The 72,089-nt window shown below is 43.1% G+C and overlaps 3 protein-coding genes across 3 annotated transcripts in view; 1 reads left to right on the top strand and 2 right to left on the bottom strand.

The window, feature by feature from the left end:
* Window positions 1–5,776: 5,776 nt before the first annotated feature.
* Window positions 5,777–12,911, bottom strand: birc5a (baculoviral IAP repeat containing 5a). Its single transcript, XM_078571154.1, has 4 exons — window positions 12,568–12,911; window positions 10,863–10,972; window positions 8,568–8,685; window positions 5,777–6,008 (listed from the first exon to the last, which is right to left on the bottom strand). Exons 1-4 carry the CDS (start codon window positions 12,673–12,675, stop codon window positions 5,916–5,918), a joined length of 429 nt encoding a protein of 142 aa, XP_078427280.1. The 5' UTR covers window positions 12,676–12,911; the 3' UTR covers window positions 5,777–5,915.
* A 4,801-nt stretch (window positions 12,912–17,712) lies between these two features.
* On the bottom strand, window positions 17,713–50,194 carry afmid (arylformamidase). Its single transcript, XM_078571153.1, has 12 exons — window positions 49,740–50,194; window positions 44,637–44,729; window positions 42,979–43,069; window positions 38,867–38,971; window positions 34,446–34,494; window positions 34,077–34,162; window positions 32,542–32,614; window positions 29,208–29,305; window positions 28,318–28,396; window positions 27,508–27,643; window positions 19,755–19,859; window positions 17,713–18,079 (listed from the first exon to the last, which is right to left on the bottom strand). Exons 2-12 carry the CDS (start codon window positions 44,664–44,666, stop codon window positions 18,050–18,052), a joined length of 882 nt encoding a protein of 293 aa, XP_078427279.1. The 5' UTR covers window positions 44,667–44,729; window positions 49,740–50,194; the 3' UTR covers window positions 17,713–18,049.
* Window positions 50,195–58,176: 7,982 nt separating this feature from the next.
* The window catches only part of tk1 (thymidine kinase 1, soluble), a 27,036-nt gene continuing 13,123 nt past the window's right edge, over window positions 58,177–72,089 (top strand). Inside the window, exons 1-3 of the mRNA XM_078571155.1 lie at window positions 58,177–58,466; window positions 58,769–58,800; window positions 70,451–70,564. Coding sequence (XP_078427281.1) covers window positions 58,407–58,466; window positions 58,769–58,800; window positions 70,451–70,564 — 206 coding nt within the window. The 5' untranslated portion in view covers window positions 58,177–58,406. The remainder of the gene's footprint in view (window positions 58,467–58,768; window positions 58,801–70,450; window positions 70,565–72,089) is intronic.

Raw genomic sequence — 72,089 nt, forward strand, 5'->3', positions numbered from 1 at the left:
TCCACCAGTCATGGATTTGAATTTTGTCAGGATTGGCATCTGGTAAGAATTACCCTGCAGGATCAAATGTACCACAAGATCATTAGGTTCTTCAAACCATACCCTGCAGAGCCAACATGGATTTGATGGACCAAATGTCCTTATTCTGTGCAGTGATGACTCTTCTTCTCCAGTTCTCTACCCAAAGGTAAGTCCGACCCGACCCACAGTGCCATGACCTCCACCACGGGTCGGTCAAGGAAGCAAGTCCCAAATCCACCCAGAACTGGGATCAAACCCTGTGCTGTTGGCACCAATCTGATCCATACTGGCTGCCAAAGAGTCCAAATTGTTGCATAAACGTGCACTTTTACATGCACGTTGTACCCTGGAGCTATGGATAATGATGGTAGAGGCTGACCAGGAATCTCTCCCACTCTTACCATCTGGCACTGAGGTATTTTGGAAGGATTTGGCCACATTATGAACACACCTTCCTTGGGTCATCAAATCCTGGAGATGGACTTTAACCCAGAGGGTCTGGCTCGGAGACAGGGACGCCACCCACTGCAACACAAGACATCCTTCTAATGACTATATAGGAACCAATATCTTCATAAAGTCAATCGTAACCTCTGCTTGGATGAGTGTTGAGGACAGAACAACAGCTGTGTCAGCCATTTTCTGTATTTTCCTTTCAATTCAGCAATTAAAAAGGTGCCTATGTTTATCTAAATCCTAACCATCAAGATGGGTGCCACCAGATATCGATTTTTTTGCAAAAATATCGAGTGGTCAAAATAAAAACATCAAAACTATCACCACCCAAGCCAAAAGCGAGTATGTCTTGACTCATTTTCCTCATATCATAAGGCTTACGCAAAAGTAGCTCCTGTAAGTTCGTTGGTTATACAACACAGAGGCTAGAAATAGTACTAGCATTCTTGGTGGCTTGCCATTGAGTCATCAAATAAGCAGCGTTAGGTGCAATTATAACTATCTTTCCATGGTAAACATCAGCAATCTCTTTCGTCTTACTATAATAAGGGAAGAAAATTCTGGGTAAAAATAACTTTTTCAGATTTGTATTCAACCTCAACCTTAAGAGAGCCATCATTCCACACAAGTGAAAGGCCAGTTCTGTAGGTCAGGATGAGCCTCGATATCTTTAAACCACAGCCAATAAGACCACTGGCATCCAAGTTGAGTCCATCATCACCTGCTTAAGGTGGAAAATTCCTATTATTACTTCTGCCCAGTAATGAAGATACCCCATTTATAATCAATCAAAAGTTGCCATTTTTGCTAAGCCTGGAACTTCTCAAAAAATGGCAAATTTTAATTCCATTAACTTACATATTTGCTTGTACAATTGGGATATAACTGCTGTTTGTCCGTTTGTTATTTTCTATCCTGCACATACATCTAGTGCCATGCTTGTATTTAATATACTGGTGATCATTTTTGTCTGAGATATAGTTGATCACATTCCCTTACAACCGTCTTCAGGCTCAAAAAGAAATCAAGTCTCTAGAAAAGTGGCTGCCTCATGGCACAAACATTGCTTTACAACTCAAAAGATTTTAGGTATTGGAAAAGGCTGGGTGGCAATACCAAGAGGGAATTAAAAGGTTATTCGAGGGATGTTGTTTAGAAGCCAAACCATCTTGCACCAATTTACACAAAATAATTAATGCTTTAGCTTGATCTTGATTGTCATAATGTATTGTATTCAATTTCATGAAACCAAGCCCTGTAACTTCTGCTAAAAAGAAATATAAAGCATGACAAACATCAAATTTCTTTGGAGGGCATCTGTCACCAATGCAGTTATGTCGAGCCAACTCTTACTTTCAAAAGATATTTCACCCTTCCTCAAGGCATTATCACAAAAACACTTATGAGTACAAGCTGAAGCACAAACTAATTCAAGTTAGCGTTTTCCATACAAATCTAGATGGCTATTCACAGAATATATCAGTTTAGCCAAAACATGTCCTCATCTGCCATCTAATTATCCATCTTCTACTAAGTCACTGACTGATTTTTTTTTCACCTGTCTAGCCCAAGTTACTGAACCCAATTGTAGCAATTTAAGAGCTACAATAAGCATAGTGGTAATGTTACTGGTCCAGTGACCCAGAGGCCTGGACTTAATGTTCTGGTGACAAGAGTTCAAATCCCATCACAGCAGCTGGAGAATTTAAATACAATGAATAAATCTGGAATAAAAAACTAACATATGCAATGGTTAACCATGACCCATCTGGTTCATTAATGTCCTTCAGGGAAGAAAATCTGTCATCCTCACCTGGTCTAACTCCAGACCCAGAGCAGTGTGATTGACTCTTAACTGCCCCATTATATGGACTAGCAAGCCCCTCAATTGTATTCAAAATGGCGGCTCACCACCACCTTCTCAGGCAATTAGGGATTGAGAATAATCACTGGCTTTGCCCAAATCCTAGGAATGAATGGATTCATGTAGTCAATCTTACACGGTACAGGAATCCTGCAATAAGAAATGCTAGATGAAATTGTAGAAATGAAAGTAGAGGAAACTTTAACTTACCTGACACTGTTTCACAAAGGTATTCGTAATTCCCAGCTTGAATACCATAAAACCTGACTTGGGGATATATCGCAGTTCCTTCACTGTCGCTGGGTCAAAATCTTGGAATTCCCTCCCTAACAGCACTGTGATGTACCTACACCACATGGACTGCAGCTGTTCTAGAAGGCAGCTCACCACCGCCTTCTCAAGGGCAATTAGGGATTGGCAATAAATGCTGGCCCAGCCAGCGACACCCATTTTCCATGTATGAATTTTTAAAAAACACATTAGGCCATACAGTCCACCGAGCCATTCCATCATCCAATATGATCATGGCTGAACTTCTATATCAAATCCACTTTCCCAGCTTCATATCCCTCAATTCCCATGGCGCCCAAAAATCCATCTATTTCAGATTTGAATATACTTTTCAACTTTGTATCCACATCCTTCTGGAGGAGAGAATCCCAAAGATTCATAACCCGGAATGTAAAAGTTTCTCCTCTCCTCATATCAGTCCTAAATGGCCAGTCCTTTATCCTGAGACTATGACCCATAGTTCTAGAGGCTACTCCCAGGGCAAACAGCCTCTCAGTATCTACCATCTTTCACTTTGAATTTTTGAACAATTTTTGCTCATCAAACAATATCTTGCCAAAGTGAAAGGGTGGTGGTTCTTTTCAACTTTGCTGACTGTATGCTATTTATAACCATGCAATTTGCAGTCAAAAGTCCATTATAATTTTAATGGAAGTTGTGATTAAGTTGTACACTCTGACCATTTACATCAGCTCATTAGGCTTCAAAAATAGCAGCGAGGAATGGTCATGTCTTACAAAACAGGATGTTCAATTTGAGCTGATTTAACAGACTGAGTAGATTAGACTGCTAATGGTTAACTATCTCCCTGTCACTATACCTGTGCCTTGTACCAACTTATCTCAATACAAGCAAACAAACCAGGTTCAGCCCTTGACCTGTAAAATACAGGAGCAAGTAGTGCGATCCAGCCCAGCAATGTATTGTGTACTCAGGTGCCTTCCAGAGATTCTGTTAGCCATCATGAACTGCCCATGTAAGCTTATGCCTCTCCTTCCTCAACTTAATTGGCCATTGATGATGGGGTGAATTACTCCATCAGTCAATTCTATTATTTTCAGATTGTATTTGAATAACTCCTCGATTCAGAATGACCTCAAAACTCAGTTTTGACTACACTAGTCAATCAGTTTGCTCCACAGATACCCTAGATGAACACACATATTATGCAATGCTTTAATGATTTTTGCATAGCTGAAATTTACCCAATCATCTGTAAAATAGTATTATAATTTGTTATAGTATGACTATTTCTTTAAGATTTGTGGCTTTTGGGCATAGTAGTTATCACAATATCAGCACCCTTTGTTGTGCAGTTATTAGTGCTGAAGGTGGAAGCTAAGCATCTGGATAGTCCATCATTAAGTGGACTTTGAGGTGAAGACGATGTAATTAAAAAGGGAACTAGATAAGTGTTTGAAAAGAATGACAGCAGGAAAATAGTAGTAGGAGGCCCCAGTTAATGTGATCTTGTTGCCTCACTTGTTTTTAATAAAGTAAGAAAGCAACTTATTTCTTTGCTGTAGTATCTCACTCTAGTCATTTTCGCAGCAAGCTCACCTGATCTGTCATAACAGTGGCCATTTATTCTATAGAATTTCTGCCAATTATGCAGCTTTTCTGGATCTCACCCACGGAGATTCTAATACTGGTGTCTGCTTTGCTCTTGTTGAATAAATACGACAGCCATGTAGGCCTGCTTAATGGTTGTAGATTATCTCCATATTGCAGGTGGAGAAGAATGAATGCCCCTCAAATTTACTTCAGAATACACTTGATTGCAGCTAACTGCCTTACAATCAATCAGTTCAGTTTACATCCTTGTCAAAGCAACAGGCTAAAACCTTCCATAGTCTTATTTCTTGGTAAAATCTATGAATTATAATTATGAAATTACTCCACTTGTCATAGTGCAATTACCAGAGTGCTACTGGTAATGCAAGTGAAATAACATTTAAAGAATACCCGACAAAGAGAATACTGTATTAAGGAACAATAGGCCATTCAACCTCTCAAGCCTGTTCCACTTTTCAGTTAATGTTACTGATCAGTACCATCACTCCATTTACCACCTTTGCTCTATATCCATTGACTCACCCAATAAAAATATATTAATCTTAAGTCTTAAGGAAGTGAGTCTTCAATTGTTTTATTTAATTTCAGAAATATAGGAATCAGTGCCTTCTTTACAATCTCAGCACATATAACAGTGTTATTTCAAGTTTAAATCCCTATTCATAAAACAGATGGATAGGAGTGATTGTATTGAGAATAATCATGCCATTATTTAGTATGGTGCCATGAGTTACCAAATCACTGTTTTGGAAAAGAAATCATGAACAGAGCACAAGACTAACCAATATCACCAAGTTTTTGAAGGTGTTGATTCTTCAACTACCTGCAACAAAATAATAAATTGCTGCTACTTGCAAGTCAATGAATTTGTGAATCAGAAATACAGCCAAGGTTGTCCAGGGGTGAAAGTAGAGACAAGGGCTGTGCTTTAACTGTTGCAATCTGACAACAATACTGAATCACCATCAATTACACCTGCAAATGCTTCAGAGGCACTGACTGCTCCCGAATCCATTTTCTTGCCAACCACAGTACAGGCTTGTGATATTTGTGCCTCTTTCCTCATCCACCCAAGCTGCCTGTCAAGGATGCTGAAAATCACTGGCTCAGTTAACAATTTAGTAGTAGACCCACCCAAACTATATATGCAGTATGTTTACAAAGATTAGACCATTTATCTAGGTCCAAAACAGTCAAGCCACCCATTTTATGAACACAAATCCACTATATCCTACAAAAGGATACTCAAAAACTTTTGATCAATATCCCATAGATATTCTGCATTGTACAAGAGTGCAAGTGATAATATAATGTAAACTGGAGATAGATGTGATAAAGTGAGGTAGGCATCACCCAATAATGAATCCTTATCCTTCTGCAACATTTCTGCAATAAGCCTCCTAAAGGTTCTACTTGCTAAAGGTATTACTTGCTTTTAATCGATGGCACAATGCTTGACCAGGATAGGAAAAGAAAATCAAGCTCCCAGCTACAAAATAATTTTGATCAGTAATAAGAAATCACTGTCAGATCTTTTTGCATGGAAAGAATGGGACAAAGCACATCCAAGTAGTTTACAATTTTAGAAGTATGCTGTATAACACATAGCCATAATCCTCAACTTGAGGATGCTGTTCAACTCACGAGCTTTTCATACAGGTGTTTTTTTTAAAAAGAAAAGCACTTTGTAATAGAATATACTACATCACTAGCAATCTTTAGTAACGAAGTCTTCTATTGTGCTTCTTGCAACTTTTGCCTCTTGCTCAAACGACTGAATTCTTTCAGAGACTTGTTTCTTCTGAAAAAAGTAAACAAAATTCCATTCTTTACTTTCTTTCATTTCAAATTCTTCTTCCCCTATTACCATCCCCCCAACCCCTTTAAAGATAACAACTTTATATTTAGAATACAGTTGACCCACAAAACACAAAAGCAGGGGAGAACAGAAATGACTAAAGCTGACTTGATTCAAAACAGAATTAAGAGATACAACCCCATCTCAGTGCTTTATAAAGTTAAGAACCAGACTTCAACTCCAACAGCTAGTTCAATATACAATATAGAAATTATAACCCAATCAAGTTCTGAGTAAAGCACAAGAACAAAAGAATAAGGAGGAGTAGGCCATTCGGCTCCTCGAGTCTGATCTGTCATTCGATAAGATCATGGCTCATCTGATTATAGCCTCAACTCCATTTTCCTGTCTGCCCCCTCATAACCCTCTACTCCCTTGTCGATCAAATATCTATCGAATTCAGCCTTGAATATATTCAATGACCCAGCTCTCTGTGGAAGAGAATTCCACAGAGTAACAACACTTAAAAAATGTCTCCTTACCTCAGTCTTAAATGGGAAACCCCTAATTTTTAAACTTTGTCACCAGGTTCTAGACTCCCGCACAAGAGAAAACATCTCACATCAACCATGTCAAGTCCCCTCAGGATCTTATAGGTTTCAATTAGGTCCCCTCATTCTTTTAACTTCAAGAGGTAAAAGCCCAACCTTTCTTTATAAGATATCCCCTTCATCCCAGGAATCAGTAGAGTGAAGCTTCTCTGAACTGCTTCGAATGCAATTATATCCTTTTTTCAGTAATGAGACCAAAACTGTACATAGTATTCCAGATGTGGTCTCACCAATGCCCTTAACTGTTTTAGCAAGACTTCCCTACTTTTATACTCGATCCCCCTTGCAATAAATGCCAACATTCCATTTGCCTTCCTAAATCACTTGCTGCATGCCAATGTTTTGTAATTCAGATACCAGGGCACCCACACCACTCTGTACTGTAATTTTGCAGCCTCTCTCCAGTCAAATAATGATGCTTTTCTATTCTTCCTGCCAAAGTGGACAAGTTCACATTATGCTCCATCTGCCAAATTTTTGCCCACTTACTTAACCCATCTAAATTTCTCTGTAGACTATGTCCTCTTGATTACTTACCTTCCCACCTATCTTTGTCTCATCAGCAAATTTAGCTACCATCCTTCAGCCTTTTCATCTAAGTCATTGATACAGATTTAAATAGTTGAGGCCTCAGCAATGATCCCTGTGGCACTACATTAGTAACAGCTTGCCAACCTGAAATTTCAGTGCAAAAAAATAACTAAATTAATAGTAGCTCACATTAAAGAAAATCAGGGAGGGAAATTAGATCATTTTATTCAAAGGGCTCTCCCGATTAAAAGTGGATTTTTTTTTAAATCCCTACTCTTTGCTTCCTGTTAGCTGACCAATTTCTATCCATGCTAATATGTAACCCCCTACACAATGAGCTCTTATTTTGTGAGGTTAGCTTTGCTGTGGCACCATGTTGAGTACCCTTTGGAAATCCAAGTACACCACATTTACTGGTCCCCCTTTATTCATGTTGCTTGCTACTTCCTCAAAGAATTCTAATAAATTAATCAAACACGGCTTCCCTTTCATAAAACCATGTTGACTCTGCCTGATTGTATTGATTTTCTGAATGTCCTGCGATTACCTCCTTAATAATGGATTCTATCATTTTCCCTGTGACAGACATTGGGCTAACTGGCCCATAGTTTCCTGCTTTCTGTCTCCCTCCCTTCTTGAATAGAGGTATTATATCAGCGATTTTCCATTCTGTTGGGACCTTCCCAGAATCTAGAGAATTCTGGAAGATCACAACCAATATATCAACTATCTCTGCAGCCACTTCTTTTTTTTTTAAAGACCCTAGGATGAAAGCCAGAGGATTTGTCAACGGTTAAGTCTAATTATTTTCCTAGTAACTTTTCCCTAGTGATTGTGATCATTCTCCCTCCCTTCTACCACTTGATTTTCAAGTATTCTTGGTTTGGTTTTTGTCTCATCTAGAGTATCAAAACCCATGAAGTAATTTGTAGCGATAGCAATGTTATCAATAATCTAATAGCCACCAATTGCAGTTCCCAACTTTTATCAAATATGGGAAAGAAAATTATGCATATGCCAGTCTACTAACTAATACCAAGTGTCTTGGGTCTATTGCTGTTACTTAAAAGGAAAATTAAATTTACTGGATATCTCACATTTCAGTGCAAAAAAATAACTAAATTAACAGTAGCCCACATTAAGGGAGGGAAATTAGATAATTTTATTCAAGGGCTCTCCCAATTAAAAATGAAATTAAGTACAAGAACTATTCTGATAGAAGTGTGGGACTGCTCCAACATACTTCCCAGCAGCTGATTCAAAAAAAAAATCAGCATTCAGCTGTAGATATCCGCAGCTGAGAAAAGTCCTGAAGAAAAAGCCTCAAATGAAACAAAGCTGCCTGTTGTAAATACTGCCCCTTTTTCTGTGCAGTCTACTGTGTCATTTATAAAGAACTACATAGACGCAGTGAACCAACCATGATATTCTTTACTCTTTCCTTGTCCAGTTTGAGAAACTCTTCTGTTGTTAAATCTTCAAACTTTTTCTTCAACAGGATGAAAGCACACTTCGAGGAATGGCTTTGATGTTCAACTCTAGGAGAGAATATAAAAATTAAGTATATGGAGCTAAATATACTTGCCCATAAGTTCAAAGTCAAAAACATCTTACTAGTAGAAGTAGAAACGGTGGTGCTAGCAAAAGATTTTAGTGCAGCCCCTTAGTCTGTGACATTTTAAATAATTGGACTCATTAAACTGGTTGTGCAGGTGGCTTTAATGAAAGGTCACTAACTGAAACGTTAACTTTGCTTTTTGTTCCACAGACCAGCTGAATATTTCCAGCATTTTCTATTTTTGCGTCAGTGATTAACAGTATTGGTTCCATCACTATGAAAGATATGAGCATGTTTCTCTTGCCAAAGATGCAGTAAGGTTTTGTGCCAGCATATATACTTGGAATGACAGTAAATCAGAATGCTGTAGATTCCATGTGTAATACCATTTTACAGTGATACAAAAGCGTTTTTAAGCCCATATTGGTGTAATGCAACATCAGACTAAATGGATATTAGAACATGTCGATGAATTCAACTATCTAGGAAGCACAGTAACAACAATGTCAAAAGCAGTAGGAAATCTGAAAAATGACTCAACAGGCCAAGTATTTTTAGAAGATTAAGCAGCTTTCTAAAAAACGTCAGCTTGAGTCTAGACGTTATGTCTAGTCAGTAATGAATTATAGATATGAAGCTTGAAGCATTGGGAAAGAGGAAGGAAAGAAAATTAACTGCTTTGAAATGTAGTAAGAAGGATCCTTATGAGTAAGCTGGGTGGAGAAAAGAACTAATGAAGAAGTACTGAATGAGGCCAGAAGAACAAGAAAACTCTTAAATAGTATCAAAAGACAACAAATGGAGTTCTCCATGCAGAAGGGTTGGAGTGTCTAATCACCGCCAAAAGGATTAATGGAAGAGCAGCAAAAGGCCAACAGCAAAGAAAGCAGCTGGACAACATTATAGACCATTTTACCCAAGCTCGAAGGGCCGAATGGCCTACTCCTCTTCCTGCTCCTAAATCCTATGTTAACCAGAACTCCAACAAGGTCATCCACTGTTACTATGATCAGAAAGTTTGGAAGACTGTGATTGCCTATGCCACTCGGCATGGCACTTAGTATTATGCCAATCGTCGTCTGTCATGATAAACATTAAGCATATCTTGTATTACAATGTTCAAAGCAGCACAAAAAAAAACTGCATCACTTAAATGAGTTTTATAGCCATTTTGTTACAGCTATTTTTTGAGTACAAGCCAAGTCAGGGTAGTACAGGTGTGCACTGAAGTACAAGTTAATTGAGTAACATCAATACCATAAAGAAATTCTCCAGAGCTCCTCACTGACCTTAGATTTGATTTAAAAATAGTTCCTTCATCAGATCTTGTAAACATGGTATGGGGCAGTGGTTCCTAAACTGTGGGTTGCAATCCCAATTTGGGTCACAGAAACAATGAATGGGGTTGCGAAAAATAAAATCATGTTACGCTCCCATTCCCCCGTATTGTCCCGGCAATGGGAAGTAACCAATTACAAAACAAACACCTTGCATTGATCACTTTGATTGGCTGCAATGGCTCTGATCAGGTGTGCTGTGACATAACAATGCATCTATGTAAATATGTCAAAGGTTTCCTGGAGTAGCTTCTCAGAGTAGCGACAATGGAGTCAGACAAAGATTTAGCGACCAGTGGCAACCTGGTCTCCGAAGGCCAGGGATTTTCATACTTATACATGATGTATTATATGTTGATCTATAATTCACAAACTTTAATAATTATATACTGAATTCTACTATGCTGCTTTATTGCTGTTTTGTTTTTGTTGCCACTGGGGTTTTGTTCATTTTCAAGTGTTAAAATGGGGTCATATTTGAAAATTGTTTGGAAAGCGTTGAAGTAAAGGTTCCTTGGTGACATTAGGAGTGTCCTTCAGTATTGCTGCTCCAAACAAGTAGGATCCTGTTTTTCCTTGATTAAAAGTAAACTGCGGATCAGCTCAAGTTTCCCTCCCTGCCAAAGGTCTAGCTAATTCTTGCAGAAACCTCAAGACTTGTATATGGTCAGCTCCATGAGAATGACAAAGACTTGTTTAGTAGCACAACAGCACTGAATATTACTGAAAAGTCAAAGTGCTATTTATCAAGGGGAAGCAAGTAAACATTCAAACATTTTGGGGAAAGACCATGCTAGAATTCAAGTAATTCATCACTTACAAAGGTTCATCTTGAGGTTCCCATCCTTCCAGCTCTTTGTAGCAAAAGAAGCATTGAGCAACATCAGGACCATTCTCACTTGGGGTGTGAATAAAGCCTGCTGCAGCCATCTGAAAGGAATAAGACGAGCTTTAAACTTTAAAAAAAATCCACACTAACTTTCTCTTCTTAACTTGATACAAGAGAAAAGCTTAGAGAACCCATAATCTTACAAGTGAGATGGAGAAGTGGTCAGACAGGCTATTTCTTATATTTTCAGAATGTGCAAAGGATGTTTTAGAAATATTAGCTAGGCTCAGAGGGTTAAAGCACCATTCTAGACTTGCATACAACGTAGGCTGACACTTCAGTGTAATATTGCGGGACTACTGCATTATCAAGAGTTCTTCAGAGAAGATATTAAGCCACATCTGCCAGGACAGGTAGAATTAAAAGATTACTTGAACATGGAGTTTGCCAGTATCTTCACTATATGACTCTCAAACGCCACCATGACTAGTCAGTTATCTCATTGGCTGCTGTGCACAATGTGGGAGCAACATTTCAAATTAATTTGTTGGCTATGGAGTACTTTAAGACATTCAGAATTATACAAATGCTTTACCCCTCCCAGCTGAGCAGTGTGTTCAAGAGACAGTACCTTCAGTATTGAAGGAGTACATCACCTGAGTACCAGCCTCAATTATATGGCCAAGTTTCTGGAGTTTTTTTTAAATTCTTTCGTGGGGTGTGGGCGTCGCTGGCTAGGCCAGCATTTATTGCCCATCCCTAATTGCTCAAGAAGGTGGTGGTGAGCTGCCTACTTGAACTGCTGCGGTCCATGTGGTATAAGTACACCCACAGTGCTGTTAGGAACTGCTGTTACAGGATTTTGACCCAGCAACAGTGAAGGAACAGCGATATAGTTCCAAGTCAGAATGGTGTGTAGCTCGGAGGTGGTGTTGTTCCCATGCACCTGCTGCCCTTGTCCTTTGAGATGGTAGAGGTCGCAGGTTTGGAAGATGCTGTCAAAGAAGCCTTGGTGAGTTATTGCAGTGCATCATGTAGATGGTAAACACTTCAGCCAGTGTGTGTCTGCTGGGTAGACGCCAGCGTTGTAGCTGTACTGGAGCAGCTTGGCTAGGGGCCCGACTAGTTCTGGAACACAACTACTATTGCCGGAATATTGTCAGGGCCCATAGCCTTTGCAGTATCCAGTGCCTTCAGCCGTCTCCTGATATCACGGGGTGAATCGAATTGGCTGAAGACCGACATCTGTGATGCTGGGGACCTCCAGAGGAGGCCGGGATGGATCATCCACTCGGCACTTCTGGCTGAAGATGGTAGCAAATGTTTCCGCCTTGTCTTTTGCACTGCTGTGGCTGGGCTGGGCTCCTCCTTCATTGAGGATGGGGATATCTGTGGAGCCTCCTTCTAAGTGGGACTCATTCAGACAAGAGCCATTACCACAGCCGCCAAAAAGCAGCAGGACACACGACCTCAATCCCAATCTTAACTCTTTTTAACAAGCTAACAATGACCCTACCTTTGCTAAATGTGGATTGTTGGAGTAATGTCCTTACAGGACAATTCTTAGCAGGTATAGAAACTCTGATTCAACAACAAAAAAAATGAAAAGTAGTTTAAAAAAAACACTATCATTTGGAGCAACGGCAGGAAACATTTATACACCGAGCCTACCCCTCCCCCCCCCCGGGTCACTCACATTCTCCGGGGTGCACATACAGTCATTGTTAAAGGGCCAGTTCTGAAAGGTGTCCAGGCGCTCCTGGTAGTAATAGTATTTCCGGTGCTGCTGCAGGTAAACCTCCATCGTGAGGGCTTTCGGTGTGGCGGGGGTGGGGTTTCTCGGTGACGGTTCCCGATGGAGGGGAGGAGAGGCCACTGGTGACGGTTCCCGATGGGGGAGGGGTTGGGGGGAGGTCTCTCGGTGACGGTTCCCGATGGGGGGGCAGGTCTCTCGGTGACGGTTCCCGGTCGCGCGCGTTTAGCCGACAACAAATTCAAACTGCTGATCGTTATCCGCGCGCTCAGTCTTCCCCTGCGCCTATTGGCGGAAAGCGGTGTTACGTCACAGGGGGTCACGTGGTGAGGAAGCGTCTCTCCTCCATGGAATTAACTTGTGTTTGGATAGCGCCTCTCAACGTACTTCAGCTGGGTGTGTGTCGTCTCTGTTATTTTATAGCGAAACCCTGACACAGCCACAAACAGTACTGAGATCAGTGACTAGTTAACCCTGTTTTTGGTGGATAAAAGCAAAATACTGCGGATGCTGGAAATCTGAAACAAAAACAAAAATAGCTGGAAAAACTCAGCAGGTCTGACAGCATCTGCGGAGAGGAATAAGGTTAATATTTCAAGTCCGTATGACCCTTCATCAGAACTAAAGAAATATAGAAATGAGGTGAAATATAAGCTGGTTGAGTGGGGGGGGGGGGCGGGTGGGACGGGTAGAGCTGGATAGAGGGCCAGTGATAGGTGGAGGCAAAGAAGAGATTTCCAAATGTCATAGACAAAGGGACAAAGGGGTGTTGACAGCGGTGATATTAGCTAGGGAATGTGCTAATGGTGACATTAAGGGTAGAAAGCAGGACAAGCAAGTAACAGATGGCCCTAGTGGTGGTGGGGTGAAGGGATTGAAATGGGCTGCACTCTGTTCTCTCAGGTCCAACCCTGACATTGTCATCAAACCCGCTGACAAGGGTGGTCCTGTTGTTGTCTGGCGCACTGACCTCTACCTCGCAGAGGCTGAGCGTCAACTCGCAGACACTTCCTCCTACTTCCCCCTGGACCATGACCCCACCACTGAACATCAAGCCATTGTTTCCAGGACTGTCACTGACCTCATCTCCTCTGGAGATCTTTCCTCCACAGTTTCCAACCTCATAGTCTCCCAACCTCAGACAGCCCGCTTCTACCTCCTACCCAAAATCCACAAACAGGACTGTCCCGGCAGACCAATCGTGTCAGCCTGTTCCTGCCCCACGGAACTCATTTCTTGCTATCTTGTCTCCATTCTCTCTCCCCTTGTCCAGTCTCTTCCCACCTACATCCGCGATTCCTCTGACGCCCTATATCATTTCAACAATTTCCAGTTCCCTGGCCCCAAATGCCTCCTCTTCACCATGGACGTCCAATCCCTCTACACCTCCATCCCCCACCAGGATGGTCTGAGGGCTCTCCGCTTCTTCCTCGAACAGAGGCCTAAAGAATCCCCATCCACCACTACTCCGTCTGGCTGAACATGTTCTCTCACTGAACAGTTTCTCCTTAAACTCCTCTCACTTCCTTCAAATAAAAGGGGTGGCTATGGATACCTGTATGGGCCCCAGCTATGCCTGCCTCTTTATGGGGTATGTGGAACATTCCTTGTTCCAGTCCTACTCCGGCCCCCTCCCACAACTGTTTCTCTGGTACATCGATGACTGCTTCGGTGCTGCTTCATGCTCTCATCTGGACGTGGAAAAATTTATTAATTTTGTTTTCAATTTCCACCCCTCCATCATTTTCACATGGTCCATCACTGACAGTTCCCTTCCCTTTCCTTGACCTCTCAATCTCAATTTCTGGTGATAGACTGTCCACCAATTTTCATTACAAGCCTACCGACTCCCACAGCTACCTTGACTACAGCCCCTCACACCCCGCTTCCTGTAAGGACTCCATCCCATTCTCTCAGTTCCTTCACCTCCGTCGCATCTGTTCTGATGATGCCACTTACCAAAACAGTTCCTCTGACATGTCTTCCTTCTTCCTTAACCGAGGTTTTCCACCCACGGTGGTTGACAGGGCCCTCAACCGTGTCCGGCCCATCTCCTGCGCATCCGCCCTCACTCCTTCCTCTCCCTCCCAGAACCATGATAGGGTCCTCCTTGTCCTCACTTATCACCCCACCAGCCTCCGCATTCAAAGGATCTTCCTCCGCCATTTCCGCCAACTCCAGCATGATGCCACCACCAAACACATCTTCCCTTCACCACCCCCCAGCGGCATTCCGCAGGGATCGTCACCTCCGGGACACCCTGGTCCACTCCTCCATCACCCCCTACACCTCAACACCCTCCCACGGCACCTTCCCATGTAACCGCAGAAGGTGTAACACCTGCCCCTTTACTTCCGCCCTCCTCACCATCCGAGGGCCCAAACACTCCTTTCAAGTGAAGCAGCACTTCACTTGCACTTCCCTCAATTTAGTCTACTGCATTCGCTGCTCCCAATGCGGTTTCCTCTACATTGGAGAGACCAAACGCAGTCTGGGTGACCGCTTTGCAGAACACCTTCGGTCTGTCCGCAAGCATGACCCAGACCTCACTGTCGCTTGCCATTTCAACACACCACCCTACCTCAAGACCACATGTCTGTCCTTGGCCTGCTGCAATGTTCCAGTGAAGCTCAATGCAAACTGGAGGAATAGTACCTCACATTCTGACTAGGCACTCCACAGCCTTCTGGACTTGACATTGAGTTCAACAACTTCAGATGATGAACTCTCTCCTCCATCCCCACACCCTTTCCAATCCCCCCTTTTTCCAAAAATTTATAATTTTTTAAATATATTTTTCTTTTCCCACCTATTTTTAAATTTATTTCGATCTATCATTTTATCTCCACCTTTTAGCCCATTTCGATCCCTTCCCCCCACCCACCCCCCACTAGGGCTATCTGTCACTTGTTGGCCCTGCTTTCTACCCTTAATGTCACCATTAGCACATTCCTTAGATAATATCACCACCATCAACACCCCTTTGTCCTTTTGTCTATGATATCTTTGGAAATCTCTTCTTTGCCTCCACCTATCACTGGCCCTCTATCCAGCTCTACTTGTCCCAACCCTCTCAACTAGCTTATATTTTACCAAATTTCTATATTTCTTTAGTACTGATGAAAAGTCATACGGATTTGAAACATTAACTGTGTTCCTCTCCGCAGATGCTGTCAGACCTTCTGGGTTTTTCTAGCTATTTTTGTTTTTGTTTCTGTTGTTGGTGGAGTTGTTTTGAGGGATAAATGTTGTCCAAATCATTACACTATTCTCTGATCTTTGAATCGTTCCCTGGAATATTTTACATTCACCTGGGATAAAGACTTTGCTGCAAAATCTTAAAATATGACATCTCCAACAATTAAAGTTCGCCAACTTTGTTTGGAACGATGTACTCCTGGAGATTTCCTAATATGATCCCCCCACCACTTCCAACCATCCCACCCAGTTGCACTGTCTTTTTCCCATGTTTAATATTTTTACAAATAATGAACAAGTGCGTTCTAAGAAAGTGAAAAAAACAGACAATGTTGTTTTAATGGCCGTGCGATTTTTCACTCTGGTTGCTCGCAGCAATGAGATCAATCTTCGACCAGGGGACGACATCTGCAAATGTGCCTGCAGGTTCCCTGCCGCTGACTATCTTTGCTCGTGGTTTCAGGCCAGACCACCCACAAGCAGGCAAAGAAGGAAAACCAAGGGCAGGTGATTCACAAAGGAGAAACCAGGAATAGGAGAAACGTTCAATTCCGCCAGCAACTAACAGTGACAGAATCACAGAATTGTTAGGGTGCAGAAGGAGACCATTTGGCCCATCGTGTTTGCACCGACCCTCCAAATGAGCATTATGACTTAGTGTCATTCTGCTGCTTTTCCCCCACATTTTGCACGTTTTTTCTATTCAATTATCTATTGCCCTCTTGAATGCCTCGATTGAACTTGCCTCCACCACATTTCCAGGCAGTACATTCCAGACCCAGACTCAAACCACTTGCTGTGTGAAAAAGTTTTTCCCACATCACATCTGCTTCTTTTGCAAATCAGTTTAATTCTGTGTCCTCTCGTTCTCAATCCCTTGATGAACAGGAACGGTTTCTCACTATCGACTCTATCCAGCCCCCCATGATTTTGAACTCCTCTATCAAATCCCCTCCTAGCCTTCTCCTTCCCAAGGAGAACAGACCCAACCTCTCCAATCTACCTTCATAACTCAAGTTTCTCATCTGTGGAACCATTCTTGTAAACCTCTTGTGCACTCTCTCCAATGAAATTACATCCTTGCTGTAGTGTGGCACCTAGAACTGTACACAATACTCCAGCTGAGGTCTAACTAGTATCTTACATAAGCTCAGCATAACTTCCATGCCCCTATTAATAAAGCCCAGGATATTGTATGCTTTATTAACTGCTCTCTCCAATAGTCCTGCCACCTTCAATGATCTATGCACATATACACCCAGGTCTTTCTGCTCCTGCACTCATCACTCCAGTCTTCAGCCTCTGAAATGCCAAGACCCACCTCAGGGCCTTGCTACCAAGAGTTGTCATATAACAGGAAACCAATCTCATTCCATCCCTGCTTCAATTTGTGCCTTGTGTGCCACTCAAACTCTGTTTCCCAATGTAGCTTATCACACCACTCCATGAGTCAACATTGCATTCCCCATCTAACTGCTCTGGTCCTCTCCAAAAAAGACAACTTGTCAGAAGCCATAAACTTTGACCGTATCACCATAGCCAAACACTGGAGTTCTTGTTTAATAGTGATTGGATTTGCAGGGGGTAGCTCACAGGATGTCTGGAATATAGTGAAGCCGTTGGATAATGGATGGAGCAGATACTGATGCTAAGAGTTAATACACTGGGAATGAAACCAGGGACATTTTGGTTTAGTACTACTTGGTGCCACACAGCAATCACTCACTGAACTATCAGGAGAGCTGTGTGAAAACTTGAATTTGAATGCAATATGACCCCTTTAAGCAAGCAGTGACATAGATTTGTTTTCAGTTGCATTGCACACACCAGACATAGCCCACACAATCTTTCCATCAAAATATATGACCATGAATGAAATTGAAGCACATAGATATTTATTTGTACTTTTATTAGTCTGGGCATCTGCTATTTGGGACACTGTAAAATGAGCATATATTTTATGGAGCAAGTGCACACATTCTAGAGGTTTTTACTTTAGAGATTAGACTCAAAAATATTTCATGCAGAGTATTCCTGCAGTCCTGAGTGTTATGTCATATTTAATTAGTGGTTAATTGTTTACCATCAAAGTACTTTGTCAAAAATATGCAAGCATTTTGCCATAACTATAAACAAATAATTGACTGGATTTAAGAATATCTGCACTAATTTCTGTTACAATGAGGGAACAATTATTGTTTGCTTTTGAAGTTCTGCAGAAAGCTGTTCATTTTCTAGTCATCATTTTCAGCAGTACCTAAAATAAACAAGCACAGAGTGGCATTAGATTAATATTTCTTAACCGAACCACATACAAGGTTTCTCAAATATAAAAAAAATCAAACCTGACATTTGAAAAAGTTGGTGTTCGTCACAGTTCTTTACAAATAGCTATATATTTTATAATTGACAAAATAGCCTAAGAGCCCCCAGAATAACTAGGACTGCACATGTGAGGCTGGTTTTAATCTAATTTTAATCACTCTGCCGTCAGTGCTCATGCCTCCAGTTGCCGAGGCCTTAAGCTCTGTAATACTATCCCCCCACTTCTCCACCTCTCTACTTTGCTTTCCTCCTTTAAGACACTCCTTAAACCTACATCTTTGATTAAGCATTTCATCATCTGACCTGATATCTCCTTATGTGTCTCAGTTTCATATTTTGTTTTATAATGCTCCTATGAAGCGCCTTGGGATGTTTTATTACATTAAGGCAGTATACAAATACAAGGTTTTCTTGTTTGGCTGCTGGTTGGAAAATTGGACCAACCAGTCAGCTACTTTTTAAATGTTTTGCTAGCCCTCAAAGCAGCTAATGGGTGATAATGGCGGTGCACCAGATATTTGTTCAATCATGACCACAAACAAGATTCCAGTGTTGAGTAATGATGTCTTGGAGGCCCAGTTGCAGGAGGTGTGGCAAAGAGGAGGACCTTCTTAAGAGCCAGAGATCACCCTCTCTGAATGCAAAGGCTCAACCTTCCTGCAAGGAGTTGTTTTGGTAAACCAATAGTCTTCCAGCTTTGCTGGACTGGAACCCAAATGAGGAAGAAGTTCAGTGGCATTGAAAGAAATACCAAGATTTGTGTAGGTGTCTTTGCACATAGGGCATGATCCTAGTGTAACTTATAATTAGTTGCATCCTTCAAGGAGATTACCTAAAAACTAGCACATAGTATTATTTATTTTGCAGCTCATCTGGATTTAACTAAAACTGCATGACACATTATCAGTAGGGGCCAATCAATGGTGCCAGCTCAACCACAAAGGAATCATACCTAGAAAACCATTATGGACTTATGGAACTACCAGAGAGACAAGGCGCAAGGTAGAGTGATGCTGTTTTGTCTACTTGCATCTTGCTAACATTTTTGTAGGGGTTTACAGGCCACGATTGTATGCCACTGGGAGAAAACCAGGACAAGATTGAATCAGCAACACTAAAACAGCTCACTGTCTCTGGGATGATGGCATTTGTCCTTTGTGGACAGGAATCCATTGACAATTTGAAGTCACTGTGTTGCCACCCTGCAAGTAGCTTCCATTTTCCATTAAACAGCATATTAAGAGAATTTTTTTAAGAACAATTCAGTTAGAACAATTGCCTTGGAAATGAAAATTGGGAGAGAATGTATAATGGGCGGCTAAATCGATATCAAGTAAAAAATACCGTCATTGAGTTTATACTGGGGCTTTATACCTCTGCAGGAGTTACAACAGAATGTTCTTTTCTTAACCCCATGGCTTATCCTTTAGCCTCTCAACATTCAATAGCTTCCTCAAGGTGAGTAGTAATATCTCACTGGCCCCTCCTGGCTGGTTCCACCACCTCCCAAAATGGCTCAAGTGAGATTGGAAATTCACCAGATGGGAATTAGTCCAGTGAGATGTAGAGCTAGAAGAAAGACGCAAAACCTGCAAAAAGATCTTTACCTGTGTAAGTAGATAGTTCTCTTCCGTTAGTTTTTCTATGATATCAAAATGATCTGTATTTGGTACATCTTGAAAACAGACGTTCAGCCCAGCAGCCTTAACGGCCTGCAATAAAAAAAATCAAAAGAACACTACCAGTAATGCACCCACACACTTCATTCGGAATAATAAAAGTCATTAACAATACTTCTACCAAGTCCTCACATTCAAATGAGCAAAAGACACCTCAGAATGGTATGGTAAGGGGAATTTTCATAGCCTCAGTACTTAATGGGTATTGCCTATTTTGGAGTGGTGTCATTCATCTGACGGAAAACGTAAATAGAACACTATGTTTGGATTTAAAAGTAAAGTGGAAAGGGAAGAAGACCTACATAAAACAGACCAAAAAGACATAAAACAGATCAGAAAGAAAGGAATTTAAGAACATCACTAGTTGAAAGATCATGGGGGTAAAATTGGTCTAGAGCAGAAGAATGAAACAGGCTTGTAGCAGGTCAGCAGCTGCTCTTTCAACATGGCAAATTTTTCATTTCAAACCGAGTAAAAGTGACAGCAAGAAACAAAAAAAAAAATTAACTATTGTTCTGTGAATTTCAGAGGAACAGAAATCAGGTGCGGTGAAAAATTGGCTGTTGATTTGCTTTGAGTCTGTTTCACGGTGCAGGCTAAAGAACAATTTCACCTTTCCCCCCCTCCTCATGTTTTGAAATATTGTTTAGTCGATTAGGATGCAAATATGCTAATACAAGAAACATTCATAACTCAAAGCTGTTGTGGCAAATGTCGAGGACTCTTGCCAAATTAGAGTATAAACTTACATGTCAACCCTTCCCATCTCCCTCTTCCCTCACTTCACATTGACAGTCTTTTCCTGTCCCTTCAGTTTATGCTAGCACTCTCCTCTTGACCTTGCCAGTTCAACTGGCACCCTTATCCCCTCAGCACTGCTCTCTGTGCTACCTGATGCAGGATAAGAGCACATAGCTAGAAATAGGAAAAGATCTTTTGTCAGGAGGCACTTCCTCACATAGTGATTCATACTTTGAATGGTCTTCTGATTAGGGCTGGGGAGGCATAAAATCAAGAATATTGCAAGAAGCAGTTGAATGCCAAGATGGGAGAGACCATAAATTTCTACGTTGATCTAGAATACCCTCCCCCATTCTGTACATACCTTTGTGAACCTCAAGGCAGACAAGATCTCTTTCAACTAAATTCTAATGTATTTATTTGATAAAACAGCAGCATATCATCAGTCCAGATTATGTGCCTAAATTGGAATGCAACTCCACAACACGATTAATTAGCCTGATTCTATTGAAGTATGCTCTGTATATAACTAAGACAACTTGATTCAAATAAGTTCCAATTCTAACAGAAAAGAAAGAATAAGCTCTTCACACCCCAGTCTAATTTTATTTGGTATGCTGCCCACCAAACCAGGAGCAATGTTTCTTCACCCTGAGGGGAGAAACTTGGCGAAAGAAAAAGTAAATTGAAAAATTCTCTTATTTAAAAAAAAATGTATTCTTTCACGTGATGTGGGCATCATTGGCAAGCCAAGCATTCATTGCCCATCCCTAATTTCCCTTGAGAAGGTGATGGTGAACTGTCTTCTTGCACTGCTGTATGCCGTGTGATGAAGGTACTCCCTAAGTGTTGATAGGTAGGGAGCTCGAGGATATTGACTCATCAACAATGAAGGAATAATGATATAGTTCCAAGTCAGGATGGTGTGCAGCTTGGAGAGGAACTTGGAGCTGGTAGTGTTCGCATGTGTTTACTGCCATTGTCCTTCTAGGTGGTATAGATCGTGGGTTTGGGAGGTGCTATTGAAGAAGCCTTGGCAAGTTGCTGCATCTTGTAGATGGTACACACTGCAACCATGTCTCACCGTTGATGGAGGGAGTGAATGCTTCAAGTGGTGCTTGGGTTGTCTATCAAGCAGACTGCTTTGTCCTGGATGGTGTCAAGTTTCTTGCATGTTATTAGAGCTGCACTCATCCAAGCAAGTGGAGAGTATTCCATCACACTCTTGACTTGTGCCTTGTAGATGGTGGAAAGGCTTTGAGGAATCAGAATACCCAACCTCTGACCTGTTCTTGTAGCCACAGTAATTATGTGGCTGGTGCAGTTAAGTTACTGGTCAATGATCCCGCACCCCCTGACCCCAGGGTGCCGATGGTGAGGTATTCAGCAATGGTGAAGCCATTGAATGCCAATAGATGGAATGGTTAGACTCTCGCTTATTAGAAATGGTCACTGCCTAGCATTTGTTTGGTGTGTATGTTACTTGCCACTTTTCAGCCCAAGAGTGCATGTTGTCCAGGTCCTGCTGTATGCAGGCATTGACTGCTTCATTGTTTGAGGAATTGTTAATGTAGCTGAAGAGCATGCAATCAACAGCAAAATCCCCACTTAAGATGGAAAGATGGTCATGAATGAAACAACTGAAGATGTTTGGATCTAAGTGACAAGAACGCAAGATATTGCCCTGAAGGGATGGCATTTCCTCATCTGCTAATGGTTCAAGCCACTAGTCATTGTAAAAGGCATTTATCTCAAACAATATTCTGAAGTATCTTATTTCTTAACATTTACTTTTTTTTCCAAACCATTACAATAGGTCTTGACTTTGAACACATTAAAGGCCGGGTTTTTCTCCTGAGTCGGCTGTGCAGAGTCGGGAAATTTCCTGACTCCGCAAACCCAACCAGGGAGGAACATCCCCGAATGTTTGGATTTTTGTTCTGGAGTTGGTGCTAACTGGAGTCGGGCCCACCAACCCTGTAAACAGTGAGAGTGAGGAGGCAGCCACAGAGGCTGCTGAGTGCCAAGGCAGACTGTTTAAAAGGCCCGCCTTGGTGCTCTGGGACTTTATCTCGGTTACAATAAAAGCAGTAAAACAAAAAACAGTGCTATAGCCTCACCCCTCACCCTCCACACACAATCTCCATGCTTTTATGAAATGGCAGGTGGTATTTGCCAGGCTGACCAAATCCACAAGGGAAACTTGCCCATGCTATCACAACGATTTTGCAATTTGTATTTATTACAAGAAGGCTTGTGCACTGAAGTGCATTGAAGTCAGAAATAATGAGTCCACCACCACTTTTAGAGATTTTAAAGATTAAATTAAAACATTTATTAACAAAAGAAAAACCAACTTAAACACAAACAAGATTACAGCTACAGTTATAACAAACCCAAAATTCCTACTTAACCAGACTCCTAACTGCAGTCCAAATGGATTTCAATTTTATAAAGTCATCCAGCAATTTTACCACAAGCACCCACTGGACAATAGACTTCCAAAGGCTTTTAACACAACTTTGTTTACTGGAATAGCAAATTTCTGCTGGGTGGCGAAAGCCTTTTCCCCAAGTCTATTTCGTACAGCCACCTTTCAAAATCTCACATGGCCACACCTCACACAGCCTTCCATCCTTCTTTAAAAATATTTCTCCCTTTTTGATCTGTGAATCCCATTGTTTCCACTTGTCTTTAGAAGTTGCTTTTCCCAGAATATAAAAATCTTTCACATTATCACTATGGCCAGCACTCTTGGGAAAAATCAACTTTGCCTTATTTATCTTGCTAGTTGTAAAAATCGTCCATGTCCCTTTAAAAATCAAACACTTCTACATTTATCCAAAAATGTAAATTTCATTCACACTATATCTGCTGACCTCACCCTAGATCTTCATTTTCATTTTCGCTTTCTTAATTTCAAATGCCTGTTTTACACCTCACTGCTTTGATCATTTAAACCTTGCAGTCTACCCGTCTCCAGCCCACACACACAGATCCACACACACAAACACAAACCTTTAAAATATCCCACAATATTAGGAAAAATATGGTAGTGTCTTGACAATGCCAACTTATGCCTCCCACTCACCTCCGATGGCCTTCATACCCTTAGTACCAAACCATGCCCCTCTACCCATCCCATACACTTTTATAGCCCTTGTGCCAGTTTAGTGCCAATTCATGCCAACCCATGACCCCTCTCGTTCCCATAGCCCTTTATAGCCCCTCTGTCAACTTCGTGCCAACTCATGCTGACCCTGGACTCCCTACCCACCACCCTTGAGTCATACAACCTCCATGCCGTCTCAGTATCCACCATGGGCAGACCTCAGGAGCCATGGTGAGATGAAATAAAATAAAGTCCTAAGTATCTATAGCACATTTCACTATATTTTTAAAAAACTCATTGATAAAAGCCCATTCAATATTCTTAAATTCTTTCAAAGTAACAAACATTCCCTTCAAGTATTTAATCATCTATAAAAACAAACATTTCTGTTCATAGCCCCACATCAAAAACAGCTAATCTTGTTATTACCACTTGGAGCTGTCAATCAAACTGTAAACTTACAAGCTCTACTCCCCTGTGGTGGTGATAGGTTCTAGAAGCCATCAAGCAGCACTAATCCTATAACGATAACCATTAGGTCGATAATCATCTATTGAAATTGCAAGCACTGATTTTTTTCAACTACAGTCCCTTTTTATTTTAAAGAGCTGGAGATTTAAATGACTTGACTGTTTGACAGTTCTACTGACCTTATCTGCTTTTAATGCAAATTCATGTCTACTGTTAACAATCCCAAAGGGGTGCCTGAACCTCCCCCAAAGGTGCAGCTGGACCTCTCCAAAAGGGTACCTGAGTTCTCCAAAGAACTCTTATAGGTTTAGACCTTATCCTCACATGTCTAAATAGCCACAAATCATGTTTTTGAAATTCTGGTAATGAAAATTGCTTCTGATTGAAAACAGCTGCTCTCTTAAATGTGTTGCTGCCTTCATGAACTGCAGATGTGTGAAACACCTCCCACTTCCGTTCCCCCCCCCTTTTGAAAGTGGTGGGTGCTGGGTGCAGGGGCAGGATTTCTGGATTCCAGGTTCCAGCACCAATTTGGCTAAGGCATGGAGCCCTTCCGACCCTGCGAAAATTCAGGCCTAAGTTTCTCATTTTGGCCATGCTGTCCTGGAACAGCAGAATGGAACTCAGATCAGAGAAAGTCAAAGGTCAGGCCATTCTCACTATGATCTAGTTGTAAGCGGAAGTCTGGTTAAAAGTTAGCTGCTCGCCTTCTAAGCTGGATATGGAGTAGGGAACTGGAGAAATTACATAGAAGACATAAAAGATTTTTTTTCAAGTAGGTATAAAATTATTAAACTATTTTAAATGCAGACCTGTGAAATTTCAGCTGCACTATTAAGCCTATTTGCACTATTAGGTTAAATAACCTATGCAGAACACTTATTAAAATGTTCTGCATAGGTTATTTAAGTCTACCAGCCCCATTTACTGCTTTAATTCATAGTTGGCCATTTTATTATAAGACACACCGCTTCCCATTTCAAGAATCCAGTTAATGGTTTAAAGTGGTCACTATTTTATTAAATGACAAAAATCCAATAAAAATGAAAGCTCTTCCAATGCTCCTTCACTAAATTACCAAAATGATAGCGCCATGCTGTACATCTGCACTGCTTTTAATGGTGCGATTTTGTACATTTTAGGAGAAAAATTGCTCTGTAAAATTGTTAGATTATACATTATCACAGGACTCGTTCTGAGTGAGGTGAGCTTGGGTCTGTAGCAAAGTATTTTCAGAATTACAGTTCAACAGGATTGAATTGTTCTTAGACAAGGTTGTAGATAATGGAGATGCAAAATATTGCACAATCTCTGAAATGAATGGCAGATTCATTAACTGATATTAACTTGACATAGGAAACAATACATGATTGACACATTTCAGAGTGAACCAGTCTAGCAGTCAAGCCTTCAAGTAAGTGTTATTTTCATATGCAAAGGGTCTAAGACCCGCTTCAAGCTTGGGCACTGCATGTGGATTTTTTTTCCTTCCTTTTTCAATATGGCAGGCAGTGCGCTTCTGGCTAGTAGTAAAAAACATTTTTAAAAGATGATGGCAGTATTTATATCAATTAAATATGTAAGTATAACTAAGATGAACTGAGATTTTTCTTCTAATTGTTTGACAGATCAGATTGGCTAGCAAGACTCAGCAGGGATTTTTTCCCCTCACTCAGGGAAATCCTGCCTCCAGCCAATTAACACTCCTCAAATGTTAAATAGTTGCAGGGCTGCCATGATCTTTCTATGAAACCCGGGCCTCATTTCCAAAAGCTGTGAGGCTTGCTGTAAATTCAATGTATAATGCAGTATAATGTTATGACCACTGGACTTTATAAGATGGTTATGTTTTAAATGTTTCTTTTAATTTAAGGTAAAACAGAATCCTGTACGGGATGGCATGAATTTGTACTGAACTCTGCCTGGCAATAGGCCCATTTAATCTGGTTGCCATGGGGACAGGCGTCCAGGTCAAGCCCTATTTAAAGTAAGATGTGGGCTTTAACACCCAGACACAGGAAAGAAGGCAGCTGTTCTTGCTGCTTACAGACTTCCACACTCAAGAGGCAGTCAGAAAGAACCCACAACAGGTGCTGCTATGCCAGCAGAAGAAAAGGACTGCTTTTCAGTTAATCACCAAGTGCAGGGCTGGTGAGGACGGAACCCGTGTTTGAGGAAACAAGGATTGTGAAGAGTTAAAGACCACAGAACCACCAGAGGCAACCTTGCAACAGGATGTCCATTCGATTAAGCTCAAAGGGTTGAGTGAAGGGGACTTTGTTTAAAACGACATGGGAAGGTTCACTTTGAAGCAGGGAAGTTAGAGCTAGGAGGAACTTTGGACCTTAAATTCAAGACTACATGTCGACGGAGAGTGCAGTGTAATGTATAAATGTGGCGTGGGGTTTTTGGTTGTGTTAAGAAATTACTAGCGGATACATTTTCTGTAGTTTAGTGTATTAGTTGCCTATTAAGTAATGTTTAGTTGATGTTTGTTACATTAAAAATCTTGCATGATCCTTTGCGTAGGTCATTGGGAAATTAATATCTTTTTTTAAAAGTTATCAGTCTCTGTGGAGACTGTAACAATATTCTCCAGAAGCTATTGTAAATTTACATTCAGACCCTGAGAGACCCAAGAATCCATTCATATTGCCATAAGATGTTAAATACAGCCTCCCATACAATGACACCAGGCAAAGTTAAGATATATGGCTCAGTTTCAGTTCTGCTAGGATTGCATGTTGAAAAAATAAGTTAAATGTTACATAAGTATTGCTGAAAAAAGAGACATGTCAAAACTTTTCGTCTTGCACTCATCAAGACGCTTTGCAAGAATACCAGTATAAGGGGAAACAACAATTTATACTGTATGAGAAGAGAGTGCTGATTGGCTGACAAGTGGATTCTGATTGGTAGAAGCATTGCCATGGAGAATGCAGAAATTGATGGTGATTGACAGTTAACTGCCAAGCATTGTTTGAAATTTTAAAAAGAACACATACACACATTGCACCTGTTTCAGCTAAACAAAATAAGTGATAGCCATTTGCTGACTCGTTCCTCAGGGAAATACCTTGACCAATCAGGGTCAAGCTGCCTGGTGTCCTGCGAAGTGTCCTGATGAGGGCAAGATGAAAAGCTTTGACATGTCTCTTTTTTTCAGCAATATTCAAGATCTATACTACCAAATGACAAAATGTTACACATTGTACAGTTTCAATTGCCCACCATACCTACAAGCCTCTATTTAGGGTAGCTGAATTTTTCAAAATCTGCCTGAACAACAGATAGGAAAATAGGGCTAAAGGAAGTGGAACAGATGGAAAACATTATATACATAAAATGAATGTGTACCTGGTAATACTCTTGAGATTGTTTTTTAAATTCAGCTGAATCATGCTGTGCCACAGAGACCACGATCTCACAGTTCCCACCCTGTCGTTTCATGATGTTCATAAACTGCATCGGACTACTTCGAAGAGCATCGCCCCTATCAAGCCACAATGAGGTATTAATTTCAGAGTGATGTGACAAAAGAAATCATTGTGACCATCATCAAAACTTACCTCTGCCAGAAAAGGATTAACAATTTTGTTAAAGTGACAGTCAGAGATTTCATCCAAACATATTGGCCTGATTTAATAATAAGTTATTAATAATTAGTAATAAATTAATAAATACTAATTATAATAAATAAATAAAAGGTAGTTTCTACTTCTAAGTTGCTTATGCAAGACTTTCTAAAGTTTCCTTTTCAGATCTAAATTTAAGTGAAAGTGTTATCACTTGGCGACAATAGAACACTTGATAAAATAAGTCATTATCTCTTTATATTATTTCTATCGGTTAGCCAAGATCCAGTGCACTCACTTCAACAGCAATTTATCAGAAACTAAAAAAACCTAGAGCTGAAAACAAAATGAGCAGCATATATTAGCTATAAGAACTCTGCCGAGTTGGGTTGAAGAAATATCAGCTGTTCAGACAGGTGAGTGTGAATGTGCGTACCACACAAAATAATGAAGAGTGGGCATGAACAATGGGGTAATTGAACTTTACACCATTGACTTCAAATAGTGTGTATATGAAATTTTGCCACAAAAATAAGTCATTTATAAATGTAATAATAATGATCACTTAGCGGTGAACATTCAGTGAACATACTCAGTCATCTGAAGAGGATCATTGACAGAGGTGTGGACAATTGGACAGAGGTCATAAATCCCACTGACAAGTAGAGCACCTGTTGAGAAATAAAACATGTTCTGTATTGTACCATCAGTCAACAATCAAGGAAAACTGGAATGATGCTGCAAACGGTGCATGCAAAAACCTGGGCAGTATTCATTTTGAAACATCAATATCTTTCATGCACCCAAAAGCCTTGGTTAATCACCTAAACAATAAAACTCAAGCATAATATGCATTACACATTAGTGTGCCTGTAGCACAAAAGCTCCTACACCGCACATTTTCTGATTACTCAAGTAACCACTATCTTTCAAGTTAACCACAAAGATTTGCTCAAACAAACTTTTCTCATTAGGCCCAGTGGAAGTTTTCACCATTATTAAAATGTCTGCACTTCAACCTTGTGTTCAACTTCTGCTCAATGATAAATGGAAATTTAGAATATCACACTAAAATGTCAATACTGTGTCAAGTAACCTTCATATGATCAATTTAAAATGCATTATGCTACATTTCACTATTTTAAAGGCAGTACTCATTACTGGGATAGAATAAAGGAAAGTTTACTGCGCATCTGGCTATTTACTTGACCTGAGAGTGCTTGATGCTGATATTGGATGCCCAAAATAGAAATGTCTTCCATTCTCAACACAACATGCCTCAGCCTAATGCACACAACAATTCATTAAAAGGCCCCAAGTGATTTTTATTCAGGGATGGGAGAAAAATTCACTGCAACTTTGTGTTCCTAGACAAGATGTGAGTTCAGTTCCCTAGGAACCCTTCTGTTATTGCAACTAAAATGATTGAAAGCAAAGCTAAGTGCACTAAATAGAAGGAACTTAATACCTTCCTGCTCTTACCTTTAATATCAGGAGAAACACCATACTCTGCCCAATCTGTACAAAGTACCATAGCTCCTAAATGGGCACCAGCAGAATGTCCACAGAGGTAAACACCACTGAAAGACATGCAAAAGGAAAGCAGTATAAATCTTTTGTGAGTTGTTCCTAAACAGAAAACACATCATCCCTCCCTCCGCACCTTCTGATAAAGAAAACTTTATTCAGAAAACCACCAGAAAACTGCAATTTTTCTGCTGGAATAATGTCAGCCTTTTTTAACAATTCAAAGCAAAGCTGTGCAGACAAAGCTGTGCAGAGAGTCCTCTGTTGTGGTGGATTCTGACATCAACATTGAATTCTACTTAATTTTTCTTTTTTGTGGGAAATATGTAAACAGTGACCATTCAGTACATATTTTCGCAGGGAGTGAAACATGGGATTTGGTCCCTCTTGCCTAATAATCTTAATTGAAAATAAATTTCTGGAGTTGAACGATTTGACTTCATCTTTATACACAGCTGTTCCTGCTTCAGGGATCATTGCATGGTCCATAGCAGAAAAATCCCTAAAGAAGATGTTGACATTTTCTTGACAAGTCAACAAAGAGTAAGTGATTAAGAAAGGTTGTGTTTGCTTCCACCACAACTGCAGGAGGCACATTCAGAGTTCATGCAGTCCCAGTGTCTGCAACAACATTGCCAGGGACCTGCAGCAAAGAATAGGACCATCCGTATTCTTGAGCAATGTAAAGATATTTTAACAAGTGCAGCATCAATAAAATGTGTTTTTCCACCATGGTTAAGGATTGCAATTGTGACTTGCTGGCCACCCTGCTGGTCGCCCCACTCCCCACCCCTCACTACCTCCTTTTCACTAATCGTCCTGCTCCCTCACTGTCTACAGGCGATGAGTGAAGCAGCCAAGGGTTCAGAGTTGGGAAACAAGCGAAGCGGCGATGGCAGTGGCTAGCAAAGCAGCAAGGGGGCAGTGAGCAAAGTGGCGAGTTGGACAGTGAATGAAGCGGCAAGGGGCCAGCGAGCAAAGCGGCGAGGGAGGCATCAAGTTGGATGGCGAGCGAAGTGGCGACTGGGGTGGCAAGGGGGCAGCGAGTGAAGCAGTGAGTTGGGCAGCAAACGAAGTGGCAAGGGGGCAGCAAGCAAAGCGGCCGGGGGGTGGGGGGGGGGGGGGGTGGCATTAAGCTGGGCATTGAGTAAAGTGGTGAGTGGGGCGGCAAGCGAAGCGGTGGGTCACGCAGCGAGCGAAGCGGCGAGTGAAGCAACAAGCGGGGTGACACGTAAAGTGCAAGTGGGGCAATGAATGAAGCAGCAAGTTGGGTGGCGAGTGAAGTGGTGAGTGGGGTGGTGAGCAAGTGGGGCAGTGAATGAGGTGAGCAATTGGGTGGTGAGCATTCAATGGGCGCACAAGAATGACATCAGTGGCATATTGCATGCCCTTATTGGTGGAGTGTGTGCTGACTTCTGTTTCAGGTGCACAATGATGACATCAGCATCACAGACTTCCTGTTCCATTGTGGTGGCAGGAGATGCAGTGAATTAAGAAATGCCAAAATTCATTCACTATGTTCAATATTTTTGTACTTAAACAACTTTTAAGTTGAATTACCTTAATTATTTACATGTTCATTTTGAAAATGTTCATATTCTAATAGATTATTTAAATTAACCACACTGTCCTGCTTTACATTTGGGGTTGATTCCTTATATTAAGACAGATCTGTCACATATTCAGCATGAAAGTATTACAAAGTGTTTACAGCCCAGAAACAGGCTATTTGACCTAACAGATACATGACGACGTTATGATCCACACAACCTCCTCCTACCCATCTTCATGTAACTCCATCAACATCTCCATCTATTCCTTTCTCCCTAAAGCGTGTACCTAGCTAACTCTTGAGTGCCTCAATGCTATTAGCCTCATCCACTCCCTCTGACAGTGAGTTCACATTCTAACCAGTCTCTGGGCAAAGAGGTTTTTCCTGAATTCCCTATTGGATTTATTAGCGACCACCTTATATTTAGGGCCCATAGCTCTGCTCTTGCCAGTAACAAGTGGAAACATAGGGGCTAAATTCGATATCCTCGGAAAATGGGCCAACTTCACCAGCACAACAAACTTTGTGCTGCATGTTCCAGTGTTCATTGGCTGCATGCCAATTATCAAAATTATAACTTCCATACACCACTCAAAGCCAGCGCAAGCTTAAACGTAGTCTGCATCTCTCAAAGGCGGGATATCCTGTGGCTGGAGCAGATGCTGGAAGTCATGCAGGAAATTAATCTGCCCTGGGAAAAAAGAATGATGCAACATAGGAGGCAGCAGAAACTAACTAGGTAGGGACAGGTGTGGCTGCATGTCCTTACCCCAAGGGGGAGATAGTGCTAACCATTATTGAAATGGCCATTGCTGAGGCTGTGGCCAGCAGCAGGGCTGAAACCAATGAAGATGGCAGTATTCACATAACTAACCCTCTTTCTCACAACCTATTCCACCCCCCCGTCCCATAATCTCTTCTGATTTGCTGGTTTCACATGGTGCAAACATGCTCCTCTTGATTTCCAACCCTCTCCTCACCACAACATTATCCTGCACCTTTCAGGTACCCAAAAGGTGCAACCTAACCAGGCAGTGGAGGAACTTTAAGAAGAGAGTTATGATGAAGACACTTCATAGCCACCAGCTCAGATATTGACACAATGCATGTCTTAGCAGGTTGATTAGAGGTGGAATCTGCACATGATGAGACAACGGACAGGAGTAACCTGCAGCCAGGGCAATGGAATAATGCAGATGCCAGCTCATTGGAGGATAAGGTTGCTCATGGGTTCAGCTGCAGATGAGGACTTCAATGTTCAGCCAGCCTACAGAAAAACACTGGTAAGTATGCGAAACAAAATGCTTGCTGAATTGGAAAAGCTGCCAGAAAGCCTGTTTTCAATGTCTAGGAGCATGGAGGAGTCCAGCACCAACTTGTCACAAACCTTTGAGCAGAGCTTAGAGTACTTATCATCATGGAAGTAAGTGATGGCCAACTCTGTTTGCCTTTTGTGAACTCAACCATGATGTAACATCTAATGACCGATGTCACAACTTCATTGAAGCACAGACAACAGCTGCCCAAAGTGCTGCAAGGTCAGCTTGTTGCCATGCAAGGTCAGTTTGCTGCCATCATGTCTGTGGATTAGTGTTCAAGGGGACTTGCAGGTGTCACAGCAGTCAGCAATCTGTCTTCCAACAAACTACTAGGATTGTAGAGGAACCCCTCCATCGGAATGGCAATGGTTCCATTTTGTAGCCATGAAGTTCTGAAATAACATTTGTCAGATCTTACCTCAAAGCAGAATACTGCTGCACAATAAAAGCTACGCTACGTCGGATCTGAGACACAATTAAATCCATATTACCTGAAAAACCAAAAAAAAAAGTTAATTTGGAATTAGTTTCATGCAGTAACAGCAGACCTCAAGCTGGTGTTGGAGCACTTTATTATTTAAAGCAAAAATGTAACACTGATGGAGCTTTATCAGGTAAAACAGTGTATGAGAACCTAGAATGATTTGCTCCATCTTGATAAGGCAGTTGATATCTTTAAAAAAAAAGTTTCAATACTTCAGTCTTAAAACATTGTTCTAAATTCCCTTCAAGGTTGATATATCCTATGTCCATTTAGACTCTAACCTAACCAAAATAGGCAGTACATTTTCTAAAATGGCTTCTACTACCATGACTACACAGTCACCTCTGCTGTAGCAAAAGGTTCCATTATTGGTCCGCTTGTTTCCTCGTCTGCATACATGTTGACTCTGAATAACTTTATTCATATACATGGGGCCAACTTCCAACTATAAGCTATAAGCTATAACCATAACATTCAACCTTACCTCTTCACCACCACTTAACTGTCCTTGCTATCATATCCAACCAGCTGTCCAACATCAAGATAAGAGTTTGCTGCACTTGACACTGGTAAGGCTGAAAGCAGCCTATTAATTTCTTATCTGAAATTCTATGCTCAAGCTCCGATTCCATTCACTTTCTAGGCTGTTTGCTCAGCTTTGGTTTTGACAGTGCACATTACTGGTGCCCTGTGTTGCTTGCTCATACTGAATCCAACAATGCATAATCCTAGTGTCCTGTTTGACCTTGTGCTGAACTCAAACATCACATCTTATCACCTAACTATATAATATTGCTTCCTTCATTTCCTACCTCATGCCCACCATCATTGAATTGCTCATCAATACTTCTGCCACCTCTGACCTCAACAGCTCCCAACATTCTCCTGACCAGTTTTCCAAGTTCTTCAATAGCCTTTACAAAACTGCTCTCCGCAAAATTGCCTTAGGCTTCTTCTGACCATTTTCCTGCACCACTTTGGTTCCCAAAGGTGTGATATAAATGCAAATTGTTGTTGTCTATGACATAACCAGATCAGTCTTTATGCACCTAGGCCATCTGTTGGAACTGGTCTTCATCAAATCAGAGGTTTCTTTATTACCTTTATCTCCACAATGGATGAAGAGATTTGGTGCACAAAGAGTGTTTTCCAAAGTGGTTACAATTTATTTTTTGTTCTAAAATGTTGTCAAATAATTACTATAAGATTTGCTGGAAATAAAGTACAATGAAACCAAAAGAAAGAGAATAGTAACAAAGGGAAGACGGGCAAGAAGTGATGCTTAATTTTAACTTTTATGGCATCAGTTTACTATTACAGTAATAAACCTACAACTGACAATGGAGTAGCTTAAATACAGTGTTATTAGGATTTATTTCAGGACAAATGTGTAAGTGATAAAAGTTTTAAAGCCGCATATTTCCTGGTTTTGCTGGTACTATTAACAGGGTCTGGAGGTTTGTACCTACCTTTCGGCGCCAAGGTATATTCAACAGCAACAACAATTGCTCCAGCCTTAACCAGCGGAGGTGCCATGAAACCAGACAAGTCTTTGCTGCAAACAATCATGTAAAAGAGTAAATCTGTTAAAATATTTATTTATGTCTTGTGTTCATAAACTGTAGAATTAGGATATCCAAGGTATTTCATTTATAGTCTTGAACCCTTGTTATCTAGCCCATGAAGTCCCAGAAACAGTTTCTACATGCCATATCTTTCTTACTCTGCTATTGGTTTCTACCATTACCCATGTAATTTTATTTTTGACTAAACTCCATAGGAGACTTCCACATATTATAAAATGGAACAAGTTTTCAACATTGTTTTCCAGGACTCACCTCAGCAGCTGCCAGTAACCTCCATGAAAATAGATCAGCAGAGCTGGAGCTGTAGTTTTACCAAAGGAAAGTTAGTGTTAGATGGCCTTCATTCCAATTCCATTATCTCTGTGCATCTGGGTTAGTATTACAAAGGATTTAATGAAACCAATGTGCAATATCAGCATGTTATACAGAGGCAGAGTACATACGAACGTATGACATATGAACATAGGAATTAGGAGCAGGAGTAGATCAGAAGTTGAGAACGTAGAAGGGAGCAGAAGGTTCAATTTTATTTTGCTGACACATTATAGTTAACGTATAAAAACATGATCATTGGCAGTTTTTGTTTCTTTTGTTTCATTAGTTATAGCTTAAAGTCTATTTTTTCTTTCTCTATTGCCCAACTTCCCAATATGATGCAGCATTTCCAGACTTGAAGGTGGACAGGTCGCCCAACCAGGTATCTTCAATTAGTCAGTGGAAACAAGTCCTATTTCAATTTTCCAGCTAGTAACCATTTAATATTTGTTTGAGCTCAGGAACCTACACCTAGATTTAAAAACGATACCATGTTCTACTCAGTTCACCTGGCTGCTTGAGAAGCCTAATAGATAAATACTTTAACCCAGTTGGTATCCTACAGGCAGGATTTCTGCTTTCTAACTGATATAACAGTAAACATTGCCTCTCCAGAAGAATCTTCTAAAAGCTTTATTGGGGAGGTAACGTACATGGAAAATACTTCCTCTCTCCAAGTGTCACTTGCTTTTAATAGACCGATACTTATTATTTAGCAAAATAATATAATTACAATGTTTATCTCATATTCAGTATGTACAGGAAGTTCAGTACAGGAAGATGTTTAAAACTCTTTATATATAAACCCATTGAACCCAGATTTCAAGCAATGTCTTACTTTGCATCATGTAGATGGTGCTGCTTTTCTCTTTAGCTTTTTGCTAAAAATTTTTGCACTTGGGTTTCCTCATGATCTCCATGACAACTCATCAGTATTTTTGGACTAATGTCAGTGGTGGAAAGACATGGGTCTAACTTTGACTCATGAATGGATATACGTGAACCGGGTGAGACTCAACAGTTTTCCCATGACAGAGTAACCTTTTTCCTGGAAGTCATCAGGCTTGACTTAGTCCTACTTACAAGAAATTACTGTGTGAAGTCACAAGGGTGCCATTTAACTATTGCCTTATTTAATTGGTTCACCATACTATGTAGTACACAAGCAGAGGATAGTTTATTCGTAGCTGAATCACCAAAATCAATTAATTGGAAAACCAAATCAACAGAATTTTAGATAAAAATTGCCTGTAACTTGTGCTAACAGTATTGAAAATTCATAAACCAATCAACTTGGGTTGCCACGGGCATTAGTAAGGCTTTCTGATTTCTGAAAAGTAAAATAGTGCAAAATTTTAGAACTCTGAGAATATTTAATTGCAAAACTTTTTCATGACAGAAGAATAAGTCAATAGGGCAAATATGTGTAAATGGATTACATTAGCAGGCTTATGCATTTGATAGATGAAAATTTAGCTAGTCAAGCAAGGCCTCAACATTGTTGGCCTCATGAAAATCAGACCACTTAGCCCCAGGATAGCGGCAATAGATGTTTAGCTGCTACTTTGACAGCAGGTATTCCATTTAGAAAATGCTTGTTTGCTATCATATGGTTTGTATCTCAACAGCAGAAGAGATACTGAAATTTCCCTGACCAGTTGGTGTATATTACTCAGGGAGGTACTGAGTCATGCAGATCAGATATTACAGTTGAATAAAGGCAACTACAGAGGCATGAGGGAAGAGCTGGCCAGAATTGACTGGGAGAAGAGCCTAGCAGGAAAGACAGTGGAACAGCAAGGCAGGAGTTTCTGGGAGTAATTTGGGAGACACAGCAAAAATTCATCCCTAGGAAGAAGCACACTAAAGGGAGGACGAGGCAACCATGGCTGACAAGGGAAGTCAGGGACAGCATAAAAGCTAAAGAGAAAGCATACAAAGCGGCGAATAGCGGTGGGAAACCAGGGGATTGGGAAGCCTACAAAGACCAACAGAGGACAACTAAAAAAGAAATAAGGAGGGAGAAGATTAAATATGAGGGTAAACTAGCCAGTAATATAAAAGAAGATTGCAAGAGCTTTTTAGATATATAAAGAGAGGCAAAAGTGGACATTGGGCCTCTGGAAAATGACGCTGGAGAAGTAGTAGTGGGGAACAAAGAAATGGCGGAGGAACTGAATAGGTACTTTGCGTCAGTCTTCACGGTGGAAGACACGAGTAACATCCCCAAAGTTCAATAGAGTCGGGGGGCCATTACCAAGGAGAAGGTGCTAGGAAAACTGAAAGGTCTGAAGGTGGATAAATCACCTGGACCCGATGGATTACATCCCAGAGTTCTGAAGGAGATAGCTGAAGAGATAGTGGAGGTATTAGTGGTGATCTTTCAGGAATCACTGGGAGGGTCCCAGAGGACTGGAAAATCGCTAATGTAACCCCCCTGTTTAAGAAGGGAGTGAGGCAAAAGACGGGAAATTACAGGCCGATTAGCTTGACCTCGGTCATTGGTAAGGTTTTAGAGTCCATTATTAAGGATGAGATTTCAGAATACTTGGAAGTGCATGGTAAAATAGGGCAATGTCAGCATGGTTTCATCAAGGGGAGGTCAAATCTGTTAGAATTCTTTGAGGAGGTAACGAGCAGGTTAGACAAAGTTGAGCCAATGGATGTTATCTACTTGGACTTCCAGAAGGCCTTTGACAAGGTGCCGTACAGGAGGCTGCTCAGTAAGATAAGAGCCCATGGTGTTAGAGGCAAGGTACTAGCATGGATAGAAGATTGGCTGTCTGGCAGGAGGCAGAGAGTGGGGATAAGGGGGTCCTTCTCAGGATGGTGGCCAGTGACTAGTGGAGTTCTGCAGGGGTCAGTGTTGGGACCACAACTTTTCACTTTATACATTAATGATCTAGATGAAGGAACTGAGGGCATTCTGGCTAGGTTTGCAGATGATACAAAGATAGGTGGAGGGACAGGTAGTATTGAGGAGGCGGGGAGGCTGCAGAAGGATTTAGACAGGTTAGGAGAATGGACAAAGAAGTGGCAGATGGAATACAATGTGGGGAAGTGTGAGGTCATACACTTTGGTAGGAAGAATAGAGGCATAGACTATTTTCTAAATGGGGAGAGAATTCAGAAATCTGGAGTGCAAAGGGACTTGGGAGTCCTAGTCCAGGATTCTCTTAAGGTTAACTTGCAGGCTGAGTCGGTAGTTAGGAAGGCAAATGCAATGTTGGCATTTATTTCGAGAGGACTAGAATATAAAAGCAGGGATGTGCTGCTGAGGCTTTATAAGGCTCTGGTCAGAGCACATTTAGAATATTGTGAGCAATTTTGGGCTCCGTATCTCAGGAAGGATGTGCTGGCCCTGGAGAGGGTCCAGAGGAGGTTCACGAGAATGATCCCAGGAATGAAAGGCTTAACATATGCGGAAAGTTTGAGGACTCTGGGTCTATACTCGATGGAGTTTAGAAGAATGAGGGGGGATCTGATTGAAGCTTACGGAATACTGAAAGACCTGGATAGCGTGGACGTGGGGAAGATGTTTCCATTAGTAGGAGAGACTAGGACCCGAGGGCACAGCCTCAGAGTAAAGGGAAGACCTTTTAGAACAGAGATGAGGAGAAACTTCCTTTGCCAGAGAGTGGTGAATCTATGGAATTCATTGCCACAGAAGGCTGTGGAGGCCAGTTCATTGAGTGTATTTAAGACCAAGATAGATAGGTTCTTGATTGGTAAGGGGATCAAAGGTTACGGGGAGAAGGCGAGAGAATGGGGTTGAGAAACTTATCAGCCATGATTGAGTGGCGGAGCAGACTCGATGGGCTGAATGGCCTAATTTCTGCTTCTATGTCTTATGGTCTTATGGTCTTATCAGGAAAGTCCAAAATCTGATCCCATTAGAGTAGTGAGATACTATCTCAGCCAGGGAGCAGTAAGGGTGGCATGTTTATTGAAGGACAGGGGCAAGAATTTTTTTAATGGTCAGTTTTCCCTTCTGGTTTATGCTGTCTGAGTTAAATGGGATTGGACTCCAGTGCAATATTCCATGCAGTCCAATAGTTTGGTACTACTCACTGTTAAATCTTACACATGAATAATGGATACCCAGGGTAAAGCACGAGAGTGCACCTGGGAAATGGATTCTATCAAGGGGTCAGTGACTTCAGGAGAAAGGAGTGGAGAAAACATTCAGGGATAAAATTATTCACCCGATTGCAATTCACATTACAGCACATCAAAAAAATACAATGCTTACATAGCATAAAATGATATATATTTAAAAGAAACAAAAGAGCAGGTATCCAAATTGACTTCCTATTGAACTAAAACTCATTAAAGCTGGATTATATTCTTCCACAAACCTTCTGATAGATTTGGAGGTAGATAAATGTCTAATTTTTCATCATCACCTGGTCCATAGGCAACATCTAACCAAGTCTGAGCTACACTGCGGCCTTTTTCAGTACCTGAAGGGAGACAAAAAAAAAATGTTTGATTTGGGATTAATATACAGTATCCATTTTAGAAATGGTGTGGTGATGCAGCCCATTGGAAAGGTAACATTGGTACCATGGAGATCTACACATAGCCAAGCAGGCACTCAACACTTATCTGCAGCACTGACACCTCAAAGTCAGAAAGTTGTGAGACGAAACTCCATTCTAAGACAAGCATGTATTCTAGGTTCACACCTTGTGCAGTAGTGAGGAAGTGCTGCACTGTCAGAACTACCATGATTCTGATGAAACATTGAGGTCTGATCTGTTTAATAAAGCGGATACTAAAGATATGATGGCAACATGGTGGGTTCAGTATTCTAGTATATTTATAGATGATGAGCTGAAATGGGACACAGACATATTTATCCAAAGTTTTTCTTAATTCATTCATGGGATGTGAGCTTCGTTGGCTAGGCCAGCATTTATTGCCCATCCCTAGTTGCCTTTGAGAAGGTGGTGGTGAGCTGCCTTCTTGAATCACTGCAGTCCATGTGGTGTAGGTACAACCACAGCGCTGTTAGGGAGAGAGTTCCAGGATTTTGACCCAGCAACAGCGATATATTTCCAAGTCAGGATGGTGAGTGGCTTGGAGGGGAACTTGCACTCCTGACCTGTGCCTTGTAGATTTTGGACAAGCATCTATCATGCATCCACTCTCAATTCCTTCATATCATTGAATTGCTGTGGAGGAACCCTGAGTGGATGCTAGTCCAGGCAAATTCCCACTGAGAGGGACTATGAAACCCATTCCTCTCTTGTGTACTTTCTGATTTCCAGGACAAAACGGTACTGGCAGGGGAGTGGAACTGTTTCACTCACTATGTTCTCTTTGCCTGTAGCGCTTTGGGACTACGAAGAAAAATAGTGAGAAGCTAACCTTTGAGTTAAAATATAGCCATGAGGAGTGACAGGATGCAGTTGTTCATTCTACTTACACCAAGCTTCCAATCTTGATAGTGGTGCAAGGGATAGTACAAAATAAAACTAATGCTTCTCCATAGAAAGCGATGGAAATTCGGTGGGCCAGATGCTGAAGGCAACTCTCGTAGACCTGATAGTGACCAGCTTCAAAGTAGCACTGGCAGATTCCTTAGAGCAGGTCACCAGAGGCATCACACATTGGTATCTAATGCTTGACCCCAATAAAAATCATACTTTGGTCTGGAATCACAATTTTTTTAATTTCCTCATTCTTTATGTATTTGTTACCTACTTTTAATTTTTTTGTTTCGCTAACTCTGTTTCCATAAAATGATCTGTTAACTCTACCTTTATTACCATTTAAATACTTTCTGTATTTGTTTTAAGAGGTACTAAGGTACTGTTTTCTCCAATATATTATGATTCTTAATAATGCTCAATTTTTTCTTTATTCCTTTTTATCTCCATTTTTATTTCCAGTACTATTTTCATATTTCCTTTAGTTACTTGCTTTTAAATCTTGTTGGTCACCATAGCTGAGCCTAACACTAACATCACCCCTGAACTACTTCCCTCCTGAGATCAACTAAATTAACTCCAAACCAGGGACTGAATCTGGAACCTTCCTAGTTAAGGTGGTTTAAACTCCCGGATTGTCCTGGAGTCTTCTCCAGATTAATCTCCTGAAGGTTGCTACAAGCTACATTGCTACATTATAAGGCATTAAAAGAATAGCTGCCCAAATCCAGACTTGCTCTCAATTTAAATATTTGTGCTAAAATTGACTTGTGAACTCCAGTTGAAGACTGGCAACTGGTTTACAGAAAAATCAGGAACAAATTTCTTCATAAAAGATCATTTGTAACCATTAACAGGTAATAGATAGATATAGCAGAGTACGTTAGGTCTGTGATCAAGTTCCTCTCATTACATACCAGGTACAGTACTTTTTTTTAATTCATTCATGGGATGTGGGCATCACTGGCAAGGCCAGCATTTATTGCTCTTGCTCACATTGCTGTGGGTCTGGAGTCACATGTAGGCCAGACCAGGACAGCAGATTTCCTAGAAACCCCAGATGGGCTTTTACAACAATTGATAATGGTTTCATGGTCATCATTTAGACTTTTAATTCCAGATTTTTATTGAATTCAAATTCCACTATTTGCTGTAGCAGGATTTGAACCTGGGTCCCCAGAGTATTACCCTGAGTCCCTGGATTACTAATCCAGCAGCAATACCACTACGCCATTGCCTCCCCCATTTGGTTATGGTACTGAACTAGCAATCTAGAGCTCATAGTCAGGATCTTTCAGATGACGGAGTTTCCCTTCCCGCCATCTGAGGATTCAACGGCAAACACATCCGCGTCATCCTGGCTGCCCTGCAGCCATTTAACACTCCATCTAACATTAATTGGCTGAAGATGGGACTTTTCCCCCTCAGTCGGGAGTAAGTCCCACCTCAGACTGCTGACGGCCCATCAGACAGCGCCAGAAGCTGCAGTGGACAGGACTGGGACTGCAAGCAGTCCCCAGAGTCTAAGTCCTGGGAGTCCAGGACCAGGTAAGTTTTGGGAGTCTCAGGGCGGGGAGGGGAGGCGAGGCCCTAGTGGGTGGGCAGAGGGGGGGTTAGGGGTGTTGGTGGAGAGGCCAGAGAGGGAGGAAGCGCACTGGGGGGGCCAGACCTTTTGAGGGGGGTTAAAAGTAGGATGTTGATGGAGGTGGCCCCTTCCCGCCGGAGTCCTGAACAGGATCGCTTTTCAGGCTTCCTCCCTACACCTGAACACCCCCCACCATCCTGAAACCGCCCTTAAGTAGTCATTATTTAGTCATTTAAGGACATCATTCGGGGCAAGGGGTTGAGGGCTGGCCTAGGCTTTACCTGTCCCACCTTAAAATTGCGGAGAGATCGGGGCAGGCAGTAGTCCATCTGGAGAATTTTACAGATACCCCCTTCCCCCATCCTCCCCCACCCCGTGCCTACAAACCTGCCACTGGGGAAACATAAAATTCTGCCCCATAGGTTCAAATCCCTCCATTATAAAGTTGAGTCTGCTGCAGGAAACTACTGGTGTCAGTTGCTTCCCAAAGTGGTCTTTTTTTTTTAAAGTGTAAGTCCACTTCCACTGCCCTGTATCTGCTAGTGTGATAATAGGACTTGAGAAACAATTAAACTGCCTAGTAATCTGGACTGGCTCTTTGTTTCGTCCACCTGCAGACTCCTTTAATCTCCAATTTGTAGCTGAACCGATTTAACATTGAGAGTTGTCACTCAGGTCAGTTTGAAAGCAGATTATTTTTTCCCCACAGCAAGTAAAACATTCAGAACACTGAGTACAATGAAAGGCATCTGTTCAACTTCTGTTTGCTTGGCATTACAGATATAAAGAATATGTGCACACTAGTCCACTTGAAGGGAATTTTAACATTGAAAGATAGATTCGCAATGCTCTCTCCCCTGGTGATGTTAGAGAGCTTAGTGTTCTCTCACAGCCTTCCTGCTGCTTTCACTGCCTGATGTCTATGTTGATTTTTACAAAGCCTTGCTTCAGGCACCAGAAGAGATCAAAGAAATGTATCAACTGCAAGGTGAAATATCCTGAAATATCTGTGCAAAATAACAACTAATTTTATTATTTTTTATTTGTTCATGGGATGTGGGCATCTCTGACAAGGTCAGCATTTATTGCCCACCCTTAATTGCATGTGAGAGTCACCTACATATCGATGGGGCTGTCTGGGGAAACTGCCCATTCAGGCAAGCTCCTGTCCAACACATATAATTGTCCAAGTCCTCAAAGAAAAAAAGTGGCACAGGATCCCAAACTTGGTTTACAGCAGGAAGCCTGTCTTATCTGGATGTGACCAAAACCATATAGTTGACTCTCAAATGACCGAGGTTTGGATAATAAGTGCAGCCTTGCCCACATAACCCTGAGAAGAATTTACAAATCTTATTTGTGGAAACATCAGGACCAAAAGATAACAACAATCAGAAGATTAACTGTTTGTAAATTGCAACATGTATCCAGCATGGTTCACAATACACACCTTTAGTTAATTCTTTGATATGAGCTTCTATAACTGCGTCCTTGTCCATCCGGTGTGACCAGCGACTCGGAGAATACTGCTTTTCAAGTTCCTGCAGTAAATATAAATGTTAACAAAGTAATACATTTAACCCCACATCTCAGTTTAGCAAAAACAAGTGAAACCTTAAACTCTTTTCACCTGATTTGGATTATCAGACCCAAGTACCAACTAAATTTGGTTTCTTGTAACCTGCAATAATCTGATTGACATTCAGAGTTCATCTCACCTGTATAAAGCACATCACCTTTGCAGTTGTGCCTCAGTTATAGAATATCACTTTTAGAATGAAAAATAAAATAACCAACATTAGAAAGTAGGCACAGAATCGTGGAATATGAGGGTAGATTCCATGACTTGGGGTTCCCAGCAAGGAGCTTCGGATGTCATGAGCACTTATTGTGTTTCAATATGATTCAAACCTGGGCTTCAGTAGGGATAAGGGGTCATGTAGGTGACCTTTCTGCATCCATAACATCACCTTATGTCTCATGAAACATGATTGGATGCTGCTAGGCCACAATTTCTGGGCAGATCAAACTGTTATGTTTCGGGGTAAGGGAGGTTTTCTGGGCTTTTCAGAAACCTCTTTAAGCCTCGTTCTTTACAATTCTTCTTGCTGAGGAAATGCACCTATGATATTAGGGATGGTGTAATTCTAGGAAATAAAAACAAAAAGCTAGGAAGCTAGGAAAGCTAATTCTAGGAAGGTGGCTAGCCCACCTATTTGTCACTGCAGGACTACAGACAGTGGCCATCTTGAAGAGGTCATCTTGTTCATTCTCCCATATTGTGGACAATGTCTTTGATTGGTCAACTGGCTAATGGCACAACAGAATGGTCACTTAACCATTGCCCACAATCATTTCTGGAGCACTGGGCATATTGCTGACTCCAGCCACTTGAGGGGGCAGTGGAATGGCTGGTGGTCCAGACACAAGTCTGCCTCCAAGAGGTCTGAAACACTTTCACAATGTAAACATTGGTACAATGCCAAGTGTACTTGGATTGCTGATATGCCATGCTATTTTAATCACGCAAATACTGCTCAACTCTACATGGAGCAAGCTGGATCTCAGATTTCTTGTTTTAAATTTAACTTTTGTTTACTAAGTCTGATCGTTTCTTATTTGGAGTAAAGAACTAGGAGTTCTAAACACACAGCCATGGATGTTGGGACTCAGATCTGTGCCCACATTCCATAAAATTCAGATTTAATCACACATGGCACCACATGATTAAATCTTCTCCCCTTCTTAGGCAGTCCCTTGAGACCAAGGATGACTTTCTCCCACACCAGGGTTGTGGGTCCTGTGGTGACTAAAATAGAGTTAAAATAGATAAAATAGAGCTATGAAGAAACCCGAGATACTGCTCCTGAAAAAGTGACACCTCAATGAAATTCTAATCCAGTGTAACATGTACAGCTCCCTGAATAGAAAAACAATGTTGAGATCTTGTTTGTAACATACTCTTCACTGGGATGCTTATCTCCTGGTTTCCAAACATACTGAGAGGGCTGTCTGAATTGCCCATTCAGAGCACATAGTATGTATTATTTATTGATCAGGCATGGAAGAGATGAGGGTAGATTAAAAACACTAAACGGGTTCACTTACTTCTTTATTCATTTCCTTCCAAGAGCTCATTCTGCCAATGATTTAAGTTACTCTAAGAAACCTGGAGCCTGGCTTGGAATCAGCATTGGCATTCTATCAATTGAAAGAACAATGATGAACTGACTAACGATTATCAGCATTTTAATGCATTGTAACAATTATTTACACATGCGTTTTGTACAGTCTATGGCATTGATTTAATTGCTTGTCTGTCCTGGACTATTACACTGCTTAGAACATATTTTAACACTGCATTAGTATCACAATTATTAATAATATTGCAGCAAAGATTAAGATAGTTTTCCAGCTTGTCCTGAGGCATGTTGGAAGATTGTGCAAATCCCTTCACTTTGTTAAACAAGCAAGAAAAAGGGAACCTCCACAGCTCCTTAAACTATAACCCATGGGACTTTAAGATGAAGTTAGCTGGGGTTATTCAAAGTTGTTACCTCAATTAGGCATCTTAATTTTGCTGTTGTGTAAGAGTGTGATATCAGATGCAGACATTTCTCAATGTGAAAGCCAAGACCAATAGTTCAGAATCCCACTAGACTAAAAATGAAAGGGAGGTAAATCTTAATAAAGTAAAATTTGAGTTAACTTATTGTCACAGATGTTTTAAAAGGTATTTTCCCCAAAGTTACCCGTGATATGTGTGTGTGTGTGTGTGTGTGTATTTATTTTCTTACCCATGGAATGAGAAATTCAATTTAAAATAACCTAACATCAAAGCCTTTTTACTTAAAAAAGAAAAAGCTAGTGTATTTCACTCTACTGCTCTGGAAGTTACCTAAGAAAAGATAAAGGCCAGGATTTTCCGTGCCCGCTGGCAACAGGCATGTTCATTGAGCCGATCGCAACAAAATGGCACGATCGGTTTCACGACGGCGTGAGACCAGTTCGTGATTGTCCGCTCAGCCCGCCAACGGTGGGCCAAGCATGACATGCAATAGGCAAAACTGCCGCCAATCAGTCGGGTGGAGTGGGGTGGAGGAGGGTGGGGTTTCGGGCAGCCATGCAGCGCACTAAACTCTGGCCATCCAATGTGGTGGCCAGCATTCTCCAGGAAGCGTTAAGCACTTAACCAGGACCGGTTCTTAGTAAACCCATGGTGTACTAAGTGTCTCTCTCCTTCATCCTGCAGGAGGACTACATCAGGATCATGGAGCCTGGTGAACTAGCTGAATGCCTGATGGCCTACAGAGAGCGAACACAACGGAGGAGAGAGAGCAACTGAGGCTCCTGGCTGCACAGATGCAGGGGCAACAACCTCAGGAAGAAGGTGCGGCTGGGACTTCCGCACATGACGTCAAAGAGCCACAGCGAGCCATTGCTGGTCAGTACCTAGCGACACCCAGGGTCTATAGACACTGCCTTTCATTCCTGCAGATGACCGAGAACCAGTGCCACCAAAGACTGCACATGTCTAGGGAACTGGTCAGTCACATCTGCCAGCTACTGCAGGATTTGGTGCCATAGGGACATAGAGGGCGTCCACTGCCAGTGACTGTGCAAGTGACCACGGTGCTCAATTTCTACACCAGTGGCTCCTTTCTGGGCTCCACAGGTGACCTCTGTGGGATCTCACAAGCCTCCACCCACAAATGCATCCATGAGGTCACGGATGCCATCTTTGTGAGGGCACTCAACTTTGTGCATTTCGTCTGGGACCAGGATAGCTAGAGCAATTGGATTCGCCTAGATCTGAGATTTCCCACAGGTGCAAGGTTCCACTGACTGCACTCATGTGGTGCTCAGATCTCCATCACAGGACACGGTGAACTACATTAACCGCAAGGGGTTCCACTCGCTGAATGTGCAGCTGGTGTGCGACCACCAGAAATGCATCCTGCAGGTGTGCACATGGTTTCCAGGGAGTGTGCACAACTCCTACATCCTCAGTCCGTCACAGATCCCAGAAGTCTTCTAGGGTCCAGAGAGACTGGAGGGATGGCTCCTCAGGGACAAGGGCTACCCGCAGAGGCCGCTGCTAATGACACCAGTGCGGTGGCCTCAGACAGCAGCAGAGCGAACGTATAACAAGGCTCATGCTGCAGCTCACAACTCAGTGGAGCAAACAATCAGGATGCTGAAGATGCGGTTCCGGTGTCTGGACCGGTCTGGTGGAGCCCTGCAATACAGTCCGCAGAGGGTGTCACGCATTGTGGTCGTCTACTGTGCCCTTTACAACCTGGCACTGCAACGGGGAGACAAACTGGCTGAGGAGGAGATGGAGGAGCTGGAGGTCTCCTCCGATGAGGAGGACACCAATGGGAATGAGGGTGAGGAGGTCCTTGAAGGTGATGGTGACGGGGATGAGGCCCTTGCACTGGCTAAATGAGGCAGGCACGTTCGGGAGGCCCTCATAGCTGCTAGATTTGTGGAGGATGATGATGACATGCAGTGAGGTGACCCCATAGATCCTCACATTGCATCTGTGAACGTTCGACTTCAATCTGGCAAATGGCAGCGCAAATACCCTCTGTTAGAATGCTCCTGTCATGAAGACTCAGTGGAGGCCCTAATAGTCGCTCGATTGCAGGAGTATGATCATGTCATGCAGTGAGGACACTCCATAGATCCTCACATAGCCTCTGAGAATGTCTGACTCCTGTCTGGCCGAGGGCAGCTCGCTTGCGCTGTGTGATCAGGGTCATATCACAGAGACGCAGCCATGAAGCTTTAGTAGCATCTGATCTTTTGTCCGCCTTCAGCACCTGACCCCTTCAGGAGCACAGCATCAGTGATCACAGAGGCTGAAGAGATGGGGGCCAGCCCCACCTTTAAGATGCTGAGAGCACACAGAGAAAATGAGAACACTCTGTGGCACCTGCCCATTACATTCTGGCAGCAAGAGCAGGTACCGTCGAGGTGCAGGCATCAGTAATGTGTCCAGGGAGTGTGAGGCTGGACCATCACTTTGGTCTGAAGGCTGCACAGGGAAGAGGCCTTGGACTGAGACACCTGCCTTTACCTTGTGCAGAAAGGTTTCACATCTGAGTGACAAGAACACTGCTCATCAGAACAAGGAGCCATAGGCAGGGAGACATTCTTGAGAGTTTATTGACAATAGTGAACAGTATGTACAAGTGATTAATACCTGTGCCCAGGCTATGCAACTAATTCTTCATAGCTTTCCTAACCCTGCCCGAACATCCACAGCGGAGGTGGAGGCAGCCTGCTGACTGTGATGCCCTGTCTGTGATGACTTTGGGCAGGCATCCTCTGGAGGGCCCCGGGCTGCTTTTGTGTACCTGCTGAGTGGCAGTGGCAGCCTCCTCAGCCTGTGGAGCTGGAGCTGCTGAGGTCACGTGAAGAGGGGACTCGGATGGGTCGGACACTCCTGGAGTCACTTGGATGGATGACCCAGGGTGTGCACCTGCTGACCCTCCTCCCTATGGGTGCCCAAGGGCCCCAGGCTGACACCTCGTGGAGACTCCTCCAGAAGCTGGAATGTGATCAAGTTGTCCGGCACCCCTCTTGCGTACACACTGTTGGAGGCCAACTATGGCATCAGCAATGGAGTTGAGCCCACGCAGCAGTGCAGGACCAATGTCCTGGACCACCTCCATGGGGCTGCCATCCTGCCAGTTTTGACCTCGGTTCATTGGCATGCTGGCGCTATCACCTCAGACTGAAAGCGGACGGACTCCCCCATCGCGCCTTCCAATCTGAGGAGTGCAGAGGACATCCCTTCCTGATGTTCCCGAGTTTGCCTTTGCAGGTTCAGCAACTGCGACATGACTGAGTCCAGAGGCTCCTCATCTGACTCGGACTCAGCAAATTTCTGGCCTCCAGCAGCCCTCCGAGTGCCAGTGACCCAGGGAGTACCTGCCGCCGCCTGCTGTGGATCAGATAGTGTCGTGCTCACCAGATTGTAATCCCGAGGCTACTCTAAAGCTAGGCCCCACCGAGGTGTGTGTCTCTGCGCTGGTGGAGGGTGTGGGTGAGAGGTGTGATGGGACTTCAAGGAGGATGCCTTCAGATTCCTCTTCAGAGGTTTCTTCGGGGCTTGATTTGAGGCCCTGGGTCATGCACTCCGTCAGCTGTTTCCCCAGATGTGCCTGCAGAAGCAAGGGGAGACAATTAGTGCATGGCAGTTGCCTGTGAAACAGGACATGTGGCTCACAGCATGGTTGTCTGATGAATGTTGCACTGCTGGACCCTCACTTGCTAGAGCACCGCCGACCTCACCATCATCACAGGACTGGTCCAGATCGTTGCCAGCCAGTCCATGAGGACCTTGATTTCAGGCATTCCTCCACCAGTCTGTGACCTCTCCCTGTTATTGTGTGCCCGCTTGTCCTGCATGAATAGAGATGGAGGGAGGGTAAGCAGGATGCCTGCCAGGCCATATGATAAGTATGCCTGGCATGTGTGGGTGGTGAGCGGTCCCATGGACAGGATGAGGACAATGACGGTGAGTGTGAGAGGGTGAATGGTGATGTCCCTTGAACCTGCAGTGAGTCAGGGCCCTGTGGATATGTGATGGATTTGTGAGTTGAGAGTGATGAGATGAGTGACTTACCCTGTTGGAACGGAAGAGATCATTCATCCTCTTGTAGCACTGGCTGGCTGTCCTCTTTTGAAGGGCGTTGGCATTGACCACCATTGCCACCGCCTCCCAAGCCTGGTTAGTCATGCCGCTGCCCATCCTGTGGCCAGAGTGGGGGTATAGGACATACCAGCAGGACTCCACGGCATCCAAAAGGCATTCCAGTGATGCGGCGCTGAACCTGGGGGCTGCAGTCTTTTTTGCCTTTTATGGACATCTTCCCTGCAGCAGTTGTGGGCTAGAAGCACTGAGACGTGTGTGCATGACTGGAATTTAAATATGGCACCCGGCGTCCTGAAGCGACGAGGTGATGGCGAGTGGGCTTTTGAGAGACCACCCACCATGGAAACAGTGCATAAATAATATGGCAGGTTTGGGACAATATGGCAAGAAAACCAGCCACTGTGGCCAGCGGGCAAAACATTGTTTTACCCACCCGCTGCAGCACTTAGTGCAAATCTGGGGTGATTCCAATCAAATTTATTAACACACACACACACACACACACACAAAGATTGGGTACAGAGGAAGATAAAAATGATACTTACATAATTGGCTCAGTTCAGTCTTTCTACTGTTCAGTGCAGGCCTGATATGTTTTGAAGTTGAGGTGTTGTGTTGTCTGAAGTGAAGGTTTTGAGGTTGCAGAGTTGTCTCTGCAGCTGTAATGGCTTCCACTGTCGAATTGCTAGAGGTTGTTTTCACAGGTAGCTTAGTAAATAGAATCAGGTAGTGAGGAGAGAGGAGTATTTTTATTTCACTTTCAAGGAACTGTAGCGTGGCCCTTTTTTAGGCTGGATTACAGTAGTTCGATAGCTATGGTTGTTTGTCCCTCTCTCCCTGTGTTGAAGCCCTTGTCTGCTTCTCTGACAACGTCCTCAACAATGCTGATTTGTGTTCCAAATAAGAAAACTGAGTTAGCCAGGCCCTGGGGCCTATTTTAGCTGTTGTCTGTTTGAGGCCCTATCGAATTCCAAATGTCCTTTGTGAATCCTCTTGAGGTAAACATAGTTTGGTCCACATCCGGGTGGTAAGGGTCGAATCCACAAGAGAAGTCACGTGACCACCAGAATCAATTTTGTTTCAAGTTTTTTTTAAAATCAGTCCAAAGCTTTTAAAGATAACATTAAGATACAGTATCTTAAAATTTCAAAATCCTTAACACTATCATGAAAACACTTCGTAGCATTAGGTTCAAAAGTCTGAAGCACTCCCACTTTTAATTTTAACAGGTTGGCTGGGTAGGGGAGTATGGTTAACTGCTCTCGTGAGGCATGTATACAATATGTAGCTGCATGCCTCAACTCTAAACAGATTTTCCCATTGCACAGCTGCCAGCTGGGTTTCCCAGGACTCAGGAAACCCTGCACATGCAGGGTGGTGGGAGAGGCGAGATCCAACAGCACTGCTGCAGGATCAGGAGGGGCAGGAGATCCTCACCCCAGCATCTTCGTATATAAGTTATCGGTGGTTGGCGGGATGCATATTTCAGGTTACTATCAGATCAGCCATGATCTTATTAAATGGCGGAGCAGGCTCGAAGGGCTGAATGGCCTACTCCTGCCACTTGTATGTATGTATGTTCTTATGTATCCTCCTGTGATTATACCCATGTCCACTATCACCATCCCTGATACCCCTGAACCACTATCTCCCTCTCCCATTTGCTTTTTTTCCCCGCTCCAACCCACAATCTGCTCCAGACCTGCCTGTCCCCTACCCTCCTGCAGTCTCTCCCTCCCTCCCCTTCGCTCCCCAGCCATGGCTCTCCAACAGAGGCCTTCCCACCTGACAGCCAGCCTACCTCTCAGTCTGGCTGTCTGCTGGCCGGAACTGCAGAAAAATATCCACACGGGGTCCTGCCATTAAATTTGGCAGGACTTTCACGTCACCAACTTTTCCGGGGTTCCCAGCTGTTACAAGCCACAGCCACCTCCACCCCTTCACCCAACAGCATCGCCTCCGACCTCACTTATTCTGGGCTTCCCGTTGGTGTTTATCTCTGTCTTAGCAAAACAATAACAGGATGTCAAAGCAGCATCAACTCTTGGTACTCACCAACATCAAACAGCCGCTTAAACTAAAACTCTCTCTCGAATTGTGCAGAAGAGACTATAACTGCAAGCATTAACATTGCTGTTACCAGTGCACTGTGCTGGGCTGTTTGGATTTTGTAACTCAAATTCTGTCGAACAGCAGAATGTTTGGCAACGCTTCCCTGAAGCTGTTCAAAGCCACGTGCTGTGGTAACAGAATGTTAGATCTAACCAACAGCTATTACTACCCTGTGCAGACAACTTGTAGAAAGGCCATGCCCCAGTAAACTTTCACTGCACTTACACCAAAGCATGAATCACTGAATCCATTTAACATTATTCACTGAAGCAAATATGGGGCACTTTGCAAAAGCTGGTCTGCCTGCTCCTATCTCATCAGCCTGAAAATTTATCGATGCAGCTCTTTTTCCTTTTAGTCCTCTCTAGTTTATGAGAAGTCTCCTGGGCCACTGTAATGACTTGACGGAGTGGACAGATTTCAACATGAAACAGAAAAAAATTATTACAAAGAGCTTTTCAGGAGCTCGATCAGGACTCTCATCAGTAAACCCCACTCCCCAAGATTGCCCGCACTTAGGGCTCATTGGTCAGAGCCTCCAAGAACATCATGCAACCCCTGATAGACAGAAGGAAAGGCTATACCTTCAGTTACTACATTTCCTCCCTCTTCAGCTTTTTACAGTTTACATTTACAGGGAACATTTTAATATCCAATAACATATACATGTATAAAACTTCAGGTAATTAAAGATTAAGTCTCTGAGGTGCTCTCCTTATACAGCTAAAGTCACGTAGCTCTACCACTTGAGGTTCCTCCACAGGATGATCAGGAACTGAATCACGAGACACATCATTAAAAAGTGGTAGTTCTGGGTTTGGCAATGCTACAGAGATATCGGGAATGTCTATTCTAGGTCAATCTGTCACCTCAGGAATTGTTGGTTCAATGTTAATCACAGGCTGAATAGTTGGTTGTTGGAATGTCTCTCTATCATGAATATGGTCCACCTGCTTATGACCAATTCTATCTTCCACCTGCACTTGGAAAGATAAGGGACTAGTCTCTGAGACAATGGTTCCAGGAACCCAATAAAATCACTTCCGAAATTTTGCACAAATACCGTGCCACCTACACTGAATGTGCGATCTTTGCTGTGAATATCGTGATTCAATTTTTGATTACTCTGATTGCTCTCCACCTCCCCCTCTAAATTTGGAAACGCCAGACTTAACCTTGTACATAGGCGGCGTTTCATCAATAATTCAGGTGGTGTTGGACCTATAGTCAAATATGGCATTGTACAATAACTGACAAGAAAGTGGGAAAGTCGAGTTTCTAGAGTACCTTCTCATAACCTCTTCATTCCAGATTTGAAAGTTTGCACAGCTCTCTCGGCTAAACCATTTGATGAGGGATGGTAAGGGGCTGTTTTAATATGTCCGATTCCATTCAGATTCACGAATCTCTGAAACTCTGTACTGGTAAAGGCTGCACTGTCATCAGAAATGACGATTTCCGGAAGGCCATGTTGGCTAAAACAGTGACGCAGCTTCTCGATAGTTGCGCTCAATGTTGGTGATTTGACTTTGTGTACCTCCTTCCATTTAGAATGTGCATCTACGATCAACAAAAGCAAAGTACCTAAGAATGGTCCTAAGTAATTGATATGTAGTCTAACCCAGGGTTGACCAGGCCACTCCCACGAATTCAGGGGAGCTGAAACAGGCAACTTCTGTTGTTACTGACACTGGAGACAGTGCTTGACCGTGCTTTCAATGTCACTGTCAATCCCTGGCCATCAGACATAGCTTCACGCAAGCATTTTCATCTTTGACATGCCTGGATGGGCACTGTGAAACTCTGTCAAGAGTGGTTCTCTTCCTTGTGATGGGATGACAACTCTTGATCCCTGCAACTAAATTCCACCTTGACAACTTAACTCTGTTTTCTGGTATGGAATGGTCTCTCAGATACAGGATGAATTTGACCATACTTGCAAAACAAGGCCCCTGGCTTTCACAATAGTGGATCTCTGTCCGTCCAATTTCTAATTTGTTTTGCACACACAGGTGAAGAATCCAAGAAATTCAGTAACAGCACTTCTTCTTGTGGCACTGGAGCATGTACAATGCTACCTGGTAACGGAAGACGACTGAGTGCATTCACATTTGCAATATGTAAGCCAGAACGGTACATAAAAGTGTACTCAGACGCAGATAATATCAAAGCCCAACCTTGCATTCTTGCTGATGCTATTGGTGGAATGGCCTTATCCTCACTGAATAAATCCATTAATGGTTTATGGTCCGACACAATGGTGAAATGTCGTCCATGCAGGTACTGGTCGAATTTCTTCACTCCAAATACATTGATAAATCTTCCTTTTCTAGCTGGAATAATCCTTCTCAGCTGTGGAGAGGGTTCTCGAGATATATCCAATGGGCCTTTCTAATCCATTTTTCATTCTACATGCTAACATGGCTCCTACACCATAAGGAGCGACATCACATGTTAATACCAACTCTTTTGATGGGCCGTGGTGTACCAATAAACATGACGAATGCAAAAGTTTCTTTACTTTCACAAAGGCTTCTTCCTCTTGTGAATTCCATGGCCAATGGTGATTTTTTTTTAACAACATGTGTAATGGTGCCAACACATTTGATAAGTTAGGCAAGAAGCGGCTGTAGTAGTTGATCATACCCAGGAAGGACTTGAGTTTGGTTACATTGGATGGTGAGGGTGCATCTTTTATTGCCTGAACTTTCTCTTCTACCAGATGCAAACCCATGGCGTCCACCCTGTGACTCAGATAAGTAACTTCTGGCACTTGAAATGTGCATTTTTCCTTCTTTAATCACATGCTGGCTTCCATGAACCTTCTTAGCACCTCCTCGAAGTTGGCCAAGTGTTCGGTCTCGGTTGACCCTGTGATCAGAACTTAATCTAGGTAAGCTACCGCTCAGGGAAGCCCTTGCAAAAGACTCCATTGTTCTTTGGAAGATAGCGCCTGCAGACGATACTCCAAAGGGTAGGTGAGTGTACTGATAAAGACCCTTGTGTGCTTCAATAATCACATATTCCCTCGACCTGCTATCCAGTTCTAATTGTTGGTAGGCATGTCTCATATCTAATTTTGTATAAGATTTGCCTTTCGCCAGCTTTGCATTTAAGTTGTCTATCTTTGGAATGGGATACTTATCTATTTTTGCTGTCTTATTTACAGTCAATTTATAATCCCCACAAATGCGTATGGTTTGGTCAGGCTTAACCATGGGCACTATGGGTGCTGGCCACCCCGAGAATTGGACAGGTTGGATGATGCCCAGCTTTTCCAACCGGCACAGTTCTGCATCCGCCTTCCCCTTCAATGCATAAGGCACAGGTCTGGCCTTAAAGAAATGTGGTGTCGCCTGAGGATCCACATATATTTTTGCTTGCAAGCCTTTTAACTTCCCTAATTCATCCCAAAATACACTGACATATTTCCAGTTCAGGAAACCCCCTGTTTTCAGGTGAAATATCTCAGACCAGTCAAGCTTGATTTTCTGTAACCAGTCTCAGCCTAGAATACTAGGTCCTTCTCCTTTCACTAATATCACTTGCATCTGGACTGTCTATAAGAAACTGGGACTGTATATATTTAATTCAGCGGTTGTCCATTCCAGGTTTAGTGGCTGGGTACCTTCATTAAGGTATTCGAAATTGTCCTCTCCCACCACTGTAGTTGAGGCTCCTGTATCCACCTCCATTATTAGTGGCTTCCCATTAACTAGGATTGTGACAGTGATAGCTTCGGTTTTTAAGCGGTTACATTGTACAGGGAATAAATCTCAGTATCGGCAGCTTCAGGTTCTGCTGTATTTTTTAATTCAGTCATGTTGGTTTGCTGCTTTACGAGCTGTTTCGACTTTGCCCTGCATTGCCTTACTACCTGACCTTTCTTATGGCAGTAATGGCTCTTCAGTTGTGAACTCTGGAAAAGATTTGGGAAAGACCTGGATCTAGATCTTCAGTCAGGCTTGGCTTCAAATTCCTGGACTTCTCTGGACATCAAGAACACGGGCTGTATTTTCACAGTGGGGGCGGAAAGCAGAAGTCAGGACCATTTTGGGGTCCCAATCCACTTCCAGGGGCAAGCGGATTATACTTAGGCAGGGGCAAGGTCTTAATTGGATTGGAATCAGGCAGTTAGAGGCTGGGGGGCCTGGAGCAGAGGTGAGACAGATGAGGTGTGGGTCTGATTTAAACTCTCCAGGCCAGCCATTACTGTGGCTGCTATGTGAATCTTGAGGAGGCAAGCAGAAGAGTTCCTGTGAGCCTTGGTGTGGTTGGAGTGATGTGGATGGGGAGCTGGAGACCTGGTACTGGGCAGTACAACACCTCCCGCCCCCTTCTATGTTCCCAGATAATGGCCTCAGGTGATGTTTGAGGCCGTGAAGGAGAGGAGGGAGGTCCTCTTCCTGGAGAATGATGGGGAGAGGCCACCCACCCAGACTAAGCAGGTCTGGGTTGAGATAGCTGCCACTGTCAGTGCTGGAAATGTGATCAGAAGAATGTGGATTCAGTGCTGTAAAAGGTTTAATGACATCGTATACTCTGGCAAGATGATTGCAATCCCCCAACCTTCAGGGCAGGCCTCTGGGTACTCACTCTCCAGCAGACACACCAGGGCTCGTGCTGCTCCAAAACATGGGAGGGATGTGTGCCCAGGGCACTTCCCCAACCCTCAGAATGTCTCAGAGCCATAGTATTGCTGAGGACCTGTCAGTGCTGAGCCATGCAGCTTCAACTGGATACAGGCAGATGCCATTGGCCACAGAGGACAATGGTGTCTTATCTCTTTTGTCCCTACAGAAAAAATGGGGCATAAGGCCCAGGAAAGAGCGACAGACCATGGGGTACCATACTACAAGAAGATATTGCCAAGGTAAGAACCGAGCGATGAAGATAGCCAGGATCCCGGACGAGGTGGAAATTGTCCCTAGCAGGATGGGAACTCATGGTGCAGGTGATGATTGCAGAGGGCGAAGTGCTCAGTAAGAGAGGTACGGTGAAACAAAAACAGAATTACTTGGAAAAACTCAGCAGGTCTGGCAGCATCGGCGGAGAAGAAAAGAGTTGACGTTTCTAGTCCTCATGACCCTTCAACAGAACTGAGTAAAATTAGGAGGGGTGAAATATAAGCTGGTTTAAGGTGGGGGGGGCGGGGGGAGAGAGAAGTTGGGGGGTGGTGATTGTAGGGTCAAGCAAGCAGTGATAGGAGCAGATAATCAAAAGATGTCACAGACAAAGGAACAAAGAGGTGTTGAAGGTGGTGATATTATCTAAACGAATGTGTTAATTAAGAATGGATGGCAGGACACACAAGGTACAGCTCTAGTGGGGGTGGGGTGGAAAGACTGACAGAGCATTAAAGGTATAGAATTAAAAATAATGGAAACAGGTGGGAAAAGAAAAATCTATATAAATTATTGGAAAAAACAAAAGGGAGGGGGAAGAAATGGAAAGGGGGTGGGGATGGAGGAGGGAGTTCAAGATCTAAAGTTGTTGAATTCAATATTCAGTCTGGAAGGCTGTAAAGTGCCTAGTTGGAAGATGAGGTGCTATTCCTTCAGTTTGCGTTGGCCTTCACTGGAACAATGCAGCAAGCCAAGGACAGACATGTGGGCAAGAGAGGAGGGTGGAGTGTTAAAATGGCAAGCGACAGGGAGGTTTGGGTCTTTCTTGCGGACAGACCGCAGGTGTTCTGCAAAGCGGTCGCCCAGTTTGCGTTTGGTCTTTCCAATGTAGAGGAGACCGCATTGGGAGCAACGAATGCAGTAGACTAAGTTAGGAGAAATGCAAGTGAAATGCTGCTTCACTTGAAAGGATGAATGCCATCCTATCCAGTAGCCATCACTAACTCTATTTCCATCTCTGTCACATCATCAGACTCCATGCCTACCTCAGCTCATCTGCTGCCTTTGTAACCTCTCGACTCAACTACTACAACACATTCCTGGCTGGTCTCCCACATTTTACCCTCTATAAACTTGAGGTCATCCAAAACTCTGCCACGCTCCTCCTTACAAACACCAGTCTCATTCCTCTATCGCCCCAATTGTTTAGTGACCTAAATTGACTAAGTCGAGGAACACCTCAATTTTAAAATTCTCATCCTTGTTTTCAAGTCCCTCCCTGATCTCGCCCCTCCTTGTCTCTGTAACCCCCTCCAGCCCCATAACCCTTCGCAATATCTGAGCTCCTCTAAGCCTGGCCTCTTGAGCATCCTCGATTTTAATCTCTCCACCATTGGCAGCCATGTCTTCTGTTGCCGAGGCCCCAAGATCTATCCCTCCCTACCCCTTCGTCTCGGTTTCCTTCTTTCGGACCCTCCTTAAAACCTACCTCTTTGACCAAACGTTTGGCCATCTGTCCTAGAATCTCCTTCTGTGGCCAAGTCTCTAATTTTGCTTAATAACGCTCTGTGAAGTGCCTTTGGGCGTTACATTATGTTAATGGTGCTATATAAATCTAAGTTGTTGTTGTTTAGACAAGGGAATGTTATTAATTCATGTCTTAAGTTTTTTTGTTACGATTTGGGTTTCATTAGCTATGCCCCATCCAGTAAGAGGATATTTTCGATTAATCTCCTTACTGTTTTTCAATTAAAAGTGTAAATGTCGGTAGACTTCCGGTCAGGAGTGAACACTGCAGGGACTGGTGTACATAAAATAATATTATTTAATTTGAGGAATTTTCTTTGTACCTTATGCTTCAGTTGCCCTGGTATGTTACCTATATTTCGGGAGGTCCTGTTTCTTATTCTTATATTCATTATATAGTTTTTCTATTTGGTTGTACACACTTGTTGGCTGACACTCAGTAGTTGTAAGTATCAGTGCAGTGAGGCTTCTGATTGGATACAGTTTAATTGTTACTCCCACTCGCTGACGCAATTTTGGCGCTAAAATTGACGGGGGTTTTTAGTTCTTTTACTTTCGAGTTCAGCTCTGCGTCTCCCTCCTTTATTTCTGCAGAGAGGGGAACCTATTTATTTATTTTCCTCCGATCTTTGACCCTATTTGTATAAGATTTTAGCTTTTTGTTTTTTATCTTTGTATAAGATTTGCTTTGTATTTGTGTCGCTATTTATATTTTATTTTCCAAGTACAATGAATACATGCCAGGAAAGCTCACTCTCATCTCCCCGCAAAGTGAAGGGTCAGATTCAGGTAAGAGAGAGAGAGAGAGGAGAAAAAAAATACAATTTTTACCCTTTTTAGACTAATCCAATATATTTATTTTAAAGATAAGAGGAATCTCCCAGCGCTGATATCCAGCTGGGTGGTGAGTATTTGAAAACGTTTTTCAATCCAAGTGAATGTATGACAAGGATACAGAAAACGACCCTTTTTTTGAAACTTGGTGTAGGTTTCGTTATTTCGGCAGTAAATTTGAATTTGATCCCATTTCTCGGGCAGCGTCACCTAAATATTGCGCCTAAACGCTGATGTTTCTCTTTGCAATCTTTCAGATCATCTTCGGACCAATGTTCTCGGGGAAAAGGTAACAGGTTTAACATTCTATTTACCCCCTTCCCTCCCTTATTTTTTTATTTTTTAGGTTCTGTCTGGTTGACCTGATGTGAATTTGCCAGTAAAATCCTTACTAAAGCTGTTTTGGCGCCAACTCTCCTTCCGCTCAGCTCTACCCCCTCCCCAGGCTCCAGGAGTTCTGTATAATCCTGCAAACTGCGAGGAGTTTCACAGTTGTTTCTCCCAGTGCTAATAGACCTCTAGTTAACTAACTGCATTTTAATTTGCGCTTTCCTCTCTCTCTCTCTGCTAGAAATCCGGTGTTGGCGCGTTCCCGCCATATTTCTGCTGACTGGTGTATTTTAAATCAATGCTTGGACACAATTGACATAAATATTTCAAATTAGCCCAACAACTTGGTCGAGGCTGTTGCCAGTTTCTTTAAATGCTTCATTTTCCCCCCCCTAATGTATTACCTACACTTTGGGAAGTCCTGCACAGCTCCATATAAATTCTTTCTATCTACAACCGAAGAGTAATTAAGAACAACTTGAATTTATATAGCGCCTTTTAACTTAATAAAACCTTCCCAAAAAACAAACTCTCAGGCTTTTTAAAACAAAATTTTGACACCCAGCCACCTAAGGTGATACCAACACGGGAAACTAAAAACTTGTTTAAAGAGGTAGGTTTTTAAGGAGCATCTTAAAGGAGGAAAGAGAGGTTTAGAGAAGGAATTTCAGAGCTTAGGGCCCAGGCAGCTGAAGGCACAGTCACTGATGGTGGAGTGCTTAAAATTGGGGTACTGAAATATCTCGGAGGGTTGTGGGCCTGGAGGGGATTACAGAGATAGGGAGGGGCAAGGCTGTGAAGGGATTTTAAAACTAAGGTGTTGCTTGAATGTAGTTCAGTGAGCACACAAGTGATAAGGGAACAGACTTGCTGCAAGATAAGACTCAGTTTTCAGGGCTTTGTATGGCCTTGAGTTTACGGAGGGTAGACTGTGGAAGGCTGCCCGTGAGTGAGAGTCGAGTCTACCGGTAACAAAGACATGGATGAGGGCTTCAGCAGCGGAAGAGCTAAAGCAGGGACGGGGGTGTGTGATGTTACAGAGGTGGATATAGGTGGTCTTAGTGACAGCTGTGGTTGAAAATTCATCTTGGGATTAAATATGACACCAAGGTTGCAAACAGTCTAGTTCAGCTGCAGACAATTGCCAGAGGGAGGGATGGAGTCAATGGCAAGAGAGTGGTGTTTGTGGCAGAGAATGAAGAAAATGGACTGGATTTTCATCCTTGAGGCGGGTAGTGGGAGTTTGGGAAAACTCCCAGCATTGCACGCCCGCCTTAGGGGACAAAGTAGCTCCAGGGGCATGATCTTCATTGCTGGGGGCCGGGTGTTGGCGGCAGTCCGGGCAGCCTGGAAACATTTCTTAGGCATTCGTGGTATGTGAATCAGGAAGCGGGCCTTTCACTACTTGAGGCCTATATAAAGGGCCGTCCTTTAAGTCAGTCACTGCGAGACAAAGGAAGTTGTCACGGGTTCACAAGACTCTGGGACACTGCAGAAGCGGTCAGGTGAGTGAAAGTTAAGAATGTTGGCCAACTGGATTTTTTTGCTGTAGGAGATGGCCCATCATGAGTCTTCCATAGGAAACTTTAGATTGTGAAGTCTGACCATTGGAAATGTGTAGAGTGTCCACACACAGTCATTCACTGTGGCCAAAGATCCACCATACCCAGCCATGTAGATGTCTGCACCTTTGCAACTGCAGCAAGTCACGACACTGCAGCAAGTGAAATGAGCATAGTAACTCAGCGGCTGGACTCAGAACTCCACTTGCAGATCCTTCATGTTCTGCCACACGCCCTTTTACTGTCACAATTTCAAGTGTGGGCGCCCAAAAGTGCCTCACCCATAACCGTGACATCAGCACATTGCCTTCACTGCCTTTGTGACTCCAGGGTCCTATAAGCTCCAGAACACTCTGCCATTTTGGGATGCTCACACACAAACACACTGCACCCAGTGAGGGTTACCAACCTTCCAAGATTGCTCGGGATTCTCCAGCAATGGATGGAAAGGCTGTTTGGACACAGGAGTTCATATGTTGGAACTTACAGGAAAATGTCCAACTGCAGCTGGCAACTGTATACCCAACAAATGAACAAACACCCCTAACAACATCAGCCTGTGCACAACTCAGGATTAAGCTTGCAGCAAGAGATTGCACATGAGTATTGAGTAGCAGAACCCATAGCATGATCCTCATCCATATACTTTATTCATTGTGATGGCAGGATTTCCTAGAGGAGCGGCCATGAGTAAGTCTCATGGATTAAATGCACCCAGGTTCTGCGACCAGGACCTGTAGCTCCTGCAGGAGGTTGAAGGCTAGAGTTAAACACTTTATCCAGTGGGTAAAAAGAATCTCCTGGTGTTACCCAAGAGAGCCTGGCAGGCAATAGCAGTGGCGGTGAGCGCATCAGGTAAACAGCAAAGATCTTGGATACGGTGCCACAAGCAACTCCACGACTTCCTGCGCTCAAGCAAGGTGAGTTGCTTGACTGAAGCATGAATTTCCATCCACTTTGGGTGCCACGTGAATGAGACATCAGGTGGGACACAATTGGCACCTATTTCCCCATCATCAAGGATGACCGAATGGGCATGACACTCTTGTATGTCCAGGTGTTCACGGGATGGCAATGGAATGCCCATTTTGATCCCAGATAGATCAGGATCATACCTGGATGCTGGAGTCAATGTCTTTAACTTGTCTTTATTGACTATTAGCAGGAGAAGAGAACACTAAATGTAAAGATGGCCTGAACAGAAGGTGGCAATGCGAGGCTGAGAATGATTTATTCAGTGGAGGAGAGGGCCATACAAATTACACATGCGCGCTCTAGGCCAATATTGGTAATGGTGAATCACCCATTGCAGATGCCAACGGCAGGGTTATAGGCACCTTAGATCATGGCATCATTGATGGGGGTGATGGTTATTCAGCACACAGGATGTGGCCTTACTATAATGGACAGCTGGTGCAAGGTAGAGCATGAAGAGATGGTATCAGCCAATGGTTCAGCTCATATGGTTTCTGATATTGTCCTGTAACTTCATGTGCTCTCTCACTGACCAAGGATTACTAGAGTTGGTTGCACCTGGGCACTGCAGGAGGTGGTGTCAGGATCAGAAACATCTGCACACAACTCTCCTTGGAGGAAGGAGGGCAGTGATGATGTTCGAGTTGGCATCGAGGTTGGGCCTTGGGAGTCACCTTATGGGGCATAGCACTTGGATCAGTAGCAGCAGGTGTGCGGATCTCTGGCAGTTTCCCCAGGCAATGTGTGCTCATGCACTACGAGTAAAGGAGCCCTTTGTGGTGATGAGCTCAATTTTGTCTCGGGGGCTCAATTGCATGAGCTCCAAGTTCCAACCATGAGCGACAGGTCAATTTCATGGAGAGTCACATGCAGCATCACTCCGAGTGGATAAGCAGCATGAACTCCTGCAAAGGGAACAAGGCTCACTCAGTGCCCTGGCGCGTTCTGTTCAGAATATGAGTACTGTCCTCCATGGAATACATGAGGAGTTGTATACCCATAACTGGGCATTCTCGCTGGTGGCACAACAGATGATGGAATGGATGACTGCTGCGCCCCAGCAGGCCAGCCCATCCAACCCTCCAGAAAGACAACCCAGGGCTGAGGTGGTTGTAGAAGAGGATGAGGCCCCTCCACTAGAGTCCTTACCTGTAGCACGTGCTCCAGTGACCACAGCCGCTCCTACAGCAGCGCAGGTCCCGCAGACTTGGATAGGTCCCCAACGGGTCCCTGCACACTGAGGCCAGCTGCGATGCTCCTCAATGTGTTGCAGACAGAGAGATGAGGAGCCTGTCTCCGCCTCCTCTGAGGCAACAGAGGGCATCACGTTGGAGTGCCCGTGAGCAGATTTGATCACTAACGGGTTCACATGTGGTGTTATATGCCACACTGTTAAGTATGCTCTTTCCAATGTTTGTAAATACACCACAGAAATCAAAGGATTGATGCGTTGGGTTATATGTGTTGAGTTGTGCGTACAATAACAGGGTAAACATCAATGCTCTTAACCAGTGTCAGTAAATATTGGAGCCAAAAGTTCACCCCTTAGTCACCTGGCAGTTGTGAAGGGTGTGGCCATGCAAGTCCATCATTACTTTCACTCACTTTCAAGTCAGTCATACTTTCACTGCTGATAACAGCCAATCATGGGGTGTGTGCACCGCTGCCTGGGTTAGCATTTCAGGCCCACCTCTAATCGCCCTTGAAGGCGGTTGTGATGAGACGCCTTCATAAGACACTGCAGTCCATACACTGTATTTGCACAAACAGTGCATTAAGGAATGCAGCTCCAGGACTTTGACCCAACAACTGCATTTTCGTTCAAAGTCTCGATGTGCGGCTTGGAGGGGAACTTGCAGGTGGTGGTGGTGGTGGCCCTTGTCCTTCCAGTCAGTTGAGGTTGTGGATTTGGACGGTTGCTGTCGAAGGAGCCTTGGTGAGTTGCAGCAGACTGTCTTGCAGATAGTACACACTGCTACCACTGTGTGTCAGTGGTGAAGGGAGTGAATGCTTTAAGGTGGTGGATAGGGTGCCACACAAGCAGGTTGCTTTGTCCTGGGTGGTGTTCAGCTTGTTGAGTGTTGTTGGAGCTGCATTCACCCAGGCAAGTGGAGAGTATTCCATCACACTCCCGACTTGAGCCTTGTAGATGGTGGACAGGCTTTGGGAAGTCAGGAGGTGAGTTATTTACCCGGGAGAGAAGCAGAGAGCAAACCTGGTTTGAGGACGCGCGGGAGACAGCTGCTTCAGCTTCAGCTCTACCATGCCAGGTTTGAAGCAAAAAAATGAACAGTGACGTCACAGGAAAACTGTAAGTTGATTGGTTGGTGAGAAACTGCTGTTAGGGAGTGTCTTTAAATACCTGTAAATGAGAAAAGTGTATTATCTTTAAAGATGCAGCTACTTGGATTTAAGTAAGAAACAGTAGGAATAGGGGAGTAAATTTAAGCCAGGGCCGTAAAATGAAGTAATGAAAGTAAATTAAAGTTAACCTAAGGGAAGTAAAATTAAGACATGGCGGGGCAGCTCAGTGTGGAATGCATGTCCTGTAATTTGTGGGAATTTGTGCACACCCCTGGTGTCCGAAATGACCAGCAGGAAGTGCTGCCAGCTGCAGAAACTTGAGCGCTAGGTTTCGGAGATTGAGCGTTGGAGTTGGAGTCACTGTGGCACATTCGCGAGGCTGAGAACTACGTGGATAGCACGTTCAGAGAGGTGGTCACACCGCAGGCAGAAAGGGAATGAATGACCACCAGGCAGGCCAAGAGAACCAGGCAGGTAGTGCAGGAGTCCCCTGGGGTCCCGCTCGCTAATCGGCTTTTCCCTTTTGGATACTGGTGAGGTTGTTGATTCCTCAGAGGAGTGCAGTCAAAGCCACGTTTGTGGCACCACAAGTGACTCGGCTATACAGGAGGGGAGGAAGAACAATAGTGATAGGGGATTCATTAGTTAGGGGAACAGACAGGCTTTTCAGAAGCCGTAGATGTGAATCCAGGATGGTGTGTTGCCTCCTGGTGCCAGGGTCAAGGATGTCACCGAGCGGCTGCAGGACATTCTTCTGGGGGAGGGTGATCAGCAAGAGGTCATGATCCACATTGGTACCAATGACTTGGGTAGCAGAAGGGGGGGGTGGCCCTCCAATCAGAATTTAGGGAGCTAGGTTGAAAATTAGCAAGCAGGACCTCGAATGTAGTGATTTCCAGATTACACCCAGTGCCATGTGCAAGTGATAACAGAAATAGGAGATAAGGCTGGAAAGTGAATGTGTGGCTGGAAAGATGGTGCAGGGTGGAGGTGGGTGTGGTTTAGATTCCTGGGACTGGCTCTGGAGAAGACAGCACCTGTACAAGCCGGACGGGTTGCACTTGAGCAGAGCCGGGACTGAGTTCTTTGCTGGCGCTTTGCTAGTGGTGTTGAGAGGGCTTTAAACTAACTCTGCAGGGGTGTGGGAACCAGGAGAGAGTATTAGAGAGGAACACCAGGGTGCACAAAATACTGGGAGAGACAGATAGCACTAGTATAGAGAATAGTAAGTTAATAGCTGGAGTCCGAGTAAGGGAGAAAGTCATGAAGTCTAAATTAGGGTTACTGTGCATGTATGCGAATGCACAGAGTATAGTAAATAAGTTTGGGGAGTTACGGGTGCAGATTGCCATGTGGAAAAATTATATTGTGGCAATAACAAGAACCTGGGCTCAAGGAAGGGCAAGACTGGGTAATAAACCTGGGTACAAGGTGTTCAGGAAAAATGGGGCAGGAAGGAAAGGAGGAGGGGTGGTGGTGTTGGTTAAGGAGAGCATTGCAGTGCTGGAGAAAGAGGATGTCCCGGAGGGTTCAAGGACAGAATCAATTTGGCTAGAGCCAAGGAACAAAAAGGGTCCAGTTACATTGCTCAGTGTAGTCTAGAGACCGTCAACTAGTGAGAAGGATGTAGAGGAACAAACCTGCAGGGAAATTGCAGAGATGCAAACATATTTGGGGACTTTAGTTACCCGAATGTAGACTGGGACAGTGGTAGTGTAAAGAGCAGAGAGGGGCAAGAGTTCCCAGATTGTGTTCAGGAGAATTTTCTACAGTATGTGTCCAGTCCAACAAGAAAGGATGCACTGAGATAAAAACAAAAAACTACTGCGGATGCTGGAAATACAAAACAAAAACAGAATTACCTGGAAAAACTCAGCAGGTCTGGCAGCATCGGCGGAGAAGAAAAGCCCTTCTGGGCTGAATATTGAATTCAACAACTTTAGATCTTAAACTCCCCATCCCCACCCCGTTTCTTCCCCCTCCCTTTTGTTTTTTTCAATAATTTATATAGATTTTTCTTTTCCCACCTATTTCCATTATTTTTAAATCTACAACTAATACCTTGTCAGTCTTTCCACCCCACCCCCACTAGAGCTGTACCTTGAGTGTCCTGCCATCCATTCTTAATTAGCACATTTTCTTAGATAATATCACCACCTTCAACATCTTTGATCCTTTTGTCTGTGACATCTTTTGATTATCTGCTCCTATCACTGCTTGCTTGTTCCTACAACCACCCCACCCTCAACTTCTCTCTTCCCCACCCCCCTGCCCCCCACCTTAAACCAGCTTATATTTCACCCCTCTCCTAACTATACTCAGTTCTGTTGAAGGGTCATGAGGACTCGAAACGTCGACTCTTTTCTTCCCTGCCGATGCTGCCAGACCTGCTGAGTTTTTCCAGGTAATTCTGTTTTTGTTTAAGAAAGGATGCAATGTTGGACCTGGTTCTTGGAAATGAGGTGGGCCAAGTGGATCAAGTATCAGTGCGGGAACATTTAGGAGAGTGTGATTATTGTATCGTAAAGTTTAGGATAACAGTAGAAAAGGACAATGCGCAATCCAGAGTAAAAACAATTAACTGGGGGAGAGCCAATTTTAATGGGGCAAGAACCAAGCTGGGTTGGATAGACTGGAAACGAAGGTTGGCAGGAGAAACTGTGGCTGAACAATGGGCTACCTTCAAAGAAGAAATGATTCGGGCACAATCAAGGTATATTCCCTCAAAAGGGAAAGGTAGGGCAAACAAATCTGGAGCTGTCTGGATGAAAAAGGATATGAAAATTAATATAAAGAAAAAGTGTGCTTATTGACAGGTGTCAGGTAGAAAATCCAATGAAAATCAAGCAGAATACAGAAGGTTCAGAGGGGAGATGAAGCAAAGAGAGATTATGAGAGAAGACTGGCAGCCAATGCGAAGGAGAATCCCAAAGTCTTCTATCAGCACATAAATAATAAGAGGGTGGTAAAAGGAAGAGTAGGGCCGATTAAGGACCAGAAAGGGGATTTACACATGGAGGCAGGGGGCATAGCTGAGGTGTTATGTAAATACTTTGCATCTGTCTTTACCAAGGAAGCAGATGGTACCGAGCAATTGGTGACAGAGGAGGCAACTCTCACTAGCAGGGTTCAAAACTGATAAGGAGGAAATGTTGGATAAACTGTCGGTACTTAAGGTTGACAAGGCACTGGGACCAGATGAGGTTCATCCAAGGGTATTGATGGAAGTAATAGTGGGAATTGCAGGGGCACTGGCTATAATGTTTCAGTCTTCCCTAGACCCCAGTGAGGTGCCAGTGGACTGGAGAACTGCAAACATTAAGCACTTGTTCAAAAAAGGTTGTAAGGATAAGCCCAGCAATTACAGACCTGTCAGTTTAACTTCAGTGGTGGGGAAGCTTCTAGAAACAATTATTTGAGATAGAATTAGTAGTCACATGGAAAATGTGGGCTGATAAAGGAAGAACCAGCATGGATTTCTAAAGGGGAAATCATGTTTAACTAACTCGGTGGCGTTTTTTGAAGAGGTAACAAAGAGGGTAGATGAGGGTTATTGCTGTTGATGTGTACATGGACTTCCAAAAGGCATTTGGTACAGTGCCACACAACAGACTTGTGAGAAAAATTATAGCTCATGGAATAAAAAGGACAGTAGCAACATTGATACAAAATTGGCTGAGTAATAGGAAACAGAGGGTAATGGTCAATTGATATTTTTCAGGATGGAGGAAGGTTTGTAATGGAGTTTCCCATGGGTCGGTGGCCATTGGGCCCATTGTTTCTGCACTGGCTCGCTGAATGAGCATTATGACTCAGTGCCATTCTCCTGCCTTTTTTCTGTAATCCTGCACTTTGGGGACCCCTGCTTTTCCTGATATATATTAGTGATCTAGATCTTGGTGTGCAGGGGACAATTTCAAAGTTTGCGGATGATACAAAACTTGGAAGCATTGTAAACGGAGGGCAATGTAGAACTTCAAAAGGACATAGACAAGTTGGTGGAGTGTGCAGATGGGTGGCATATGAAGTTCAATGCAGAGAAGTGTGAGATGATTCATTTTGGTAGGAAGAACATGGAGAGACAATATAAAATAAGGGGTACAACCCTTAAGGATGTGCAGGTAGAGTACAAGAATTGCATAGAGTACAAGAGCAGGGAGGTTATGCTGAACTTATATAAGGCACTAGTTGGACCTCAGCTGGAGTATTGTGTACAGTTCTGGGCACCACACTATAGGAAGGATGTGAATGCATTTGAAAGAATGCAGAAGAGGTTTGCAAGAATGTTCCAGGGGTGAGAAACTTGAGTTATGAACGTAGATTGGAGAGTTTGGGACTGTTTTCCTTGGAGATGGGAAAGCTAAGAGGAGATTAGATAGCGGTGTTCAAAATCATGAGGGGGCTGGATATAGTAGATAGGGAGAAACTGTTCCCACCCGTAAAAAGGTTAAGAATGAGAGGGCCCAGAGTTAAATTGATTTGCAAAAGAAGCAAATGTGATGTGAGAAAAAAACTTTCTCACACAGCAAGTGGTCTAGAATGCACTGCTTGGAGGTGAGGTGGAGGCAGGTTCAATCGAAGCATTCAAGAGGGCAATTGTTAATCATTTTAATAAAAACAATGTGCAGGATTACGGAAAAAAGGCAGGAGAATGGCACTGAGTCATAATTCTCATTCAGAGAGCCAGTGCAGAAACAATGGGCCGAATGGCCACTTTCTGTGCAGTAACAATTCTCTGATTTATTCGCCTCAGAATTCCCAGCCTCTAACCTGCTCTGGTAGCCACAATATTTATATGGCTGGTCCAGTTTCAGTTTCTGTTCAATGGTGACCCGCAAGATGTTGATAGTGGGGGATTCGGCGATGGTAATGCCATTGAATGTCAAGAGAAGATGGTTATAGTCTCTCTTGTTAGAGATGGTCACTGCCTGGCACTTGCGTGGCACAGATGGTAATTTATGCTGCACAATCTTGATTTGCAGCATTTCTGTTGTCCATCTGTCATATCGACATGTGCTAAGACTCATCCGACACTGCACAGTTGCACTCTTGACGTAGGAGCCAGATTTCACTTAGTCACTCAGTGACTTGTTCACCCTGTATTTGGCACGATCCAAAATCCACTTACAGGCCCCTCTTGCTGCGTGGCATCTCGAGGTCAATCCCTCATTGTGGCTGAATGCAGACTTATGATGCTGAAGATTTCAGCCATTGTGATGCCAGAGAGTCTCGAGCTTACTAGTAGATTTTCTCTCTCCTGTCGGGGAATGTTCATCTCCTGGAAGAGGTGAGGTCCCTATGGTCTCGAGGGCACTTGTATGTCAATGGCCTGATGGCCTTTTGCTTCTGAAGGTGCATCTATATCCTCAATGTTGGTTATGAGAAATGCCCCTGTATTAGGTCCTCCCTGTTGACTATGATATATCAGGTGCAGAGTCGATTCTGTGTACTGGGCATCTATCTCAACATTTCCACCGTTGTGTCCCGTCCCCCATCCCTTATCAACCTCCTCCTCCTCAGCTAAAGGAGCATGAAACAATCTGAGGAGAGAAAACCATGAACAACTTCAGTTAAGATGGAAGTGGGAGGGCAGTTGGATGGTCAGTAGTTTAGTGGGAATAGGGTCGAGAGAGCAGGAGGTGGGTTTCATAGACAAGATGAGCTTGGAGAAGATATGAGGAGAGATAGGAGAAGAACTAGAGATGGAAACAAGTTCAGAAGTAGTGTGGGAGAAGGGAGCCTCAGACATTTATCCCAGTGGGTTAGGGTAAGTGAAACAGCAGACCGAGTGGTCTCAATCTTGGTGACAAATCCATGAGCTCCTCACACTTGTTGTGGTTGAGGGAGGGGGAAATTAAGAAGATGGTTTATTAATTAGGATTATTGCAGTAGGACGGCAAAAACAGCAATGAAATAAATAACCAAGAAATGTTTGTTTTGATGGTGGTATTTGAGGGATAAATGTCGCCCTGGGAACTCATGGAATCTATCTGAAAGACAGCGCCTCCAACAGCGCAGCACTCTCCTAATACTGCACTGAAGTGTCCACTTGGATTGTACTATCAAGTCTCTGGAGAGGGCTTTGAACCACAAACATGTAACTGAGTGATTAAAATATTACACATAAACCAAGGCTGCCACTTAAATGCAATATCCAATTTTATTTAATACATTTTCAAACTATAAAACAGCACAAGAAATTAGAACATTCTCTGGTTGATTCTATGAGGATTAAAAACTTTGAATAAATCAGTTGTTAAATTGCTGTAGGGATCCAAATTGACTCATTCAAAAGTTCTCTGTCTAAATTTAGAAAGATACTACTAAACAAACGCCTGCCTCTGGAGCTTTACAACCTCTCTCCTTTGTTAAAGCAGGAAAGTGGATTAAAAACACTGAAGATGTTGTGATTCTTTAAAGATTAAGAATGCGCTCAAGTCCCTAGAATGAAATTTGAACTTGACTCGGGCAAGAGTGCTACCACTGCCCATTGCTGACATGTTGCCAATTCTGAGAATTGAATTTTGTCAGTGTGGTAAGGTGCCAGTTCAGCATTGCACCTGCTGTTTCCTTTCCTTCGCTCAGCTAGCTCTCAATCTCAACCTGCTTCATCGGCTGAACAGATGCTTCTATAGGAAGAGAGGGCAATAACCCTCCCTTCTACAGTTGAGGATCAAAACCCGAATTCTGCGCACACTTTCAGCAGTCTCAACTTCACAACGTGTGCACCTGACTAAACCTTTTCACTTTTTTTTCTTTCCACTACAGCACAGAGCTGATGCGTCGGGTGAGAAGGTTTCAGATTGCTCAATACCACTGTCTTGTGGTAAAGTATGCAAAGGACACTCGGTACAGTAAGGAAGACCTGGCTACACATGACAGGTGAGTATTGAGTGCAGTCTTATAACTGGGAGTTGCAGCACACTGTGGCTAAGTGGGTACAACAGTCTGTGCTTGACCAGTGCTCATACTTTTACTATCTAATTGTGAACAAGGTAAATGTTTACAGTACATTACAGCTTATTTCTTAATGCCCCTTGTAAATAACAAAATACTTGCTGCTAACCTTGCTATGACTTTGGCACTTCTTAAATAGAGAGCTCTGCTCTGTATCTGCCCTTATACCAGATAATTCTCACAAACTCAGGTGGTGTGGTTCTGTGTCCTATTGTTTTTGACTGGAATCCATGGGCTTGATTTCTAACCTTCATGCCTGGAGATTAGCTAGCTGAGTTGTCCCTTAACTAGCTATCGCCCACCAAATAAGTGCTGCCAGTAGATGCCCTCTGCTCTCTTCCAAGGAATAGCCACAACGAGTGTGAAACTTCAGGGATATTTATAAAAATATCAATAGTTCCATTGTTTTAACTTTCTGTGGTGTGTGATGAGGTGCTGGGTCTGAATTTTAATTCTTGTTCCCCTAGCATATTTGTGAATTTCTGTTCCACAGAGAGCAGTGGAGTCTAGGTCATTAAATACATTCAAGGCTGAGTTAGACAGAGTTTTGACCTACAAGGGAGTCGAGGATTATGGGGTTAGGCAGGAAAGTGAAGCAAAGACCCACAATCCAGTCAGCCTTGAACTTATTGTATGGGGATTAGGCTGAATGGCCTACTCCTGTTTCTTGCCACCTTATGATCTTATTAATCACCTATAAGCTAAATTTTATTACACTGATATTCTGTGATCAAGCAGTTACAAAACCTGAAGCATACTAGTATACATTTCTCAGTTTGGCAGATTTTATTGTTCGTTTCTAACCCTCTGTTCTTCCATCCATCTGATTAATTGCTAACATATCCCTTTCCCTCTCCTTGGTTTCTCTGCCGTCTTTAACACAATCAACCCCAGCTCTTCAATGTCCAAAATACATTGGGGCTCGGGTGAATTTGCCCTGGAAACCACACAAGTAGCCTGCGAAAAATCAAAGACAGGTGCAGAAAATTTAAGAAGGATCTTCCCCTGTACATATTACTCGCATGATATCTCATGGGGAGTGGGGAAAATAACACAGTGTTTGATTTAAAGAGCAGCGAGTGGGAGAGAGACAGAATCTGTGAGGAGCTCCTCCTCCAGTCACAGATTCTCTCCCAAGCTCGCTGCTACAGCCCCTCCAATCACAGGTTCCCTCTTTCCCACTCTTGCTGCTCCTCTAGAGATAGGATCTCTGATTGGAGGAGCAGCAAAGCCAGGAGGGAGAGAACCTGTGATTGGATAATTATTCTATCCAGCCCTGCTACCACCAAGCAGGAAACCTTTGGCTGCGCCATTGCCAACCTTGTTGAGAGGAGGCTGCAGAGAAGCCAAAAATGAGAAAGGGGAAGCTGGCTGTGAAGCCAGTAATGAGGCTGGGAGTCGGATCTGGCTGCTGTCCATGCAGATGGGCCAGGGTTCTTATAGGAACCTA

This window comes from Cetorhinus maximus, chromosome 24 (assembly GCF_964194155.1).
Source record: "Cetorhinus maximus chromosome 24, sCetMax3.hap1.1, whole genome shotgun sequence".
Taxonomy (NCBI): domain Eukaryota; kingdom Metazoa; phylum Chordata; class Chondrichthyes; order Lamniformes; family Cetorhinidae; genus Cetorhinus; species Cetorhinus maximus.

Bases quoted from the DNA above. Each gene is read 5' to 3' on its own strand.
- birc5a (XM_078571154.1), bottom strand. From the start codon at position 12,675: ATGGAGGTTTACCTGCAGCAGCACCGGAAATACTATTACTACCAGGAG. The intron at 8,686-10,862 runs GTAAGTGATGAA...ATTCTCTCCTAG, and splicing joins GAACCTCAAGATGAACCTTT to AGTTGAACATCAAAGCCATT. The intron at 6,009-8,567 runs GTTGGTTCACTG...TACTTTTTTCAG, and splicing joins AAAGAGTAAAGAATATCATG to AAGAAACAAGTCTCTGAAAG.
- afmid (XM_078571153.1), bottom strand. From the start codon at position 44,666: ATGAGCTCTTGGAAGGAAATGAATAAAGAA. The intron at 38,972-42,978 runs GTGTGTATTGTG...GTCTCCCTTCAG, and splicing joins TATCAAAGAATTAACTAAAG to GTACTGAAAAAGGCCGCAGT. The intron at 27,644-28,317 runs GTATGTTCACTG...GTGGCTTGATAG, and splicing joins GATCCTCTTCAGATGACTGA to GGGCGATGCTCTTCGAAGTA.